The sequence below is a fragment of the Schistocerca nitens genome, chromosome 10, assembly GCF_023898315.1.
Source record: "Schistocerca nitens isolate TAMUIC-IGC-003100 chromosome 10, iqSchNite1.1, whole genome shotgun sequence".
Lineage (NCBI taxonomy): Eukaryota > Metazoa > Arthropoda > Insecta > Orthoptera > Acrididae > Schistocerca > Schistocerca nitens.
This window is the reverse complement of record NC_064623.1, coordinates 94,125,957-94,198,045: the sequence shown is the minus strand read 5'-3', so window position 1 is coordinate 94,198,045 and position 72,089 is coordinate 94,125,957. Positions and strand designations below refer to the sequence as shown.

General features: G+C 46.1%; 2 protein-coding genes across 2 annotated transcripts; both read left to right on the top strand.

Moving 5' to 3' along the window:
* Positions 1 to 59,526: 59,526 nt before the first annotated feature.
* LOC126209907 (ankyrin repeat and SOCS box protein 8-like) lies at positions 59,527 to 60,120 on the top strand. Its single transcript, XM_049939028.1, has one exon. The coding sequence runs from the start codon at positions 59,527 to 59,529 to the stop codon at positions 60,118 to 60,120; it is 594 nt and encodes a 197-aa protein (XP_049794985.1).
* Positions 60,121 to 60,150: 30 nt separating this feature from the next.
* Positions 60,151 to 64,977, top strand: LOC126209906 (serine/threonine-protein phosphatase 6 regulatory ankyrin repeat subunit B-like). Its single transcript, XM_049939027.1, has one exon. It carries the CDS (start codon positions 60,151 to 60,153, stop codon positions 64,975 to 64,977), a length of 4,827 nt encoding a protein of 1,608 aa, XP_049794984.1.
* Positions 64,978 to 72,089: the final 7,112 nt, after the last annotated feature.

Genomic DNA, 72,089 nt, shown 5'->3' with positions numbered 1-72,089 from the left:
CGAACCCGCGACATTTTCAAGACGAATCCATTCTCTTAACGCTGAGTCAAACACCGCTGCCTAGACACTTTGTCACAGGGGCAATTGATAATGTGCACATCGTGATAGATCCGTATCAAAATTCCCTTTATTTCCTAAACGCTTGGCCATCTGAAGTTCCCACTTGGGGCACTTTTATGTCTCACTACGCCCTAGATGTAACACGAATTTGAACGAATTCGGTGATGAGTAGGCGTCCCGTCCTTTTAAGATGTAAATCTGATACTATTTTTACGCAATTAAGCGCTAATTAAAAAGAGCAGGCTGAAATAAAATAAAAAGGTCATGTGGGTTCGGGCGCACTTGGATGAGTGCTTTTGAATGTATATCTGTGTGTGAGGAATAGTGTACGTTTACAAGAAAAAAGAAGCCAGTGGTAGCACAGAAGTTGTCTTGTTAAGCACATTGGACTAAAAATTCATCACACCAAAGCATCTCAAAACTACCTCAGCCCTAACTCACACCCTCCACGTGTTGCAGGCTAAATGCCTCTTTGGGCTGTTGATGCATTCGACGACACCTCGCATAATGTGAAAAAGAGACAAAATCACGAGTCATCAGAGGACACAAAACACCTCCAGTCAGCTACTGTCCAGTTCACGTGTTGTTTGGCCCACTGGAGACATGCAGCTTTATGTACGACTGTGAGCAATGGCCTCTTAGGAAGGACCCATCTCCCGATATATGCCGCATGAGGTTTCATATGTACTGCATGAGGTATCCCTCTGGTTGAGATGGACCTGTATTCCTGTTAGATTTGATACTGAATGTGATTGGCAAGGGATAACACTAATCTCCAATTCCTGTCAATTAGGATTTTTTTACGACCACTGTTCTTAGACTGTATTATATGGCTGCAAATGTTGCATCATTCCTTGTAGGCACGTTGGATACTCAACAGCGATACACCAACAAATTTGGCCCAGTGTGGTTACTGGCAAGTCCTGGCATGAGTGCTCCTTTATGCTAGTTTGCCATGTCTTTAAAATGGTTCAAATGGCTCTAAGCACTATGGGACTTAACATCTGAGGTCATCAGTCCCCTAGAACTTAGAACTACTTAAACCTAACTAACCTAAGGACATCACACACATCCATGCCCGAGGCAGGATTCGAACCTGCGACCGCAACAGCAGCGCAGTTCCGGACTGAAGCGCCTAGAACCGCTCGACCACAGCGTCCGGCTCTCACGTCCTCACTTCCACCTATCTTAATCTGCTGATTCCGTAACTGCCGACTCGCATTTTAGTGCCTTGACTTACGTTAGTAGCTTAGAATCAAATAACCACCTAGTGCCAGTTGTACACCATTTACTGCACTCAAAAGCAGCCAGTGTGGCCTTTTAGATGGTCACTAACACTTCTTGCCCCATGGGCTTCTGACCACAGCCGTTCAGTCAGCAGAGCACGGGAGATGAGGGGGGACAGGGGGGCAGTCAGACAAAGCAGAGGATATTGTCGAGAATAGTCCTGCTTGATGATTGTGGGTGAATGGTTCATTAATCGGATTAGCGACTCTTCATACAAGACTTTCTCAAGCTCGGCGCCCTTAGCGATCGCCAAAGTTAGTATTTCTTTAAGTCACCCATAATCATGTATCCACCTTGTGGAGATATGAAATTGAGATCTTTCGGAGTGATACTTACTGGTAGAAATTATACGGAGCTTAGCAGCCATGATGGTGTGTTTCGAAAAGTTTCGTTGTCAACAAGTGGCCACGAAAGCCTTAACAATTTTGTATTACGCCTCTACGGGGAGGAGATTTGCAGATTGTACCGACGCCTTGACCAACGACGGAAGAAGAAAGCGCGACTGATGTCCTCTCTCGCCTTTCTGTCACGGTGCCGAGATGAATGTGCTACACCGAAGTTCTTGAGATGCAAGCGCCTATTCACCACCGCCCAAACACATCGTATCTACGACAGAATGGAACGAGCTTTTCTTCGTGAGCGAATACATACAACACGGAGAGACTTGGCAAGAACGGATCAGGAACTTCTGGACATTTTCTATCAACTAAGTAGCAGAATGCATCGAGACGACTGGGACAAGATCGACAGCATCACTCACAGGAGCATGCAGAACGAACTCGAGCGCTGTACCGAGCGGCAAAAGAAAAAGTTTGAAAGATGCCGGAAGCAGACCGACAAGGCGATTCCCGACATGTCACACACAGTGGTCAACCTCACTGAACGACAATTGACCGAAGAGGAAGTGTCAGTTCTTCAAAAAGGAGGGAATTTCACTATCATACCGAGAACTATACCTATGGAGGACATCATTGCCAACACCGAAGCAGCCATTCGGACCCTTCCTTGTGAAAGGGCAGAGGAAATACGCACTGAAACAGCCAGGATACTGCGCCGAGCAAAACCACCAGCTTGCAACCTGAAGAAAGAAGAGGTACAAGCCATTAAGAATCTCAACGCCGACAAGAGTATATTGGTACTGCCTGCCGATAAGGGGAATGCGACCGTCGTAATGAAGACCGAAGATTATGAGCAAAAGATCCGAGACCTATTAGATCCGACGACGTACCGAAAACTAAGCGCAGATCCGACGCAGCGTATCACTCGGAATACGAATCAATTAATCAAGGCGTCCTCTCTGCCGGCGGACATACAGAGAAACCTGCGCAACACAGAAGCCCTACCACCTCGGCTGTATGGATTACCCAAGATCCATAAGAACAACGTTCCACTGAGACCGATCGTTAGCGCTCCTGGCTCACCAACGTATAAACTGGCGAAACACTTGGCCTCTCTGCTCCAGCCACACGTGGGAAAGACCGACACATACATTAAGGACTCAGGACATTTCATTGAGAAGCTGAAGAAACTGAAACTTGCGCCAAACGACATCCTGGTCAGTTTTGATGTTGTTTCGTTATTTACGAAAGTGCCACTCAGCGACGCCCTGGAGCACATCAGTTCCATGTTCCCGCAAGACATCAAAAAGCTCTTCCATGCATGCCTCACCACGAGCTATTTCACGTGGAATGGCGATTTCTACGAACAGCTGGAAGGCGTCGCCATGGGTAGTCCTCTCAGTCCAGTGGTGGCCAACGTCTTCATGGAACAATTCGAAGCACAGGCACTGGACTCGGCGACTTGCAAACCTAAGGTGTGGTACAGGTACGTCGATGATACTTTCGTGGTGTGGAGCCATGGTGAAGAACAGCTCGGTGAATTCCTGAGACACTTGAACAGCCTCCATGCCAACATAACATTTACCATGGAAGTAGAAAAGGATAAGAAACTGCCATTTCTAGATGTGCTGGTCACAAGGGACGGCGAAAACCTGGGACACAGCGTGTATCGAAAACCGACACACACGGACCGATACCTGCACAAACTGTCAAACCACCACTCGAGCCAGAAAAGAGGCATGATTAGTACGCTCGTAACGAGAGCAGGACGAATATGTGAGCCTCAACACCTCGAACGAGAAATGCAACACCTGGAAACTGTTCTGAGGAGCAATGGGTACTCCACAAATTACATTAGAAGTGTAACAGAGCCAAACACTCGGCGAAGTAAGGAACCAGAAAAAGAAATGTCGGGTACGGCCTTTCTGTCATACATTCCCAGAGTGACGGACAGAATCGGCCGTATATTGCGCAAACACGGCGTAAAGACGATTTTCAAACCGACAAGGAAGATCAAAGAGTGTCTTAGATCGGCGAAGGAGAAAAGAGACCCACTTGCAATGTCGGGAATATACCGTATACCTTGCACATGCGGAAAAGTTTATGTCGGAATGACTGGACGATCCATTAACACCAGGATCAAAGAGCATAAGCGACATTGCAGGTTGGGGCAGGTGGAGAAATCGGCCGTGGCAGAGCACGCACTGAATGAGACCGACCACGTAATAGAATTCGCCGACACGGAAGTTCTGGCTGTAGAGAAGCACTATCACAAGCGCTTGTTCAGAGAAGCTGTAGAAATCCAAAAACACGCGAACAGTTTCAACAAGAAAGAGGAAAGCCTTAAGGTAAACGGATCCTGGCTTCCGGTACTGCAGCGAACGACCGTCGCAGGTAGCAAGAGGAGAACCGCACCGGAAATGACCGCGGAGAAGCCCTCGGACGTTGGCGCGCCAGGTACATATAGTCTGCGGCCGCGAGCTCGCCTCCAGTTCACCACCGGCAATGGAGGGTGAAGCTTTGACAATGCCAGCCACTCGTGCTGGCGAAACGTCAGAAAAATCATTAGATGAACGTCGGCCGAAGAACCCGAAACAGAAGCCAATAGGCAGTTTGTCAACAAGTGGCCACGAAAGCCTTAACAATTTTGTAGTTTCGTTGTAGTTCTCATCTCATAGTAGGCAGATCTTTTTTCTGTAGAACAGCGGCAACATCAACGTTTCAGCTAGAGCAGTGGTTAATAAATTCTTTAACAAGGAACCCTTTCAGTGCGTGGTCACAAGTTTAGTCTTCACTAAGCCTCATTTGAAAATGCTGTGTTACAAAGTGATGTGTTAACAATTATGAGAGGAAAAATATTACCCGCTAAGGACTCATAATGTGCATCAGGAGGGCGACAGAAAATGATTGTCCGGGAGGTGCATTCTATGGGATATAGACTGAAGAGCCAAAAAAACCTGGCACACCTGCAAGATATCGTGTAGGGCCGCGGCGAACGCGCAGAAGTGCCGACATGGCATGGACTCGACTAACGTCTAAAGCAGTGGTGGAGCGAACTGACACCATGAATCCTGCAGGGCTGTCCATAAATCCGTAACAGTACGAGGGGGTGGAGATCTCTTCCGAACTCCACGTTGCAAGGCATCCCAGATTGCTCAATAATGTTCATGTCTGGTGAGTTTGGTGGCCAGCTGAAGCGCTTAAGCTCAGTGTGTGTTCTTGGAGCCACACTCTAGAGATTCTGGACGTGTGGGGTGTCGCATTGTCCTACTGGAATTACCCAAGTCCGTCGGAATGTACAATGGACGTGAATGGATGCATGTAATCGGAGAGGATGCATATGTACATGTCACCAGAGTCGTATCTAGACGTATCAGGGGTCCCATATCACTCCAAACGCACACGCCCCACACCATTACAGAGCCTCCACCAGGTTGAACAGTATCCTGCTGACATGCAGGGGCCGGCCGCTGTGGTCGAGCGGTTCTAGCCGCTTCAGTCCGGAACCGCGCTGCTGCTACGGTCGCAGGTTCGAATCCTGCCTCGGGCATGCATGTGTGTGATGTCCTTACGTTTAAGTAGTTCTAAGTCTATGGGACTGATGACCTCAGATGGTAAGTCCCAGAGTGCTTAGAGCCATTAGAACAATTTTTTTGACATACAGGGTCCATTGATTCATGAGGCTCCGAAAGCCCATATCGATAATGTTTCGTTGAATGGTTCGCACGCTGACACTTGCTGATGGCCCAGCATTGAAATCTGCAGCAATTTGCGGAAGGGTTTCACTTCGGGCACGTTGGACGATTCTCTTCAATCGTCGTTGGTCCCGTTCTTCCAGGATCTTTACAAGCCGCAGCGACTCGAAGATTTGATGTTTTACCGGATTCCTGATACTGGCGGTACACTCGTGAAATGGTCGTAAAGGAAAATCCCTCACTTCATTGCTGTGTCCCATCGCGCATGCGCCGACTATAACACCACGTTCAAACTCGCTTGAATCTTGATAACCTGCCATTGTAGCAGCAGTAACCGATCTAACTGCACCAGACACTTGTGTTATACAGGGTGCTCCATTGATCGTGACCGGGCCAAATATCTCACGAAATAAGTATCAAACGAAAAAACTACAAAGAACGAAACTTGTCTAGCTTGAAGGGGGAAACCAGATGGCGCTATGGTTGGCCCGCTAGATGGCGCTGCCATAGGTCAAACGGATATCAACTGCGTTTTTATAAATAGGAACCCCCATGGCTAAACACTTCCTGTTTCCTTAAATAACGTAACTATCCGGCGAACGGTCCGGACACTTGGGTGATGTCGTCCAGGATACCGAGCAGCATACATAGCACACGCCCATTGGGCATTTTGATCACAATAGCCATACATCAACACGATATCGACCTTTTCCGCAATTGGCAAACGGTCAATTTTAACACGGGTAATGTATCACGAAGCAAATACCGTCCGCACTGGCGGAATGTTACGTGATATCACGTACTCGCTATCTGTCTCAAAACGAAAAAAGTGGTCCAACAACAACATTCATATTTCTTTACGTACCCCACGAATGTGCAATAAAAAATGGGGGTTCCTATTTAAAAAAAAACGCAGTTGATATCCGTTTGACCTATGGCAGCGCCATCTAGCGGGCCAACCATAGCGCCATCTGGTTTCCCCCTTCAAGCTAGACGAGTTTCGTTCTTCGTAGTTTTTTTGTTTGACGCTTATTGCATGAGATATTTGGCCCGGCACTATTAATGGACCACCCTGTATAGGCGATGCCGACCACAGTATTCAGCCTATTTACATAGGTCTGTATTTGAATACGCATGCGTATACTAATTTCTTTGGCGGTTCAGTGTACTTATTACACAGTGATCACCAAGGTTCGCACCATCAAGACTGAAGTTGAACTCCTTGGCGAAGTGTGGAGGACATTCAGCCAGGTATCCACTCTTACAGGATTCGTATAGTACCCTATTGTTGTACCAGGATGATACGAATTCATGGAATGTGATGACATGCAACCGAAAGCGAAACAGTACGTCGTGGAGCTTATCGTGAAACTGGCAATCGTTTAAGTTAGTTTTTTATGGGCACTGAAAAAACAAACATCCAGAGGCCGAATTTGTCCTGTGGTTCCAGATGGTATGATCTGTGATGTTACATACTTTTCACGAGGGATAGTTTGCTCTAAAGCAGTATGATTTCACACACAGACCAGAAATAAAACTAAAAAAGTTATTTTGACCCACTGTTGGCCAAAAGCTGTGCTCATACCATAGTTATGCTAATTTTCCCGCTCTTGCTTGCTGTGACGTAAGTATTTCATTGCAAGATTGGAAGATCACGCAGCACACAGTCAATTTACTACCCAGATCTACAGTCGGCATAGTTGTACATGAATGCGTTAAGGCATTGATGTTAGCTGATCTTCATAAGTCTCTTGGTACCTCTAATTCCCAGGGTTCCTTTCATATGCATTTCCCCTTCAAATCCCGATTGTTCTGAGTTGAAAACAAATTCCTTCTAAAACGCTGGGATAAGTTTATCTCATCTACAAATTTTTGGGCCGAATCTGCAGTTTTCTGTGCATCGTCGTGTTGACTCTTTGTTTGAAATTTCGTTATCTTGCATCTTCCAAGTCTGTAGTACTGATCGAAGTTATGCAACCATCCAATACTTCCCTTGAAATCATTTTTATCTAGGTCGCGCTCACAATTCAGCCGGTTACTATCGTGCACATCCAGGAAATTGTATCGAGCATCCTTGAAACGTGCAGACACACGTTTTTGTAAGAAGTGCGCCTCTTCCTCCCTTGAATATGCGTAGTTTTTGTAATGCACTGCACGATCATATTGCTGCAGACTTATTCGAAATATGTTCATTATTGTTTCTTTAGTACGCTGTGTATGATCTTCCATGTACAAAATTATGTTTAGTATCCGCTCCTTGAACAACTACTGTCGTTTACTACTTTTCGCTGGGGACGGGAAGATGATAAACTACGTCGCTCGACACCTGTTTCAGTATCCCTTTCACTTGTTAAACACGTATCGTCTTAACTACTCATATACAAGGTGCGTCAATAAAGTAATGAGACTGATGTGAAAAAAAATTGCTTACCGTTTTAGTCAAGTTCAGTGTTGTCTCCTTCAAAGTAGTTTCCTTCGGATTGCACACACTTTTTCCAGCGCTTCTGCCATTGATGGCAACATTTCTGGAACTCATCTTCTGTAATGTCCTCAAAGACCCTCGTCACACCTTTTTTGGAAATCTTGTGCTGTATGAAAATAGTGTCCCTTGACCGCCGTTTTCACTCTTGGAAATAGGAAAAAGTCGCACGGAGCGACATCTGGTGAATAAGGTGGCTGTGGTAGTACTGAAATTTGTTTTGAGGTTAAAAGTTGCTGTATTGACAGAGCAGTATGGGATGGCGCATTATCGTGATGCAGAATCCAATTATAATCAATGTTGGCACGGACACGAGGAACTCTTGTACGAAGTCTTTCTAAAATTTCTTTGTAGTGATATAGGTTAACTGTTTGTCTAGGAGGCACCCACTCTTTATGAACAATTCCCTTGGAATCAAAGAAGCACACAAACATGCATTTCACTTTAGACTTTGACATGTGAGTTTCTTTTGGTCTGGGTGATCCCTTTGAGCACCATTTCGAACTTTGGCGTTTTGTCTCTGGATAGTACTGAAAAAACCAACTTTCATCACCAGTGATAACACGGCTCAACAATTCTGGATTGATTTCCGTTTGCTCTAACAGATCGGATGCCACATTTTTCCGTGCTTCTCGCTGTTGTGGTGTGAGATTTTTGGTTTCCGTTTTTGCAAAAATCTTCCTCATACCAAGATCTTCAGTTATTATTGGACGAACTGTTTCTCGATTGATGTTCAGTTATTCTGCAATCATTTTCACCGATAATCTTAGATCATATTGTACGAGTTCACGCACCCTGGTCAAATTGACATCCGTCCGTGAGGCTGATGGTCGTCCACTGCGGTCTTCATCTTCAACATTCGTTCTGCCTTAACTAAACATTTTGTGCCAACGAAAAACTTGAGCTCTTGCGTACCCTCCTCTCCAAAAGCCTTCTGAAGCTTACCGTAAGTTGTCATCGCGTTTTCACCCAATGTAATGCAAAATCAAATGGCATTCCCTTGCACAATAGTATGCAGTTCCATTTCAGTGACGAGAGACACAAACATGTGTCCCCCCTGCGGGTCCGGGGATTAGAATAGGCCCGAGGTATTCCTGCCTGTCGTAAGAGGCGACTAAAAGGAGTCCATCCCCCTCACGGGGGTAGTTAGCGCCTGCGTCCGGAGACGGACGGTTTCACGACCTATAATCGTGGTCTTTTTGGTTTTTCCTTCTCGTTTCTTCCTTCCTTTTGTTGGTTCCTTTCTTTGCTCTTCTCCACTTCACTGTCTTCCTTACCTTTTCCCTTGACTTCTCCTTGCCTTCTCCTTGCCTTCTTCTCCTTGCCTTCTCCTTGCTTTCTCATTGCCTTCTTCTCCTTGCCTTCTCTGGTCTCCGCCTCGGCGTTTGAGACAGTCTGTCCTCTTTCTCCCTCTCTCTTCTTTTTCCTCTTCTTCCTTCCTCCCTGTGCGTGTCTGAAGGCCGACCCACGCGTTCGCACGCGTAGCCGGTGTCGGGGTAACGCGTAAGTCCCCGCCCTGGGTAGACATGTAAGGCACGCGCGTACCCCCTGGTAAAGGCCAGGCCCGGGGAGGGGTGATTGCCTGAGCTGATACCTTCTGACCATGCCGATTGGTCCCTCCGTCTGTTTCTCGGGAGGTGTGACCTGAGGTGTAAACATTCACCTAAGGCGGGAGTGCCCTCTGAGAGGGTCCCCACAAGGCAGGAGCGCGCCATCGGAGACGCTGGCAATCATGGGGGATTCCTCCGCAATGGATTCTACTCCATCGCTTTCGACTTCGACCCACAAACGGAAACGTGACCAGCCAACTGTGACAAAAATACTACCGCCTGCCCCACAGTTCCTCGTAGTTTCTCGATCTGAGGACGGAAAGGATTTTTCCTCTGTCAACCCTTTCGTTATCCAGAAGGGCGTAGATGCCATAGCCGGATCTGTCAAATCTTGTACCAGGTTGCGTAACGGTACCTTATTACTAGAAACTGAGAGCGCCTTTCAGGCACAAAAACTGCTTCGGGCCACACTCCTGTACACATTCACTGTCCGGGTGGAGGCTCACCGAACTTTGAATTCGTCTCGTGGTGTGGTCTACACTAGATCCCTCGACGGTTTGGCTGACGAGGAGATTCAATCTTTCCTCGCTGAGCAGGGCGTGACGGCTGTCCATCGGGTCATGAAAAAGGTCAACAATGACCTTGTACCGACCCGGACACTTTTCTTAACCTTCGATAGTGTTAAGCTGCCATCGCGCATCAAGGCGGGCTACGAGGTTATTTCTGTTCGCCCCTATGTCCCGACACCTACGCGCTGCTACCAGTGTCAGCGTTTCAATCACACTCGACAGTCTTGTTCCAATGCGGCTAAATGTGTCACTTGTGGCAGGGATGCCCATGAGGGTGACTGTCCACCTCCGTCTCCTCGTTGTGTGAACTGTCAGGGTGACCATGCCGCATCCTCCCGCGACTGTCCTGTCTATAAGGAAGAACGCTGTATCCAGGAAATTCGAGTCAAAGAGAAAGTGTCCACCTCGGCTGCTCGCAAGCTATTGGCTAGTAGGAAGCCCACGCTGCTCCCAGCGGGGAAATACAGCACTGTGCTCGCCTCTCCTCGGACTACCCGGGAGGTAGCAACCCAGACATGCGATCTGACCTTCAGCACCACGGTCGTCCGTTCGGCCAGTGCTAAGATCGCGAGGTCGACGTCTCCTCTTCGTCCCATCACCCCACAGACACCAGCCCCTTCATCAGCTTCTGCTAAGACGAAGACCCAGAAGTCAGATGCACGGGCCTTCAAGAAGGAACCGTCCCGTGCAGACTTCCTACGTACCTCGACCTCCCAGCCTTCGTCCGGTACTTCCACCAAACGACCATCCAAGAAGGCTAATAGGAAGCACAGTTCTCCTTCTCCGCCACGGCGCATTTCTTCTCCTGCGCCACCCAGCGGTTGCCGCCCCAGGCCGTCATCCCTTTCGCCTGGCCGCACCACTGGTAGCCGAACATCTGGCCGTTCACCGGCGGAGGAAGCTCCCCCTCCCGGCCATCTTCCCAAGATGGCCGATGAACCTATAGAACCAATGGACGATGACTGTCCGCCTACTGATAGCGGCGGCAGTGCTCGCTCGAAGCCAGGCCCTCAGCGGCCTTCGAGGTGACCCCTTCTCTCATCTTCCTTTTCTTCCGATGGCACTTATTAACTGGAATATTCGCAGCGTTCGCTCCAACCGAGAGGACTTGAAGTTGCTGCTCCGCTCGCATCGTCCGCTCGTCGTAGCCCTCCAGGAAACGAAGCTACGCCCATGCGATCAAATTGCCTTGGCACACTACACCTCTGTGCGGTTTGACCTACACCCTGTGGTAGGTATCCCAGCTCATGGAGGGGTTATGTTGCTGGTCCGGGATGATATTTACTACGATCCCATCACGTTGCACACCGGCCTGCAGGCAGTTGCCATCCGCATTACTCTCCCCACTTTTACGTTTTCCTTTTGTACCGTTTACGCTCCATCGTCATCTGCCGTTACCAGGGCAGACATGACGCAACTTGTTGCTCAGCTACCTGCACCATTTTTGTTAACTGGAGACTTCAATGCCCACCATCCTCTTTGGGGCTCTCCAGCATCCTGCCCGAGGGGCTCCTTGTTAGCAGACCTTTTCAACCAGCTCAATCTTGTCTGCCTCAATACTGGCGCCCCTACTTTTCTTTCGGACACATCTCATACCTATTCCCATTTAGACCTCTCTATATGTACTCCCCAACTTGCACGCCGGTTTGAGTGGTATGCCCTTGCTGATACGTATTCGAGCGACCACTTCCCGTGTATTATCCATCTCCTGCAGCATACTCCCTCTCCGTGCTCCTCTCGTTGGACCATCTCCAAGGCAGACTGGGGGCTCTTCTCTTCCAGGGCGACCTTTCAGGATCAAACCTTCACAAGCTGCGATCGTCAGGTCGCACACCTCACGGAAGTCATTCTCGCTGCTGCTGAATATTCCATCCCTCACCCTACCTCTTCTCCACGTCGCGTACCGGTCCCCTGGTGGACCGCAGCATGTAGGGACGCTATACGTGCTCGTCGACGTGCTTTACGCACCTTTCAACGCCACCCTACCGTGGCGAATTGTATTAATTATAAACGATTACGTGCTCAGTGTCGTCGTATTATTAAAGAAAGCAAGAAAGCCAGCTGGGCTGCTTTCACCAGCACCTTCAACAGTTCTACTCCTTCTTCTGTTGTCTGGGGTAGCCTGCGCCGGCTATCTGGCACTAAGGTCCACTCCCCAATTTCTGGCTTGAAGGTCGCGAATGAAGTCCTTGTGGCCCCTGAGGCTGTCTCCAATGCCTTCGGTCGCTTTTTCGCCGAGGTTTCGAGCTCCGCTCATTACCACCCTGCCTTCCTCCCCCGCAAACAGGCCGAGGAGGCTAGGCCACGTGACTTCCGCTCCTCGAATTGTGAAAGTTATAATGCCCCATTCACCATGCGGGAACTCGAAACCGCACTTGGCCGGTCACGGTCCTCCGCTCCAGGGCCTGATTCTATTCATATTCAGATGCTGAAGAACCTTTCTCCTGCGGGTAAAGGTTTTCTTCTTCGTACATACAATCGCATCTGGATTGAGGGACATGTTCCCGCATGCTGGCGCGAGTCTATTGTTGTCCCGATTCCTAAGCCGGGGAAGGACAAGCACTTGCCTTCCAGTTATCGACCTATCTCGCTTACCAGCTGTGTCTGTAAAGTGATGGAGCGAATGGTTAACTCTCGATTGGTTTGGCTGCTCGAGTCTCGACGCCTACTTACCAATGTACAATGTGGATTTCGAAGGCGCCGCTCTGCTGTCGACCATCTGGTTACCTTGTCGACCTTCATCATGAATAACTTCTTGCGGAAGCGCCCGACCGCGGCTGTGTTCTTTGATTTGGAGAAGGCTTACGACACCTGTTGGAGGGCGGGCATTCTCCGCACCATGCATACGTGGGGCTTTCGCGGTCGCCTCCCTCTTTTTATTCGTTCCTTTTTAATGGATCGACAGTTTCGGGTACGTGTGGGTTCTGTCATGTCCGACACCTTTCGCCAGGAGAATGGGGTGCCACAGGGCTCAGTTTTGAGCGTCGCTCTCTTCGCCATCGCGATCAATCCAATAATGGATTGCCTCCCAGCTGATGTATCAGGCTCCCTTTTCGTGGACGATTTTACCATCTATTGCAGCGCGCAGTGTCCACGTGTCTTGGAGCGCTGTCTTCAGCGTTCTCTTGACCGTCTTTACTCCTGGAGTGTCGCCAATGGCTTCCGTTTTTCTGCCGAGAAGACGGTCTGTATTAACTTCTGGCGCTACAAAGAGTTTCTCCCACCGTCCTTACGACTCGGTCCCGTTGCTCTCCCACTCGTGGAGACAATCAAATTTTTAGGCCTTACCTTTGACAGGAAACTTAGCTGGTCTCCACATGTGTCATATTTGGCCGCCCGTTGTACCCGTTCTTTAAATGTCCTCCGTGTTCTCAGTGGTATGTCGTGGGGAGCGGATCGAACCGTCCTACTTCGTCTATATCGGTCGATCGTCCGCTCCAAGCTGGATTATGGGAGCTTCGTATACTCCTCTGCACGGCCGTCCATCTTACGCCGCCTCAACTCCATACAACATCGGGGTTTACGACTTGCGATCGGAGCATTTTATACCAGTCCCGTAGAGAGTCTTCATGCTGACGCTGGCTAATTGCCACTCACCTACCGGCGCGATATACTGCTTTGTCGGTATGCCTGTCGGCTACTGTCAATGCCCGACCATCCTTCTTATCGTTCCTTTTTTGACGACTCTCTTGACCTTCAATACGGGTTGTATGTCTCTGCCTTGCTACCCCCTGGAGTTCGCTTTCGTCGCCTCCTTCAACACCTTCATTTTTCACTCCCTGCAACCTTTCGAGTGGGCGAGAGCCACACGCCACCTTGGCTCCAGGCTCAGGTCCGCGTTCACCTCGACCTCAGCTCGCTCCCAAAAGAGGTCACCCCCGGTTCGGTCTACCACTCCCGTTTTTTGGAACTTCGTTCGAAGTTCAACAACATGACTTTCATTTATACAGATGGCTCTAAGACCAATGACGGGGTCGGGTGTTCCTTTATTGTCGGGGCACAAAGTTTCCAATACCGGCTCCATGGCCATTGTTCGGTCTTCACAGCTGAGCTCTTTGCCCTCTACCAGGCTGCTCTGTACATCTGCCGCCACCGACATTCTGCTTATGTCATCTGCTCAGATTCCCTGAGCGCCATCCAGAGCCTCAGTGATCCGTACCCGGTTCACCCTTTCGTGCACCGGATCCAACGCTCTCTTCAGCAGCTGGTGGACGTCGGTACGCCGGTTAGCTTTATGTGGGTTCCTGGCCATGTCGGTATCCCTGGGAACGAAGCTGCAGATGCCGCGGCCAAGGCTGCGGTCCTCCAGCCTCGGACAGCTTCTTGTTGTGTCCCTTCGTCCGATTTTAGCAGGGTCATTTGTCGGCGCGTTGTGTCGCTGTGGCATGCCGATTGGGCTGCACTTACCGACAACAAGCTTCGGGCCTTAAAACCTCTTCCCGTGGCTTGGACGTCCTCCTCACGTCCTTCTCGGCGGGAGGAGGTCGTTTTAGCAAGGTTAAGAATTGGACACTGCCGGTTCAGCCATCGCCATCTGCTGACGGCTGCGCCGGCGCCGTTCTGCCCATGTGGGCACTTGCTGACAGTTCGTCACATTTTAATGTCCTGTCCCAATCTTAAACACTGCGCCTCGATCTTAACCTGCCTACTACTTTAGATGCCATTTTAGCGGATGACCCACGAGCAGCTGCTCGTGTTCTTTGTTTTATCAATTTGACAAACCTCGCTAAGGACATTTGATGATGTTTTTTAATCCTATGCCTGTCAGTCTGTCTTTTATTGTGTTTTCCCTTTTAGTTGTTGTTGTCAACTTGTGCCTCGCGGTGCATTCTTAGAGTAGTCAGGGCGCTAATGACCATTGAAGTTGTGCGCCCGAAAACCACAAAAAAAAAAAAAAAAAAAAAACAAACATGTGTTAACTTATTACAGCAAAACTCACGACTGAGCAGTTGCATCGATGTGCGGCTTGGACTAGAAGCAGCTTATAGACCAAGTTCAAAGATATTGTGCCTACGCAAGCCTGCAGAGTTTCCACATCTTGCAAAGAAAATGTCTCATTACTTGATTGTCGCACCTCATACGTAGTCCATATGCCGAATGTGACATACATTCCACAGATTCATCTTGTAGAAACACTATTTCATATGCCACTTCATTCCCACTCTTCAAAATTCCTTGGGTTCCCTTCTAACGAAATGTTAACTTCGGCATTTGTTGTCTGTTTTCTTTCTTTTTGTTTTTTTTTTGTTTGGTTTAGGAAGCGAAAACAACTAAGGTCATACGCGCCCTTGTCAGAACCGTAGAACACGAAGACGATAAAGGAGTTACAAGCGACTGCAGCCCAATCTACAGAAAGAAAGATAGCTAAAAACAGGGACTTTCTCTCGGAGAAAGGGCCATAAAATACGCCTTAAAAACAACTGACGTCCTGCACTAAATATTAAATGTCCTTCACCATATTGCCACGACGTATAAAATGCAAAACGCAGTCAATAGCTCGCGCATACTCAACATAGCATACCTACGCAACATCGCATATCTGGTGTCCCGCCCACTGTTGCCAATAGCAGCCAATATTACGGCTGCACGGCAGACAATATGTGGGAGTCGAATGCTGTAAAACCAATCGAGGTAGCACAGTGGTTGCACACTGGACTCACATTCGGGAGGACGACTGTTCAAACCCACGTCTGGCCATCCAGATTTGGGTTTTCCATGATTTCCTTAAATCGCTCCTGGCCAAATGTCGGGTGGTTCCTTTGAAAGCACATGGCCGATTTCCTTCCCCATCCTTGACACAGTTAGAGCTTTTGCTCCATCTCTAATGATCTCGATGTCGACGTAGCGTTAAACCTAATCTTCTTTGCGTCATTCGTTTCGAATGCCGTGTCCCATGGGACTTTTTGTGACATCGTACTCGAGGGCTTCCTTGTAAGATGTAGTGGCTGAAAACTGGATTTAACTTCCACAACTGCTGATATGTTTATTTTCTCGCTTCTAATGTGATACTGTACCAGTACTGTTTTCCTGTTGAAATACAGAGCGTATCAAAAATAGTGCTCCGATATGAAAATTTATTGATGGTAATGTATCGGAAAACACTCGCAAAACATGAATGTTACAAAAGCATGGACGACATCTAGGTCAGGGGTAGTCAGCGTTTTTCATCTACCGCAAACTTTTCTCTCTCTGTTAATTGTAAAATTTTCTAACCATCCACTAGCTCCACAGTAATGGTGATTTTGAAGTAGGGAAGTAACTTAAATAAAAAAATTATAAGGCAACATTACAGGAAATTAAAGTACGTAATAATAGGTACTTACCAGATACTTTATTTCAAAATTTTACGAAAAACAAATTTAAATGTTTTCAAAGCCTCTCCTGCCTACCGCCCACCAAGAAAGCTGGAATGCCCACTAGTAGGCGATAGGGGACCAGGTGAATACCACCGATCTAGACGATAGTAAATTCGTCATGAACTTTATGTAACATACCTATGTTGTTAGAAGCGCCTGCATCTCTTATTCTCTTCTGCAGTTCATCTACATCACAAGGTAAATGAGAGATGAAAAAACTTTCCTTCACATATCTCCACATACGGAAAACTCACATGGGGTCATAACTGGAGATCTTGGATGCCCAAGAATGCAGGATTGTGTCTCGTGTTCCTGCACGTCCTAGCCAATGCCGAGGCAGCGTGTCAGAAAGGAGTCGTCATGCGATGTTGTGCCAGAGTGGTGTCCTCTTGGAATGTAAAGTAATCAGATTCCCCCTCAAGTTGCGTGTAAAACTAAGTCCGCAGCCTTCGAATTTAGCTCAATCCAGTCACTGTGTTTTCCTCAAAATGGAGCCATAAGCTTTTTCATAAGAAATAGTACAAAAAAGCATTCACTTCAGGCCAGTATCTTCCATGCTCTACTATTGAATAAGAGTTCTAAGGTCCCCGTATGGACACCTTCTTTCACTTTACTTTAGCAGCAACATGATATGTAGATTCCTTCATCACTGAGAACTAAATGTAGTAAAAAATGTATAGTGTTCTTTGTTTACCAGCAGAGAATTGCGGAAGTCAATAGGTTTCCTTTTATCAACAACCGAAAGAGCTTGCGACAATTCTAGTCTGCAAGCCTTATAGAGCGAACGTCACCTGAACACTCAGCAGGCAGTAAGTCATATTAGAAACTGCACGTCTGCTGTTTGTGCGGCGTGTACACTACTACTTACAAATGTTTGCCAAATTCTTTCCACGGTTTCATCAGAAGTGCAGGGTCGACCTGACTTTTACCTTTGCATAAACATTCTGTCTCGTCAAACTGAAGATACCATCAACGAAACTTTTTCAGCAAGGGCATATCAAACATAAAATGGCGATGAAATTCACGCTGGACTGTAATCACTGACTTACTCCGGCTAGACTGTAGCTGAAGTACACAAATATGGTTCAAATGGCTCTGAGCACTATGGGACTTAACATCTGAGGTCATCTGTCCCCTAGAACTTAGAACTACTTAAACCTAACTAACCTAAGGACATCACACACAACTATGCCCTAGGCAAGATTCGAACCTGCGACCGTAGCAGCAGCGCGTTTCCGGACTGAAGCGCCTAGAACCGCTCGGCCACCGCGGCCGGCTGAAGTACACAAAACGCATTCTGTTGAGCGGACTCTATCTCGCTTCAGACTGGCTGAGCAGGCATTCTAGGCCACACCCATTCAGTCACCACACACTTCGTGCCCGGCGAAGCCCCTATTTCGTAATTATTATGATTTAAAATCTGGTCACTGTTTTTGATACACTACACAGTTAACATTATGGGAGGCATTATACATTGAAGAGCCAAAGAAAGTGGTACACCTGCCACATAGTGTAGGAACCCCGCGAGCACGCAGAAGTGCCACAAAACGCCGTGGCATGGATTCGACTAATATCTGAAGTAGTGCTGGAGGGAACTGACACCATGAATCCTGTAGGGCTGTCCATAAATCCGGAAGAGTATGAGGGTGTGGAGATCCCCTCTGAACAGCACGTTGCAAGGCATCCCAAATATGCTCAATAATGTTCATGTCTGGGGAGTTTGGGGGCCAGCGGAAATGTTTAAACTGAGAAGAGTGTTCCTGTAGCAATTCTGGACGTGTGAGGTGTCGCATTGTCCTGATGGAATTGCCCAAGTCCGTCTGAATGCACAATGTACATGAATGGGTGCAGTTGATCAGACAGGATGCTTACGTATGCGTGACCTGTCAGTGTCGCATCCAGAATTATTAGGGCTACGTCATCTCTCCAACTGCACACATCACACACCATTACATAGCCTCCACCAGATTGAACAGTCCCCTGCTGACATGCAGGGTCCGTGGATTCATGAGGTTGTCTCCATACCCGTACACATCCAACCACTCGATACAATTTGAAATGAGACTCGTCCAGCCAGGCAACATGTTTCCAGTCATCAACAGACCAATGTCGGTGTTGACGGGCCCTAGCGCGGCGTAAAGCTTTGCGTTGTGCTGTCATCAAGGGTACACCAGTGGGCCTTGAGCTCTGAAAGCCAATATCAGCGAAGTTTCGCATGCTGACACTTGATTGCCCAACGTTGAAATCTTCAGCAATTTGCAGGAGGGTTGGACTTCTGTCACGTTGAACGATTCTCTTCTTTCGTCGCTGGTCCCGTTCCTGCAGGATCTTCTTCCAGTCGCCACGACGTCGGAGATTTGATGTTTTACCGGTTTCCTGATGTTCACGGCACACACGCGAAATGGTCGTACGGGAGAACCCCCACTTGTTCATTACCTCAGAGATTCTTTGTCCCATCGCTCGTGCGCCGACTATAACATCACGTTCAAACTCACTTAAATCTTGATAAGCTGCCATTGTAGTGGATGTAACCGATCAAATGCACCAGACACTTGTTATGGCGGCGTTGCGGACCGCAGCCCCGTAATCAGCCTGTTTACATATCGCTATATTTGAATACATATGTCTGTATCAGTTTCTTTGGTGCTTCAGTGCTTTTTTTTCTGAAAGTAGTTGGGTTTTATTCAGAATTCTAATACAGCGTGTCATTTCCCACTCTTTTGGCTACAAATACAATTCAACATATCTCCATTCAATGCGATGACCTTACGCCACCTTACCGGGAGGGCCTGTATGGCCAAGGAGCGAATATCTTGCTGCATTAATAACGTCTCAATCAATCGTGTACTGCTCCCTGTGGAGAGCACACTTCATTGGGCCAAACAGATGGAATTTGGAAGATGCGAGATCTGGACTGTACAGTGGTTGAAGAAGAACACTCCAATGAAGTTTTGTGAGCTCCTCTCTGGTTGGCAGACTTCTGAGAGGTCTTTCATTGCCTTAGAGAAATTCGTTTGCCTTTTCGCTGGCATTTTTGTGGCAACGAACATGCTGAAGCCGTCCTGAGGGTAGCACTGTGCACTTCAGAGCTGATCGTTGCACCACGAGGGAGGATATCAAACAGAATAACCCCTTCAGTTTCCAAAAAGACTGTCGGTTAACTTTGATGACCGATGGTGTCGCTTTTTGTGGTGTGCGTACTGTAAGACCATCGGTACGCACACCATCAGATTATTTGACTTGTCGCTCTAACGAAGTAGTCGAGTGTCAGCAATATGTCTCGTGGTCCTATCGTGGCGTGTTTATCTTCTGCCGTTAGGTCAGACGATAGAAATTCCACTTGCACGCTTAGAGTAGCAGATTGAGCGTGACAAACTTTAAACAGAACTTGATTAATTTTCACACATATTTATTAAAATAAAAAAAACTTAGCTATTACGTAACTTGATTCTGGATGCTGTTTACAATTGACAATCTTGGTAAGTTAATCTTATACTCACATATCTCTGATACTTGACAAAGTGTCTATACATTTCTCTTTATGGCTATGTACAGGAATATGATAATCTTATTAGGCGCAGACTGAAACTTGACTGCAGGCTAATGCGTGACGTTGTTGCGATGACAGACGCCTCGTTCGACTCACCGTGCTTTTGTTCATTGCCAGGTCGCCGTAGACATTCTGCAAGCGCCTCTGAATATCTGCGACGCAGTGGTTTTCCGCCAAAAGAAATTCAACGACAACTCTGGTTGGAATGCACCCCCATAATTTTGAAGGCTACGTATAGTGCCATCGGAACATCGTGAAACTATAGGGGCTGAAAACAGAATATTCCACAATGTCCCACAACCAACTCCGCATTTTTCAGTCAATATTGGCCGAGAAAAAGATGCCCGCCCTTTGTATTTCTTGTGCCTTGTACTGTGTTGTGTAGACAACAGTTCAGTTGAAACCTTTAAAGAAATCCACTAGTGTACAGCTGCACTATTGATGACAAACAGCTGCAGACAGCGTCTGCCGTAAAATATCTAGGCGTAACTATCCAGAGCGACCTTAAATGGAATGACCATGCCGGGCGCGGTGGCCGAGCGGTTCTAGGCGCTTCAGTCCGGAACCGCGTGACTGCTACGGTCGCAGGTTTGAATCCTGCCTCGGGCATGGACGTGTGTGATATCCTTAGGGTAGTTAGGTTTAAGTGATTCCAAGTTCTAGGGGACTGATGACCTCAGATGTTAAGTCCCATAGTGCTCAGAGCCATTTGAACCACTTGGGATGAGCATATAAAACAAATAGTGGGAAAGCAGACAAGACTCAGATTCATCGGAAGAATCTTAAGGAAATGTAACTTATCCACGAAAGAAGTGGCTTATAAGTCGCCTGTTCGCCCGATTCTGGAGTATTCATCTATCTGGGATCCCTATCAGGTACGACTGATGGAGGAGATAGAGATCCTTTAGCTGGCGAGAGAGCTTTACGGAGATGCTAAACAAACATCCACTGGAAGATGTTACATGTGCATCACGGAGAGATTTACTATTGAAATTTCGGGACAGCACTTTTCAGGAGGAGTCATATTACTTCTCTCCACATACATCTCGCGTATTGACCACTGGGAGAAAATTCGAGAAATTAGAGCCAATACAGAGGCTTACCGACAATCATTCTTCCCACGCACTATTCGCGAGTGGAACAGGGTTGGAGGGATCTGATAGTGGCAGCGAAAGTACCCTCCGCCACACCACTAGATGGCTTGGGGAGCATGTTGTAGATGTAGAGAATGTACTGAAAAGCGAGTTTACAAGATCCAAGACACACATAAATGCCTCTGTGAGATGTGTGGTTATCTGCTACATACAGTATGCGAGGACGCGCTGAAAAATGCCTCCAAATTTTTTATGTGAGGACTCTAGAAGCATTTTAAGTATAACATACGTCATTAACATTCTATGTCTTTTTTTCTTCATGTTTACATATTTACTTCTCAACATAATCATCCTGGCGACGAACACATTTGCCTCAACGAGAGACTAGTCTATTGATAGCGTCACTGTAGAATGTTTGACTTCGTTGCTTGCACCGTTTCATCACTGTCAGAAGCGAAGTCCTCTAAGGCGGTCTTTTAACTTTTGGAGACAGATGAAAATAGGACACGGCGAAACCGGGTCTGCGTGGAGGATGAGCGATGACGGTGAACCCAGATGTTAGAGCGCCCGTTTGTGGTTCGGCATTGTCGTGCTGAAGCAGGCGGTGGTCGATGTGTCGACGAACTCTTCTAATTCGAAACTCGATTACAGAACACTGTTTCTCTCGCCGACATAAGTCCGCTCACGCTAAGGCATTACTTTTCAGCACGCTCTCTTTTCTGTTGTCTTCTGCTGAATAAATACTTGGATTGTTTTATGTACACTGCCCCGGACTGAAAATAAGCAAAATACGCCAACATTGTTATGTCATCGCAGTGAGTTAGCCCTCTAAGAAAGTAGAAAGAGAAAGCTTTGATCATCCAGTACACCATTTAGACCAACTGCTTGATGTTAAGAATTATCATCCCATCCTTCATTGTTTATCACATCATTAAATACTGCTCTCAGGTCTGTACTGTAAAGAATGACTTGTACAGCGCGTGTATGAAAATTCTACCTTATTTCACAAGGACTTGGTAGTTTAAATCCCCTTTCCCTCAGAAATTCATTTCTTTTACTGGAACGGCTAAAAATGCATGAAATCCTATTAGATTTGCCACAAAAATATTCACAGGCGTAATTTTTTTACGAGCACAGAGAAGGACTAGGTTCAACTGATATGAATAGCAGTGGATAAATAAAGCATGATATGCTTGTTTCACAATAGAATGGACACCGTAGTTGGTCCGTGGCGTTGCACTGTACCGTCGTATGTATGCGATTCTAATTAGTTCTTACCAGTATTCCAAGTGCTTAGCACCTGCAACAAAACAGAGGCTATGCCTTGTGTACTCAGGTCTTTGGATGCGTCATAAAACCTCACGAATCTTTCTTGCATTTCTCCTGATTCGTTAATTGCGAAACGTACAATTATATTCATTTGACTTCTAGTTGAGACATCTGTTGTTTCGTCGCTTGTGCTGATACAAAAGGACTATTTTTACCTTCACTCGAAATTTGTTCTTTAACAAACATCCGTGATACAAGCTATTAATTCATTCTGTATGTCACAGGAAGTGCTGTTAAGTACTCCATCGGATGCCAAATAATCTTTTATGCATGGTTCTTCTTCTGCCACGAAACCAAAGTTCTAAATAATTTTCGAAATGAAATTTTGAAGACTCTCCTCGACTACTCCTTACTTAACGCCATTCAAAGCCGTCATTGCCCATTCCAAATAGCACACAGTAAAAACAGAAATGTTTGTTCCTCACAAAACTGCCACTTAACCACGGTTTTCAGTTGTACCATTGTGTTTGGGAACGTCGTACAAATTTTCGATAAGATTTTTTTTTAATAGACGGACTTGGCGTCGGCTTTCCTTCCTTCACCAGAGTTTATCATACAAAGAAAGGCGAGAGAAGAATGCAGGTTCTTAATTTAAAAAAATTCAGTGGATATTGTGATGAAATAAACGCCTTGATGACAGTTTGTTAGTCAGCAGTACTGTGCATCGCGAGATAATGATTTAAATATTAGACAACTCACAGTTTTCCTCTCGACAACGCAATGACAAGAAAAATAGACGAAACCTTAACCAGACAGGGCACCCGAAATATACTTAACTAATCAGTTAATTACTACCACTGCTTACTACATTTTAACTACAAAATTCATGTTGCAGGTTTCACTGTAAGTACGTCTAGTATTAATGATGTGGAAACCTATGGCATGCTGCAGAAGTACCAACGTTTGAAATAAGTTATGGCTATTAAATTTTAATCTCAGAAACAATGAAAATACATAGGAAATTGCCTATCATATTGCAACAACATTCAATGATGCATTCACATTTATTTTCTGTGACTTATGAATGTCTTCTTCTTTGTGTTTTAAACAAACACTTAAATTAAGGGTTAATGGTTTCTCATTCTGCCCGGCCTGCTGCTAGCGTCCTAGACGATGCAAAGTAGCACTTTCTGTCACAGAACTGCTGAATTACTTTCATTTCACGTAGGGGTGTAAACACCTGCTGGCGACAGTAGAAGCAAAGTGCCAGTTTTCAAATCATATCCACGCTTTAGAAACCCCAGTCCGCCACGCTACAAAAACGGCCTTACTGCGCATTCTCGTAACAATCTCGGAATTCCGAGCTGCTATTGATTATAAAGCTGGGAGAGTGATGCAGTATACTGGCGGTTGCATATACGAAGTTCAGACGTAAACTATTTGAAAACATTTACGAGGGTATGTGATCATATAGGATTGAATTCAGTTTGGACGAATTAATTTGGAATTTTTTGAGTAGGTTCAGCCTTAGAGACTTAACGGACGCTTCGCCACTGACCAACACGTAGCTTTGTTAAAAAGCAGAGAAAGTATTAAATATGAAATGCCATAGAACAATTATACGCAGAGTCCTCAGGCGTTGCATCAATACTTATTGGTCGTGCGGAAGCGTTCTCGCTTCCCGCGCCCGGGTTCAATTCCCGGCGGGGTCAGTGATTTTCTCTGCCTCGTGATGACTGGGTGTTGTGTGATGTCCTTAGGTTACTTCGGTTTAAGTAGTTCTAAGTTCTAGGGGACTGATGACCATAGATGTTAAGTCCCATAGTGCTCAGAGCCATTTGAACCATTTTTTCAATACTTATTAGAAAAACAAGAAGCAGCCACACAACAGCGGACACATAAGATATCGAAAACAGCTCATACATATATGAAGCCTCATGCCCAACTGAGCGTAGATAGCAGCAGTGTTGCGGAAAACTTCCATCACCAGATGGCGCCCGCAACTAATAGAGTGCAAAAATTACTATCGAAAAATATAACCAGCAGGAGATCATACAATGAACATCGATTATATACTATTCGGTCTGAGTACCGCAGAGGATCCGAGCAAACATAATATTTTAAAAAATTTACATAATGCACAGAATAAAATAAATACAAAATATACAGATTTCATGTGGAATGTTAGCTACTACAAATACTAAACATAGAGCAGGTGTCAATAATGTAATTTGTATGTATCTATGTCACATTCTACACTCGAATTGTAATCTGCAGTTCTACATAAAGACAAATTGTAGTTAAACATTGTTACTAAAAAGGTCGAAAAGTTTTGTCTGATTTATTTCAAATTTTTACGTGATATTCTAATAAACGTTTAGATCGACATAGGCTATGGAAAATTTTTGACTGATTTACTTCAGATTTTTACACGATTATCTAATAAACGTTCCGATGGACGTAGGCTACAATATTAAATATTTACAACTTCAAAATTTTATTACAGCGGCAGTTGTTGAAATACTTTAACAACATTTCTTCTATTGTAATCAGTGTTTATAAAAGTTTTTTTTTTTGACAGTGCTTAATAGACCTCTATATGGGCGCGTTTAGTTGCAGGAAGCTACTCGATTTCTTCCCATGTTCGCTGTAGCATAGTCATCAATGGTGACAATGACATTACGAATCCTTTGCTTCAAGTCAGCAATGTCCCGTACCTGTGTTTAATACACGATATCTTTTATGTAGCCCATAAAAAAAGGCCAAGGGAGTATTATCTGGCGAACGCGGGGGCCAAGGAATTGGCCCATCCCTCCCAATCCATCTGCCTGGAAATGTTTCATTGAGGAACCGACGAACATGCAGTCCCCAATGCGGTGGTGCACCATATTGCTGGAAAATGATGGATGGCTGTAAGTCAATCAATTGTGGTGCTATATGTTCGGTCAGAAGTTAGAGGTAAACACCTACAGTAATTGTTTACTCGATGAAGAAAAATGGACCAGTTATTCGGTTGCACATGATTCCTCACCACACATTCACTTTTGGACTGTCCCAGTGAAACTCTCTAGTAACATGCGAAACAAACTCGCTTGAAGAATGCTTCATCCTCCGAAACGCGTTCCAGCATGTTGAGTGCAAACTCGGTCCGTTTTGGCTTGTCATTTGGCTCAAGCGTCTGTAACAGTTGCATTTTGTAAGCGTACAACCGTAAGTTCTTGTGGAGGACCTCATGCACAGTTGAACGTGGTAGTTGCAACTGCCTGGCAGCAGTGCGGATGGACTTCGTAGGTGAACGAGTGAAGACGTTTAAAACGCGATCGATGTTCTCGGTCGCCCGCTCCTCCCTTTATCCAACACTGTCGCTGTCTCCATAATTTTTTTTTTTGAAATGCACGGATTGAAGGGCGTGATGGTGGATCTTCTCCATACTTCGTTCTGAAGTTTCGTTGAGTCTGAACATTTTGTCTCAATAAACCAACACACACATTGTACTTTCTCCTGAGGAGTTGCCATTTTATAGAGGTTCAGTTCCTTCAATCAACAGGTTATCTGAAACACAAAATTTTAATATATATAAAAACTAGAGTAAACAGTGATAACAATAAAAGAAATTTTGTTAAAATATTTCAACAACTGTTGTTGTAATAAAATTTTGAAGTTGTAAACGGACTTTATGGACACCCTGTATGTTGTATGTATGTGTCTATAAAGTATGTATAAGTGGGGATCTCGAAAAGTTCGTGAGTAAATTGCTTCAATTTGTTACATGATACTCTAATAAATATATATATATATATATATATATATATATATATATATATAGACAGACAAATGCTACTTTTTCAAATACATATGGTACATAAATAATCATATACTGCCTAAAGAAGAAATGTTAGCAAAATTCTCCAAAAGTTCTTGACAAATTGACATCAGATTTTTAAATGATGCTCTAATAAACATTCGGATCCCCCCAGCGGGTTCGGGGGTTAGAATAGGCCCGCGGTATTCCTGCCTGTCGTAAGAGGCGACTAAAAGGAGTCTCAAACGTTTCGGCCTTAATGTGATGGTCCCCCTTCGGGTTTGACCTCCATTTTTCAAAATTCTACAGAAGTACGAGCCTTTTGGTGAAGGACACCTTACGTGGTGTACCACTGGTCCTCAGTGCACTAAGACCTTGGCACTCAGCATTGTAACGGCGTTGTCACCATACCCACTATTCCTCAAATTGAACCTAAACGCCTGATGGGTTGTACAAGTTACGCCCATAGTGCGTCCCCATCTGCACCTATGATCATGATGGACTTTCCATGGCACCCGAAATCCAGCACGGTAGCCAGCCCGTTGTGGTGGGGTCGTCATGTACCCTCTAGGTTGTAGCCCCCTGACAACACAGGGATCGTACTGCCGATACCTGAGCTGCACCCTCCCCATGTCGGCCAAGTAGTAGATGCCAGTCTCCTTGGGGCATCAGGACTCCCGGCATTGGTCATCCTGCCAGGTGGCCCTTGCTGAGGCTGGGTGGCGCCCGTGGGGAGAGCCCCTGGTCGGAGTGGGTGGTATCGGGGCGGACGTTTCGCAGACGAAACGTCAACACAGATCAGGTCGCTCTGCGGCCTAGTCTTTCAAAAGGAAAGGTACTGTCTCTGGTTCTGGTTATCCTGCCCTTTCCCCCTTGGCCACTCCCTGGGAGGAGGGACAGGCCCGCTGGCTTGGGGCGAAGTACTTCCCCCGCTATTTGGTCTGTTCCCGAACCGATGGGGGGACGTTCGCCACCTCCAAGCCCATGTTCTTTGTTCAGCACATCGAGGACATCTTCGGGGAAATCGAGGCTCTCAGTAAGATGCATTCGGGGTCCGTTCTTATAAAGACAACCTCCGCCACAAAGTCGGCGGTGCTCCAGGCGTGCGACCGACCAGGGGACATCCCAGTGTTCATTGTCCCGCATCTGGCACTGAATAGGACGCAGGGGGTTATTTTTCATCGGGACCTCCTGCTGCAATCTGATGAGGAGCTCAGGGCCAACCTGGAGCGCCGAGGCGTGCATTTCGTCCGGCGAGTCCAGTGCGGCCCCAAAGACCATCACATCGACACCGGGGCCTTTATCCTCGCCTTTGAGGGGGACATTCTCCCGGAGAAGGCAAAGGTGATGTGCTACCGGTGCGACGTGCGACCTTACATCCCGCCTCCTATGCGCTGTTTTCGGTGTTGGCGCTTTGGGCACATGTCGTCACGGTGTGAGGCTGAGCCCCTTTGTGGCAATTGTGGACGTCCTCTTCGTGAGGAACATACATGCACCCCACCACCTTGGTGCGTTAATTGTCCTGGCATCCACTCGCCTAGATCCTTAGACTGCCCCGCGTATCAGAAGAAGAAGATTCAAGAACTCAAAACTTTGGATCGTCTCTTATTCTGAGGCCAGGAAGAAGTATGACCGCATCCATCCTGTGATGCTGACCAATTCGTTTGCCTCAGTCGTGTCCACTCCTTCCACGGTATCCTCGCCCCTATCCTGTCCCCCTATCCTGTCCCCCCTCCACCTCCTCCCCCCATCCGGGGTCTACGCCTCCCAAATCCCTCCCTTCCAAATCCTCCTCCCCCTCGGTCCCCACCCCCTCTGCCCCAGGGGTCACCCTTCCTCCTCCTCCCCCCCCGCCGCCTGAGAAGCGATCCTCTTCTCAGGCGTCCATCGGGGAAACGTTCCGGACCCCAGCTTCCGAGGTCCGGCGTTCCAAAACGGACCCCGCGCGTGAGGACATTCTTCGGGTCCAGCCCACCATCCCTGTGCCTCCTCGGACTTCCAAGAAGGCCTCCAAGAAGAAGTCTCTATCCCCCTCTCCAACCCGGCTCATTTCATCTGATGCTCCATCTGTGAGTCGCTGCTCCCGGCCGTCCTCAGTTTCACCGGGACGCTCTGCTGCCAGGCGCTCAGCTGGCCTCTCGTCGGCAAATGATGCTGCCCCTCTTACACAACCCGGGACAGCGGCCGCACCTGGCGACGACTCGATGGAACAGGATCCGCCTCCCGCCGGTTGTAGCGTTGTTCCCTCGAAACCTGGCCCTCCGCGGCCGTCGAGGTGACCAGCTCTTCACCCATCTCGTTCCCCCTCTTTTTTGACTAGCGATGGCCTTGTTACATTGGAACATAAGAGGTATTCGATCTAATCGGGAGGAATTACAACTGATCCTCCGCCTGCACTGTCTGCTCATCCTTGGTCTCCAGGAAACCAAGTTGCGCCCAACTGACCGTATTGCCTTTACCCACTATACCTCGGAGCGGTATGACCTCACCCCTGTGGACGGTATCCCAGCTCATGGTGGGGTCATGTTGCTCATTCGGGACGATGTCTATTACCATCCCATCCCATTGACCACCCCACTCTCAGCAATAGCTGTCCGTATTACTCTTCCTGCCTTTACTTTTTCAGTTTGTACCATCTACACTCCATTGTCATCCGCAGTTAGTCGGGCTGACATGATGCACCTGATTCTTCAGCTTCCTCCGCCATTTTTATTGTTTGGCGACTTCAATGCCCATCATCCCCTTTGGGGCTCTCCTGCATCCTGTCAAAGAGGCTCAATCTTGGCGGATGTCTTCAACCATCTCAATCTTGTCTGTCTCAATACTGGCGCCCCGACTTTCCTCTCGGACTCTACTCATACCTACTCCCACTTGGACCTCTCGATCTGTTCTACCACTCTTGCCCGTCGGTTCGAGTGGTATGTCCTTTCTGACACCTATTCGAGCGACCACTTCCCCTGTGTCGTTCGTCTCCTGCACCACACCCCATCCCTACGTCCTTAGAGCTGGAACATACCGAAAGCTGACTGGGGACTTTACTCCTCCCTGGCGACCTTTCCGGACCACGATTTTCTCAGTTGTGACAGTCAGGTCGAATACCTCATGGCTGTTATCATCAATGCTGCCGAACGTTCCATTCCTCGTACTACCTCTTCTTCACGTCGCGTTTCCGTCCCCTGGTAGAATGAGGCTTGTAGAGACGCTATCCGTGCTCGACGACTTGCTTTACGCACCTTTCGCCGCTATCCTACGTTGGCGAATTGTATTGGACACAAACGACTCCGAGCGCAATGCCGTAGAGTCATCAAAGACAGCAAAAAAGCTTGTTGGGCCTCTTTCACCAGCTCCTTTAACGGTTTTACGCCCTCTTCTGTCGTTTGGGGTGTCGTGCGTCGGCTGTCGGGCATTAAGGTCCACTCCTCGGACCGAGCGAGGTGGCGCAGTGGTTAGCACACTGGACTCGCATTCGGAAGGACGACGGTTCAATCCCGTCTCCGGCCATCCTGATTTAGGTTTTCCGTGATTTCCCTAAATCGCTTCAGGCAAATGCCGGGATGGTTCCTTTGAAAGGGCACGGCCGATTTCCTTCCCCATCCCTCCCTCACCCGAGCTTGCGCTCCGTCTCTAATGACCTCGTTGTCGACGGGACGTTAAACACTAATATCCTCCTCCTCCACTCCTCGGTACCTGGCCTGACCTCAGGTAATGAGGTCCTTGTTGATCCTGTGGCTGTCTCCAACGCCTTCGGCCGCTTTTTCGCGGAGGTTTCAAGCTCCGCCCATTACCACCCTGACTTCCTTCCCAGGAAAGAGGCAGAAGAGGCTCGGCGACCTTCCTTCCACTCGCTGAATCTGGAAACTTATAATGCCCCCTTTACTATGCGGGAACTCGAAGTTGCACTTGCACTGTCCCGGTCCTCTGCTCCGGGGCCAGATGCCATTCACGTTCAGATTGTGGCACACCTTTCTCTGGCGGGCAAAAGCTACCTTCTTCGTACCTACAATCGCGTCTGGACCGAAGGTCAGGTCCCCATGCGTTGGCGTGACGCCGTCGTTGTTCCTATACCCAAACCCGGGAAGGATAGACACCTTCCTTCTAGTTACCGCCCCATTTCTCTTACAAGCTGTGCCTGTAAGGTGATGGAGCGCATGGTTCATGCTCGGTTAGTTTGGATTCTTGAATCTCGACGGCTACTTACCAATGTCCAATGCGGCTTTCGTCGCCGCCGCTCCGCTGTTGACCACCTTGTGACCTTCTCGACATTCATCATGAACAACTTTTTGCGAAGGCGCCAAACGGTAGCCGTGTTCTTCGATTTGGAGAAGGCTTATGATACCTGTTGGAGAGGAGGTATCCTCTGTACTATGCACAGGTGGGGCCTACGCGGTCGCCTGCCCCTTTTTATTGATTCCTTTTTAACGGATCGAAAGTTTAGGGTACGTGTGGGTTCCGTATTGTCAGACGTCTTCCTCCAGGAGAACGGAGTGCCTCAGGGCTCAGTCTTGAGCATAGCCCTTTTTGCCATCGCAATCAATCCAATTATGGATTGCATTCCACCTAATGTCTCAGGCTCTCTCTTTGTCGATGACTTCGTGATCTACTGCAGTGCCCAGAGAGCATGCCTCCTGGAGCGCTGCCTTCAGCTTTGTCTAGACAGCCTATACTCTTGGAGCGTGGCAAATGGCTTCCGGTTCTCTGAAGAGAAGACCGTTTGTATCAACTTTTGGCGATATAAAGCGTTCCTTCCGCCATCCTTACATCTCGGTCCTGTTGTTCTCCCATTCGTGGAAACAACTAAGTTTCTAGGGCTCACGTTGGACAGGAAACTGTGTTGGTCTCCGCATGTCTCTTATTTGGTGGCCCGTTGTACACGTTCCCTTAATGTCCTCAGAGTTCTTAGTGGTTCATCTTGGGGAGCGGATCACACTGTCCTGCTTCGCTTGTATTGGTCCATAGTCCGATCGAAGCTGGATTATGGGAGCTTCGTCTACTCGTCCGCTCGGCCATCCCTCTTACGCCGTCTCAACTCCATCCACCATCGGGGGTTACGTCTTGCGACCGGAGCCTTCTACACTAGTCCTTTCGAGAGTCTCTATGCTGAAGCTGCCGAGTTACCATTGACCTACCGGCGCGACGTACTGCTGTGTCAGTATGCCTGCCGGCTGTTGTCAATGCCTGACCACCCCTCCTACCAGTCCTTCTTCGCCGATTCTCTCGACTGTCAGTACGGGTTGTATGTGTCTGCCCTGCTGCCCCCCGGAGTCCGCTTCCGTCGCCTGCTTCGACAATTGGATTTTGCCCTCCCTACCACCTTCAGAGATGGTGAGAGCCCGACACCACCTTGGCTCCAGGCTCCGGTTCATATTTATCTCGACCTCAGCTCACTCCTGAAGGAGGGTACTCCGGCTGCAGTGTATTGCTCACGGTTTGTCGAACTTCGTGCTCGACTTGCCGGTCACACCTTTATTTACACCGATGGCTCCAAAACTGACGATGGTGTCGGCTGTGCCTTAGTCGTCGGGGCCGCCACCTTTAAATACCGGCTCCTCGACCAATGTTCCACCTTTACGGCCGAGCTTTTTGCTCTCCATCAGGCCGTTCAGTATGCCCGCCGCCACCGCCATTCATCGTATGTACTCTGCTCTGACTCACTCAGTGCTCTTCAGAGCCTTGGAGCTCCCTATCCGGTCCATCCCTTGGTTCAACGGATCCAGCAGTCCCTCCATTCTTTCGCTGATAATGGTTCTCCTGTCAGCTTTCTGTAAGAGTGCCTGGGAATGAGGCTGCGGATGCTGCAGCCAAGGCTGCAGTCCTCCTGCCTCGGCCAGCCTCCCATTGTGTCCCGACGTCTGACGTTCGTGGGGATGTATGTAAGAGGCTTGTGTCGTTGTGGTGGGATGCTTGGTCATCCCTCCAAGGAAACAAGCTCCGGGCAGTAAAACTGCTCCCAACTGCTTGGACTACCTCCTCCCGACCATCTTGGTGAGAGGAGGTCCTTCTGACCAGGTTGCGGATTGGGCATTGCCGGTTTAGCCACCGCTACCTGCCCTCCGGTGACCCAGCCCCGCAGTGCCCTTGTGGTCAGGCATTAACAGTGCGCCATGTTTTATTGTCGTGTCCCCGCTTTAGTCAATTTCGTGTTGTCCTGTCCCTGCCATCTACTTTACCGGATATTTTCGCTGATGATGCTCGAGCAGCTGCTCGTGTTCTGCATTTTATAACTTTGACTGGCTTGTCCAGAGACATCTAACTTTTTATTTTATCTGCATCTTTGTCAGGACTTTCTGGTGCCCCCCCCCTCCCCTTGAGTTTTACTAGATACCATGTGCTCTAGCAACTGTGACTGGGCGCTAATGACGTCAGTAGTTGAGCGCCCTTAAACCCCAACAAAAAAAAAAACATTCTGATGGACATACACTGCCCATTTTTAAATATATATAGAAACTATATCTATATGACTATGTAAAAGTAAGTTGTTGTTTAATGTTGTTACTGGAAACATCAAGTAGTTCTTTACTTAAATTTTTTTACACAGTACCTAATAAACGTTTGGACGGACAGAGGCTACACTTGTTTTTTAAATACAAGGTGTTCTACATAAAAGCGGTATGCCTCAGGTACTGGTTAATCACCTCTAGTCGAATTGCTTGTGAAGTGGCCTGGATGCCCATGGACACCACTTACAGAATCTCTTATTTATAAAGAGATAACTACATGTTTTCTAACATTACTATTATCTATTCTTTTTCAGTTAGTTCGTTGTGACTTGAATCTCAGATCTGATTTACTTCAGATTCTTGTATGATACTCTAATAAATGTTCTAACAGACATAGGCTACATATTTTTAATATATATGGTATACTATCTATACTACTATATAAAGACAAGTCTTTGTGTAACGTTTTTGCCAGAAGTCTCAAAGTTCTTAATTTACCTAATTTTTTTTTTTGCACAGAGTTCTAATAAACATTCATATACACAGGGTGATTCATGGAGATATGCAAATATTTTAATATGTTAGTCTACAAATAAAACTATAGAAAAATGTTCAGTTATACATAGGTCCACAAATGTTTAGTTATGGAGTTACGGCTGATAAAAGATTTTGCCTGAAATTTAGCGACTTCACTATTATGAAGCCATTGCAAAAACTGTAAGAGGTTAAAGTAAAGCATGATTTCAATTTATTTTGTTGTTATTGATCTGGTGAATCTAATAAAACTCGTCCCAGATGTTTATATGCAGTAGTTTTTCAGAACATTAATTTATTTACTACTTGTCCCAATTTGTTTTTTAAATTCCAGACAGTTACACAAAGTTTTCAGCAGAAGTTGTAGAGAATTTAATTTTGGAAAAATGATGGTAATAACGTTAACTGAAACTGTATGAATGTGTCAAATAATCTTCTTTTATTAACACCGTAGCACACATGAATTCATGTTAAACCAGAAAAAACAAAGCTCAGTGTTAAGGAAGTTGTACAGTGTACATAAAACTTCACAATACATTCCCATTAAATGTTCAAAAAAGTCTTCACTGAGTTCAGTGCATGTAGCTGCTCTTGTATGAAAAGATTTTTTGTTTGTTTCACAGGGTTGTTCTTAATTTCGTCTATTGCGTTCATAATGCAGATACACGTCTGGTGCATGTTTTATTAGATGCACCACACCAATAATAAAAGAAATGGAAATCGTGCTTTACTTTAACCTCTTACGGTTTTGCGATGGCTTCATATTACCGAAGCTGCTAAATTTTAGGCAAAATCTTTTATTAGCTGTAACCCCGTAGCTAAAGATATGCAGACCTATGTCTGTATGACTTTTCTTCTGTAGTTTCTAGAATAACATTTTAATATATATATATATATATATATATATATATATATATATATATATATATATATATAAGAAACAGGATTGCAAATTTATATATTTGCAAGCTGGTGGTGGTTCCATAATGGTGTGGGCTGTGTTTACATGTATTAGAGTATCATGTCAACATTTGAAATAATTCAGATTTTTACATAATACTCTAATACATGTTCAGATGGAGATAGATTACACATTTCTTTAATATATATGGTATATAAATGTATATATATATAGCACACAGAGGAAATGTTCTTAGCAAAAAGTTCAGAAAGTTCTTGACTGATTTACTTCAAATTCTGACAAATGTTTGGACAGACATAGGCTACATGTTTTGAATATATATGTGGTTCATAAATATATATGTAATACATAAAAGGAAATGTTAGTGAATGTAGAAAAGTTTTTTCTCATTTTTATATGTTAATCTAATTTTGGACTGACTTAGTCTATATGTTTTTAAATACATATCATAAATAAATATTTCTGTAATGGCTCAAGAGGAAACGTTAGAGAAATTCAGATTTCTATACGAGGCTCTAAGAAACATTCGCACAACCATTGGGTGTACATTTTTGAAATATAGTGACACACATATAAAATGAGGTGACAAGAGTCACAGGATAGCGATATGCGCATAAACAGACGGTGGTAGAATTGCAAACACAAAAGCATAAAGGGTAGTGCACTGGTGGAGCTATCGTTTGTACTCAGGTGATTCACGTCAAACGGTTTACGACGTGATGATGGTTGCGCAACGGCAATTAGTAGACTTCGAATGCAGAACGGTTGTTGGAGCTAGACTCATAGGAAATTCTATTTCGGAAATCGTTACGGAATACAATACTCAGATGTCCACAGTGTTAAGAGTGGGTAGAGAATAGGAAATTTCAGGCATTACCTCTCACCAGACAATGCAGTGGCCGACAACCTTCACTTAACGACCGAGAGCAGTACTAATAAGTAACACTGCCTGAAATAACCGCAGAAATCAAAGTGCGATGTGCGTCGAATTTATCCGTTAGGACAGTGTAGTACAGCGAAATTTGGTGTTAATGGGCTATGGCAGCAGACGACTAACAAAAGTGCCTTTGCTAACAGCACAGCATTTTCTGCAGTGCCTCTCCTGGGCTCGTGACCATATTGGTTGGACCCTAGGATGACTGGAAAACGTGGCCTGGCCAGATGAGTCCAGATTTCCGTTAGTAAGAGCTATTAGAAGGGTTCGAGTGTGGCGTAGACCCCAGGAAGCGATGGAACCAAGTTTTCAACAATGCACTGTGCAAGCTGGTGGTGGTTCCATAATGGTGTGGGCTGTGTTTACATTTAATAGACTGGGTCCTCTGCTCAAATTCAACCTGTCATTGATAGGAAATGGCTATGTTCGGCAATTTGTAAACAATTTGCAGCGATTCATGGACTTACATGTTCCCAAACAATGATGGAATTTTTGTGGAGGGCAATGCAACATGTTGCTGGATCACAACTGTTAGAGATTGGTTTGAAGAACATTCTGGACAGTTTGAGCGAATTATTTGGACACCCTGATCACCTGACCTGAATCCCATTGACCATTTATGGGACACAAGCGAGAGGTCAGCTTGTGCACCAAATTATGCACAAAAAACAGTTTCGCAGTTATGGATGGCAATAGAGGCAGCAGGGCTCAGTGTTTCTGCAATGGGTTCCGACGAGTTGTTGAGTCTATGGCATGTCGAGTTGCTGCACTATGCCGGCAAAAGGAGGTCCGAGACTATATTAGGAGCAAACCCATAACTTTTGTGACTTCAATGTATGTATTCAATGTATAAAGGGGAAACGTTGTTAGCAAAAATTTCGAGAAGTTTTAGACTTTTTTCTTCAGACTGTTATACAACACCCTGCTAACATTTGGACGGACACAAAATAAATATTATTTGACAACAATGTACAGATTTTCTTTTAAAACCATCTGCGAGAAAGAAAATGCTGTGCTGTGAAAATGTACGATTTTGTTTTCTTTCTCGCAATAATTTTGTACTTAGGACATTTAAACAATACAATAAATTATTTCTTCACATATATTCCTCTTCCTTATGTACAAACAATTTTAAACAAAATTTGTGTACACAAAACTGTGGTACTTTGTTTTCTTCGTCGCAGTCAGTTGTAAGACGAAAGGGGAATGTTGTTTTTATGGCTTATCGACTTACGATTAGAATACTACTATGGAGTTTCAATCATCTGAAACTTTAGGGTACTATCCTTCACCGATAAAAAGTAAAAGAAATACTTTCTTGAAGCTACTATCCTCACAGACAATTGAAACTACTGTATTAAAGAGATATGAATGTGTATCTCTAAGACATATGACCTGTAACTGAAAAAGTATCGTGATGGTCTCTCCATTGGGAAGAAATTCCAGACTAGTCCCCCATTAGAATTTCTGAGAGGGAATTATCAAGGAGGAGGTGATCTTGAGAAAAAGACTGAATAACCAACAAAAGGATAATTTTCTACAAGTCGGAGCGTGGAATGTGAAGTGTGAACGTGGGAGGAAAACTAGAAAATCTGAAAAGGGAAACGCTGATACTCAGTCTAGATATAGCGAGGGCCAGTGAAATGAAATGGGAAGGAGACGAGGATTTCTAGTCAGATGAGTATAGAGAGAGCAGAAAATGGTAAAATTGGCGGAGGATTCGTTATGAATTGGAAAATAGAGCAGAGAGTGAGTGAACAGTTCAGTGGTAGGGTGGTTCTTAACAGTATCGATAGAAAATCAACATCGACAACGATGGTTCAGGTATACTTGCTGACGTCGCAAGCAGAGGATGAAGAGATTGAGAAATTGTCAGAATACTGAATGGGGAATTCACTATGAAAATCGAATACTAATGGGGGATTCGACTGCGGTTGTAAGGGACGAAGTAAAAGAAAATGTTATGGGAGAATATGGGCTCGGTAATAGGAATGGGATAGGAGAAAGACTAATTGAGTTCTGCAATAAATTTCAGATAGTAAAAGCGAATACTCTGTGCAAGAAACACAAGAGGAGGAAGTACCCTTGAAATGGCTGTGAGATATGGGTAGATTTCTGTTAGATTTTGTTTTGGTCAGGCAGAGATTCAGAAATCACTTACTGGATTGTAAGGCGTACCCAGGGGCAGATACAGATTCTGATCACAATTTAGTAATAATGAAGAGTAGGCTGAAGTTAGAGAGACTAGACAGGAAGAACCAGTGCACAGGGAAGTGGAATACGGAAGTATTAAAGAATGATGAGATATGCCTGAAATTCTCAGAGGCTATAGATACTGTGATAATACTTCATTAGGCAATTCAGTTGATAAGCGATGGGCAGATCTAAAACGTACAGTGGCAGAAGTTGGAAAGAAAATCATTGGTTAAAAGAAGGTAACTGCAAAGAAACCGTAGTTAACAGAAGGAATGCTTCAGTTGATTGATGAAAGAAGAAAGTACAAAAATTTTCAGAGAGATTCAGGAATAGAAAAATACAGTTCACTTAGGAATGAAATAAATAGGAAGTGCAGGGAAGATAAGGCGAAATGGCATCACGAGAAATGTGAAGAAATCGGAAAGAAAATTATTGCCGGAAAGACTGACTCAGCATACAGAAAAACCTTCTGTGAAATTAAAAACAAGAGTGATAATATTGAGAGTGTAATAGGAATTCCACTTTTAAATGCAGAGGAGAGAGCGGACAGGTGGAAAGAGTATATTGAAGGCTTCTCTGTGAGGGGCAGGACTTGCCTGATGACGTGGTGGAACAAGAAACAGGAGTCGGTAGGAAAGAGGTAGGGGCTCCAGTAGTAGAATCAGAATTTAACGGGACTTTGAAGGACGTAAGATCAAATAAGGCAGAATGGATAGATAACATTCCATCAGAATATTTAAAATCATTGGGGGAAATGGCAACCAAAAGACTATTCACGTTGTTGTGTAGAATGTATGAGACTGGGCCAGAGCTGACAAGTGCGAGATTTACTACACAATCAACGCCAGCAGTTCATGCATCCAAGTTGCTGACGAGAATAATATACAGAAGAATGGAAAAAAATAGAGGATGTGTTAGATGATGATCAGTTTGGCTTTAGGACAGGTAACGGCACGAGAGGCAGTTCCGAACCTTGCAGTTGATAATAGTAGGAAGGCTAAAGAAAAATCGAGGCATGTTCATAGAATTTACCGACCTGGAAAAAGCGTTCGACAATGTCAAATTGTGTAAGATGTTCGAAGTTCTGAGAAAAATTGAGTTAAGCTATAGGGCAATATGTACAAGAACCAAGACGGAACAGTAAGAGTGCAAGATCAAGAACGAAGTTCTCGGATTGAAACCGGTATGAGACGGATGTAGTCTTTTGCCTAACTGTTCAATCTATACATCGAAGAAGCACTGACGAAAATAAAAGAAAGGTTAAAGAGTGGGGTTAAAATAAAGGTGAAACGATATCGGTGCTAAGATATGATGTTGAATCTGATATCATGAGTGAAAGTGAAGATGAATTTCGGGATTTAGTGAATAGAATGAACAATCTAATGAGTACAGAACATGGATTAAGAGTAAACCGAAGAAAAAGGAAAGTAATGAGAAATAACAGAAAAGAGAATAGCGAGAAATTTGACATAAGGAATGGTGATCTCGAAGTAGATGAAGTTAAGGAATTCTCTGCCTAGGCAGCAAAATAACTCAAGACGTACAGAACAAGGAGGGCATAAAAAGGAGACTAGCAGTGGCAAAAAAGGTGTTCCTCGCGAAGAAGAGTCTACTAGTATCAAACATAGGCCTTAATTTAAGGAAGAAATTTATGAGAATGTACTTTTGGAGCATAGCAATATATGGTAGTGAACGTGGGCTGTGGGAAAACTGGGACAGAAGAGAATCAAAGCATTTGAGATGTGGTACTACAGACGAATGTTGAAAATTAGGTGGACTGATAAGGTAAGGAATGAGGACGTTCTACGCAGAATCGGAGAGGAAAGGAATATATGGAAAACACTGATAAGGAGATGGGACAGGATGATTGGACATCTGTTAACACATCAGGGAATAACTTTCATGGTACTAGGGGGAGCTGTAGAGGGCAAAATCTTTAGAGGAAGACAGAGATTGGAATACGTCAAGCAAATAATTGAAGACTAAGGTTGCAAGTGCTACTCCGAGATGAAGGGGTTGGCACAGGAGAGGAACTCATGGCGGGTTGTATCAAACCAGTCAGAAGACTGATGACTAAAAAAAAGACTCACTGACCCAACAGCTGGAGATCTCTCCTGAACCCCTTACATTAACACATTAACGATTCCTATCCATTTAGTCTTTCATTTTAAGTGACTTCATTTTCCAGTCTAGGTTCCATTTGCAATAATAATAAAAAAGGCTTAAGGTGAGAGAGAGAGAGAGAGAGAGAGAGAAAGAGGAGATGGAGAAAGATAGGGGAGGGGTATGGACAGTGCTAGAGAGGAGGAGGAGGAGGAGGAGGAGGAGGAGGAGGAGGAGATGGACAGAGAGAGGCAGGAAGAGAAGCGATAGAGAGGCAGGGGAAGGAGGAGGAGACTGGGACATATATATACAATTCCCACAGATATTCAGCAGCTGCGAAGCATTTTTGGTTGCGCTAGTCTTTTATGAACATAATTCATTTATTTATTTATTTTTTAGTTCAAGATAGGTCAATAAGCCTAAAACTAACTTGAAATAAACAAAAATCAGTAGAACAAGAAGATGTACTACTTGTTCAACCGTAAATATGTCACGTTATTTCTTTATTTCATATCTTGGATGTTGTTTAATTCACATCTTTTGGTACTTGCTCTATGTTTAGTAACTGTAGCAGCTAACATTCCACATGAAATCACTGTATTTTGTAATATTATTGACTATTACTCTGTGCAGTAAGTAATTTCCTTGAAATACATACATCAAAAAAAGTTTTGCATTACCTCGGTTCCGAGAGTTCCGGAACCTGTACAGAAAATTGGAATAGAGATCAACATAAACATCGTTTTCGCCCTTCATATTTCTCATGAAAACCACACATTGCATGTTGTACCACCATTCAGCGAGACCTTCAGAGGTGGTGGTCCAGACTGCTCTACACACTGGTACCTCTAATACCCAGTAGTACGTCCTCTTGCGTTGATGTATGCCTGTATTCGTCGTGGCATACTACCCACTAGCTTATCAAGGCATTGTTGGTGCAGATCATCCCACTCCTCAACGGCGATTCGGCGTATATCACTGAGTGGTTGGTGGGTCACGTAGTCCATAAACAGCCCTTTTCAATCTATCCTAGGCATGATCGATAGGGTTAATGGCTGGAGAACATGTTGGCCATTCCAGTCGAGCGATGTCGTTATCCTGAAGGAAGTCATGCACAAGATCTGCACGATTGGGGGGGGGAGGGGGGCTAATTGTTGTCTATGAAGACGAATGCCTCGGCAATATGTTGCTGATATGGTTGCACTATCGGTCGGAGGATGGCATTCACGTATCATACAGCAGTTACGGCGCATTCCGTGACCACCAGCGGCGTACGTCGGTCCCACATAATTCCACCCCAAAACATCGCTGCACTCACTGGACAGTATGTCTAAGGTGTTCAGCCCAACTGGGTTGCCTCCAAACACGTCTCCGACGGTTGTCTGATTGAAGGCGTATGCGACACTCATCGGTGAAGAGAACGGTCCATTCAACATGTTTTAGGCCCATCTGTACCGCTCTGCATGGTGTCCTGGTGGCGAAGATGGACCTCGCCATGGACGTCGGTATTGAAGTTGTACATCATGCAGCCTATTGCCTACAGTTTTAGTCGTAACACTACACCTGTGGCTGCACGAAAAGCATTATTCAACATGGTGGCGTTGCTGTCAGGGTTCCTCCGAGCCATGATCTGTAGGTAGCGGTCATCCACTGCAGTAGTAGCACTTGGGTGGCCTGAGCGAGTCGTGTCATCGACAGTTCCTGTCTTTCTGTATCTCTTCCACGTCCGAACAACATCGCTTTGGTTCAGTCCGAGACGTCTGGACACTTCCCTTGTTGACAGCCATTCCTGGCACAAAGTAACAATGCGGACACGATCGAACCGCGGTATTGCCCGTCTAGGCAGGTTGAACTAAAACCAACACGAGTCGTGTACCTCCTTCCTGGTGTCGGACCCTCTCCGTCTAATAGACGCTGCTCATGCATGGTTGTCTACATCTTTGGGTGGGTTTAGTGACATCTCTGAACAGTCAAAGGGACTGTCTGTGATATTTGGGTGGGTTTAGTGACATCTCTGAACAGTCAAAGGGACTGTGTCTGTGATAAAATATCCACAATCAACCTCTATCTTCCCGAGTTCTGGGAACTAGTTACATTTTGCGATGGTCATTTATGTACTGTATTAGTTGCCAGCGTCATCTGATGATGGCAGTTGTTTTGCTTACCAGTACTGGTCTCTGTGTACGTTCAGTTGGGCGCAAGGCTTCATATGTGTATGTTGTCAGTGCCTTATGTGTACACTGTTATGTGGTTTGTTCTTGTATTTCTTGTAAGTACTGATGCGCAGCGGCTGACCATTATGTGTGTAAACACAAATTTTACATGATACCCCATATGATCGAACTTTTGACAATAAGCATAGATGTGGTACTGAGTCAAATGCTTTTAGGAAATCAAGAAATAAGTCATCTACCTGACTCTTGCTCCAAAGCTTTCAGTATGTCATGTGAAAAATGTGAAAGTTGGCTTTCACGTGAATGATGTTTTCGGAATAGGTCATTCTGTACGAGACACCTCATTGTGTTTGAGATCAAAGTATGCTCTAAGAGTCTACAACAAATCGATGTCAAGGATATTGGACGATAGTTTTGTGGATCACTTCTATTGCCCTTCTTGTAAACAGGTGTGACCTGTCCTTTTTCCAAGAACTGGGCATGGTTTTTTGTTCGAGAGAGCTATGATTGATTGTAGTTAGAAGGGGGGGGGGGCTAACTCAGCTGCAAATTAAATTTGATAGGGACTCCATTGTTTCCTACAGCTTTATTCAATTTTAACGATTTCAGGTGTTTCTCAACACCTGTGACACTAATACTTATTTCATTCATCATTTCAGTAGTACGAGGATTAAATTGGGGCAATTCTCCCGGGTTTTTCTTTGCAAAGGAGTATTTGAAAACAGAGTTAAGCATTTCAATTGCTGCTTTGACACCCTCAGTTTCAGTTCCTGTCTCTTTCGCTAAGGACTCGACGCTGACATTTTTGCCACTAACAACCTATACATACGATCAGAATTTCTTCGAGGTTTGTGAAAGATCATTTGACAATATTCTGCTGCGATAGTCACTGAAGGTTCGCGCATTGATCTCTTGACAGCCAAACGGGTTTCATTCAGCATCTCTATCTATAGTCCTACGTTTTGTTTTACTCCTATTATGCACTAGTCTCTGTTTCTTTAGAAGTTTCTTTACAGCGAGTGTTCTACTGTCTGCGTATCTATCCAGTGCATGCTCAACTATTCTTTTAAACTTGAGCCATAGTTCCTCCACATGCTCCTTCTCCGTGCTGAAAGTTTCAGGTTCCTCATTGAGATTCGACGATACTAAATTTTTATCTAATTTACTGACCATATATTTTTATGCTTGTTTCAGTTCCTCGTACTTTGGTGACTGTTGTGGCCACAACCATGTCATCATCATTGATACCAGTTTCGCTGTGGATATCTTCAAAGAGGTCTGGTCTATTTGCCATTAGACCCAATATATATCCCTCATGGATGGGGCTCCGAACTATATGCTAGAGGCAGTTTTCAGAGAAGGCAAAACTGTAATTTTTCCAATTGATTGTTGGATGATTAAAGTGTCTACTGATGATTACAGTATGTCCGGAGAACTCACATACAAGCGAACTAAGGGTTTTCTTAAGTTTTCAGTTTCATTATGAGTCTGGTGGGCGTTAGAAGGATTTAGTTACCGTTTTATGCCCTCCCCTGAGACTTTGTCTTGGCCATTCAATTTCACATGCTTCAATTTCTATCTTGGTGAATTTGAGTTGTCTACTGTGGCAAATACAGCACCTCCATTTCCCATTAGCTCATCGTTCCAATACAAACATAAATTTTCCCAAAACTTTCACTGCAGTCAATTTCAGATTTCAACCAGCTTTCTGTATCTAGTATTATCACTGCTTGCCATGAGCACTTCAAACTCTGGCACTTCGTTGCGAATGCTTTGGCAGTTAGGGGGCATTCCTTTGGACCTTACATTTATACTTCTTGGTCTCCAATAGGTGTTATCTGGACCAGATGGAGAGTCTACTAATGAAAGACCTATGTGTGCATCCCAAACATAGTCAGCTACCCGGATAGCAGCCTCTGATGTGCAGTACACACCTAACCCCTTAAGGGGGACTCCACAGTTCTCAACCCTATGGGGCAAGTCCAGGAAGTCGCAACATAGCTTGTCACAGAACGTTCGAAGTGTCTGGTTCAGTCCTTCCTCTCAACTCAGAACCAAGCAACCACGATTAATACTGGGGGCAATTCTGCAGACTGTGAGCTTCGTTGAAAGTCTAGGCTGATCCTCTGAACCTTCTCTGCCAATAGAATGATCAAGTATGACCCGAGCCCAGACATAAGGCATTATTTGTTCCAACGTGCGCCACAATCTGGAGTTGGTTGCTTGCTTGCCTGTTCCCTCAATGGCTGCTGGAATAGTCTCTTCAACATGGTGAATGAGGCCCCTGTCATTCACGCTGAGTGCACATGGTGTCCTTTCCTGTCTCTTGCTGCTATTTCCCTAAAGACACTATCATCCACCATAAATTTGATCTGCTGACGATCAATAGTCCCCTAACCTTTTGCTTTTGCCTGCTCTTCACACCAGACAGAACAGGTTTCCCCAAAACAGGCGAAGTGAGTTCCACTGGCTCAGTTTTAGTGAAACACTGTTATGTCCGCACTATAACACAACAAATATTCCGTGATAACCAAATTTATTTGACCTACAGTCACTCAAAACAAAACTTTAGTTCGTCTACACAACACTTCGCTGGCTGTAGCGCCAAGGAGAAATTAGTCACTAGTAGAGAATACAAGCCCAAACCACTGCCAACCAGTCGATACCGAAGCGTCCCCCCCAGGGGGTCAACAACTCTTTTGTGGACACGTGCGTAGCGAGCACGGGACCCCGAGCTGATGTGGCCCTCCTTCCTTTCCGGGCTGCATACCTTCCCTTTCCGCATCCTTCCCCGTCCCCAATCTTCGCCCCCCCCCCCTCACCTCTGGCTCTTCCCTTCCCTTTCTCCCCCTCTGGGAGTATAGTTTGTGCCTACGTCCGGAGACGGACGCTCGAAACTGTTCCAAATTCCTTGCTTTCTACGCTTGCAAGTCCTTGTCCTTCCTCTGTCCTTCGCTTTTCCTTCCCTCTTCTCTTTGCCCTTTTCTCCGCTGCGGCGTTTGAGACCCCCTCTTCTTTCCTTTCCCTTTCTCTTTTTTCCTCCCTGTGCGTGTCTGAAGGCCGACCCACGCACTTCCATGCGTAGCCGGTGACGGGGTAACGCGTAATTCCCCGCCCCGGGTAGACAGGTAGGACACGTACGTACCCCCTGGTAACGGCCAGGCCCAGGGAGGGGTGATTACCCGAGCTGATACCTTCCGAAAGTGCCGATTGGTCCCTCCGTCCGTTTCTCGGGAGTTGTGACCTGAGGTGTGAACAATCACCTAAGGCGGATGTGCCCTCAGTGAGGGCCCCCACAAGGGAGGAGCGCGCCATCGGAGACGCCGGTAATCATGGGGGATTCTTCCGCAATGGTTTCCTCACCTTCCACTATGTCTGCTCACAAACGTAAGTTCACTGAGTCTCAGCCACAGACAGTTCTTCCATCGTTGCCACAGTTCCTTGTTGTTTCTCGGTCTGATGAAGGTCACAACTTCTCCACGGTCAACCCTTTCGTTATTCAGAAAGGTGTCGACGCAATTGCAGGTCCTGTAAAGTCTTGTTCCAGATTACGGAATGGCACCCTGTTGCTAGAAACACACAGTGCCCTCCAGGCACAAAAATTGCTGCGTACTTCTCTGCTCCACACCTTCCCTGTCCGGGTGGAACTGCACCGTATCTTAAATTCCTCGCGTGGAGTCGTTTATACACGCTCCCTCGATGGATTGTCTGACGAAGAAATTCAGCACTACCTGTCTGACCAGGGCGTAACGGCTGTTCATAGAGTTACGAAAAGGGTTGACACGAAGATCATTCCAACCCGCACTGTCTTCTTGACATTTGACAAAGTTCAACTCCCATCGAAAATCAAAGCAGGCTATGAGATAATTTCCGTTCGCCCTTACGTCCCAAACCCTACGCGTTGCTATCGAAGTCAGCGGTTCAATCACACCAGCCAGTCCTGTTCCAATCGGGCCAAATGTGTTACGTGTGGCAAGGATGCCCATGAGGGTGTTTGTCCACCTCCATCCCCTCGCTGCATCAACTGTATGGGTGACCACGCTGCTTCCTCTAGAGATTGCCCAGTTTTTAAGGACAAAGCTCATCCAGGAAATAAGAGTGAAGGAAAAGGTGTCGACCTTTGCTGCTCGAAAATTATTCGCCAGTCGACAGCCCACCGTGCCTCAGACAGGCAAATACAGCACTGTCCTTGCTTCTCCTCGGCCAACAAAGGAGGCGGCCACGCAGACTTGCGACCTCACCTTTAGTGCCACGGTCGTCCGATCGGCCAGCGCAAAGATCGCCCGTTCAACTTCACCACTTTCGCCTGCCCACTCTATGGCTCACCCTTCGTCGGGTTCTGCTAAATCTCGAGCCCAAAAGTCAGACACCAAGTCTTCGAAGAAAGAGCATACTTGTGAAGAGTTTTTACGTACGGCAACTTCACCACCATCGGTTCCTCCTTCATCTAAACCTCATACTTCCAAGAAGGCTACAAAGAAACCCAGTTCCTCTCCTTCTCCGCCAAGGCGTGACCCATCCACAGCGCCACCTGGCGGAAATCGCCCTCGGCCGTCTTCTGTGTCGCCGAGGCGCACTGCTGGTGGCCGGTCAACTGGCCGATCGCTGGTGGCAGGAGCTGCTCCTGACCAACCTATGGATCAGGATCTTCTGCCTTCGGCTGAATGCCATTCCATGCTGTCGGTCGCAAGCTCTGAGCAGTCGTTGAGTTGACAGCACCCTTGGTCACAATCCTCCATTTTCTGTTCACCCTATGTCCATTATCCACTGGAATATCCGCGGCATACGAGCCAATCGGGATGAATTGTCGATCCTCTTACGATCCTACTCGCCGGTCATCTTCTGTCTTCAGGAAACAAAGCTCCGTCCCCATGACCGCTTTGTTCTCCCTCATTTTCAGTCCGTCCGATATGACCTCCACTCTGTGAAAGGCACTCCAGCCCATGGAGGACTCATGATTCTTTTCCATGATACTCTCCATTATCATCCAATCCCCTTAGACAGTTCCTTCCAAGCTGTCGCCGTCCGTCTTTCCCTTTCCGGATACACGTTCTCTCTTTGTACTGTATACATTCCATCGTCCACACCAATGACACGAGCTGATCTCCTTCATCTTCTTGGTCAGCTTCCACCCCCCTATTTGCTGGTTGGGGACTTCAATGCCCACCACCCGCTTTGGGGATCTCCACATCCTTGTCCACGTGGCTCCCTATTGCTAGACGTCTTCCACCAAGCGGATCTAGTTTGCCTCAACACTGGGGTCCCCACGTTTTTGTCTGCCTCCACGACAAATTTATCTCATTTGGACCTTGCGATCGGTACTGTTCCGCTAGCTCGGCGCTTCGAATGGTTCGCCCTTGATGATACACACTCGAGTGACCACTTTCCATGTGTCCTTAGGCTGCAGCCTCAACTGCCATATATGCACCCGCGACGCTGGAAGTTTGCCCAAGCCGATTGGACACTTTTTTCGTCTCTAGCGACATTCGATGACCGTCGCTTTCCCAGCGTCGACGATGAGGTCACACATATTACCGACGTTATTGTTACAGCTGCGGAACGTTCAATACCACGCACCTCCGAATTGCCCCGGCGCCCCCTAGTTCCTTGGTGGAACGAGGCATGCCGTGACGCAATACGTGAGCGGCGACGTGCTCTTCGCATTTTCCGTCACCATCCTACTTTGGCAAACTGTATCCGCTATAAGCAGCTCCGTGCGCAATGCCGTCGCGTCATCCGCGATAGCAAGAAGGCAAGCTGGCAATTCTTCATTAGCTCCTTTAACACCTTCACTCCCTCCTCGGAAGTTTGGAGTCGGCTTCGACGGTTCTCAGGCGCGCCTAGTTTCTCCCCGGTCTCTGGGCTCACTGTCGCGCATGATACCTTAGTGGACCCCGTCGCAATTTCTAACTCATTGGGTCAGCACTTTGCTGAGATTTCGAGCTCTTCAAATTACCCGCCAGCGTTTCTCCCGAAGAAACGTGCAGCGGAAGTGCGACATCTTGCTTTCTCCTCTCAAAATCACGAAAGCTACAATACTGTTTTCTCCATGCAGGAACTCCAACATGCCCTCTCTTCTTCTCGCTCCTCCGCCCCAGGATCGGATGGTATCCATGTCCAAATGTTGCTGCATTTATCAACCCATAGTCTGCGTTTCCTCCTTCGCCTTTATAATCGAATTTGGACCGACAGTAGTTTTCCCAGACGATGGCGGGAAGCTATCGTCGTTCCCATTCCGAAACCTGGAAAGGACAAAAATCTCCCCTCTAGCTATCGCCCCATTTCTCTCACGAGTAGTGTCTGTAAGATTTTGGAGCGTATGGTGAATTACCGTTTAGCTTGGTGGCTGGAATCACGCAGTCTTTTAACACCTGCCCAATGCGGATTCCGAAAGCATCGTTCTGCAGTTGACCATCTTGTTGCTCTCTCCACTTATATCATGAACAATTTTCTCCGGAAACGCCAAACGGTAGCAATATTTTTTGATCTGGAGAGAGCATACGATACTTGTTGGAGGACAGGCATCCTCCGCACACTGTTCTCTTGGGGCTTTCGAGGCCGGCTGCCCCTTTTTCTTCGCGAATTTATGGCAGAGCGAACATTTAGGGTGTGGGTGAACACTACTCTCTCCCGTACTTTCTCTCAAGAAAACGGGGTACCCCAGGGCTCCGTGCTGAGTGTTGTACTGTTTGCCATCGCTATAAATCCAATTCTGGATTGTCTCCTTCCTGATGTCTCGGGCTCCCTCTTTGTGGACGATTTTGCGATCTACTACAGCTCTCAACGGACCAGCCTTCTTGAACGACGTCTTCAAGGATGTCTCGATCGCCTCCACTCTTGGAGCCTCGAAACCGGCTTCCGTTTTTCTCCCAGTAAGACCGTTTGTGTTAATTTTTGGCGACGTAAGGAGTTTCTTCCGCCCTCCTTACATCTAGGTCCTGTCAACCTTCCGTTTTCAGACGTCACTAAATTCTTGGGTCTTATGTTTGACAGAAAACTGTGCTGGTCCTCCCACGTTTCCTATCTTTCGGCTCGCTGTCTGCGAACGCTCAACACCCTCCGTGTCCTGAATGGTACCTCCTGGAGAGCGGAGCGAGTGGTCCTTCTCCGCCTCTATCGCGCCTTAGTGCGCTCGAAATTGGACTATGGAAGCATAGTCTACTCTTCTGCTCGGCCGTCTATTCTTCGGCGTCTCGACTCTATCCACCACCGTGGATTACGTTTAGCGTCTGGAGCTTTTTACACGAGCCCTGTGGAAAGCCTTTATGCTGAGACTGCTGAACCTCCGCTGTCCAATCGGCGAGCAGTCCTTCTGAGCCGTTATGCTAGCCATCTGTCTTCCATGCCTGCTAATCCAGCCCATGACCCTTTTTTCGACACCTACTTTGATGTAGGGTATGCAGGCCGCTCCTCCTCCCTACTACCCCCGGCCCCCCTGCGGGTCCGGGGTAAGAATAGGCCCGAGGTATTCCTGCCTGTCGTACGAGGCGACTAAAAGGAGTTTCAACCGTTCCGGTCTTTCATGTGATGGTCCCCCTTGGGGTTTGACCTCCATTTTTCAAAATTCTACAGAAGTACGAGCCTTTTGGGGAAGGACACCTTACGTGGTGTACCACTGGTCCCAAGTGCACTAAGACCTTGGCACTCAGCATTGCACCGGCGTTGTAACCATACCCACTATTCCTCAAATTGGGCCTAAACGCCTGATGGGTTGTCCAAGTTACGCCCGTAGTGCATCTCCATCTGCACCAGCGATCATGGACTTTCCATGGCACCAGAAATCCAGCACGGTAGCCAGCCCGTTGTGGTGGGGTCGTCATGTACCCTCTAGGTTGTAGCCCCCTGACAACACAGGGATCGTACTGCCGATACCTTAGCTGCACCCTCCCCACGTCGGCCAAGGAGTAGATGCCTGTCTCCTTGGGGCATCAGGACTCCCGGCATTGGTCATCCTGCCAGGTGGCCCTTGCTGCGGCTGGGTGGCGCCCGTGGGGAGAGCCCCTGGTCGGAGTGGGTGGTATCGGGGCGGACGTTTCGCAGATGAAACGTCAACACGTATCAGGTCGCTCTGCAGCCGAGTCTTTCAAAAGAAAAGGTGCCGTTTCTAGTTCTAGTTCTGGTTCTCCTGCCCTTTCCCCCTTGGCCACTCCATGGGAGGAGGGACAGGCACGCCGGCTTGGGGCGAAGTACTTCCCCCGCTATTTAGTCTGTTCTCGAACCGATGGGGGGACATTCGCCACCTCCAAGCCCATGTTCTTTGTTCAGCACATTGAGGACATCTTCGGGGAAATCGAGGCTCTCAGCAAGATGCGTTCGGGGTCCGTTCTTATCAAGACCACCTCCGCTACACAGTCGGCGGAGCTCCAGGCGTGCGACCGCCTAGGGGACATCCCAGTATCCATTGTCCCACATCTCGCACTAAATAGAACGCAGGGGGTTATTTTTCATCGTGACCTCCTGCTACAATCCGATGAGGAGCTCAGGGCCAACCTGGAGCGCCGAGGCGTGCATTTCGTCCGGCGAGTCCAGCGCGGCCCCAAAGACCATCGCATCGACACTGGGGCCTTTATCCTCGCCTTCGAGGGGGACGTTCTCCCGGAGAAGGTAAAGGTGATGTGCTACCGGTGCGACGTGCGACCTTACGTCCCGCCTCCTATGCGCTGTTTTAGGTGTTTGCGCTTTGGGCACATGTCGTCACGGTGTGAGGCTGAGCCCCTTTGTGGCGATTGTGGACGTCCTCTTCGTGAGGAACATACATGCACCCCACCACCTCAGTGCATTAATTGTCCTGGCGTCCACTCGCCTAGATCCTCAGACTGCCCCGCATATCAGAAGGAGAAGAAGATACAAGAAATCAAAACTTTGGATCGGCTCTCTTATTCTGAGGCCAGGAAGAAGTACGACCGCCTCCATCCCGTGTCAATTACCACTTTGTTTGCCTCAGTTGTGTCCACTCCTTCCGCGGTATCCTCACCCTTATCCTGTCCCCCCTCCGCCTCCTCCGCCCATCACGGGGCTCTGCCTCCGCCTCCCAAATCCCTCCCTTCCAAATCCTCCTCCCCCGTGGCCCCCACTCCCTCTGCCACAGGGGCCACCCTTCCTCCTCCTCCTGCCCCCACGCCACCTGAGAAGCGATCCTCTTCTCAGGCGTCCATCGGGGAAACGTTCCGGACCCCAGCTTCAGAGGTCCGGCGTTCCAAAACGGACCCCGCGCGTGAGGACCTTCTTCGGGTCCAGGCCACCATCCCTGTGCCTCCTCGGCCTTCCAAGAAGGCCTCCAAGAAGATATCTCTATCCCCCTCTCCACCCCGGCGCGTTTCGTCTGACGCTCCATCCGTGAGTCGCCGCTCCCGGCCGTCCTCAGTTTCGCCGGGACGCTCTGCTGCCAGGCGCTCAGCTGGCCTTTCGTCAGCAAACGATGCTGCCCCTCCTACACAACCAGGGACAGCGGCCGCAGCTGGCGACGAGTCGATGGAACCGGATCCGCCTCCCGTCGGTTGTAGCGTTGTTCCCTCGCAACCTGGCCCTCCGCGGCCGTCGAGGTGACCAGCTCTTCCCCAGTCTCGTTCCCCCAACTTTTTGACTAGCGATGGCGTTGTTTCATTGGAACTTAAGAGGTATTCGATCTAATCGGGAGGAATTACAACTGCTCCTCCGCCTGCACTGTCCGCTCGTCCTTGGTCTCCAGGAAACCAAGTTGCGCCTGACTGACCGTATTGCCTTTACCCACTATACCTCGGAGCGATATGACCTCACCCCTGTGGACGGTGCCCCGGCACATGGTGGGGTCATGTTGCTCATTCGGGACGATGTCTATTACCATCCCATCCCATTGACCACCCCACTCCAAGCAATAGCTGTCCGCATTACTCTTTCTGCTTTTACTTTTTCAGTTTGTACCATCTACACTCCACCGTCATCTGCTGTTAGTCGGGCTGACATGATGCACCTGATCGTTCAGCTTCCCCCGCCGTTTTTATTGTTTGGCGACTTCAATGCCCATCATCCTCTATGGGGCTCTCCTGCATCCTGTCAAAGAGGCTCACTCTTGGCGGATGTCTTAAACCATCTCAATCTTGTCTGCCTCAATACTGGCGCCCCGCCTTTCCTCTCGGACTCTACTCATACTTACTCCCACTTGGACCTCTCGATCTGTTCTACCACTCTTGCCCGTCGGTTCGAGTGGTATGTCCTTTCTGACACCTATTCGAGTGACCACTTCCCCTGTGTCGTTCGTCTCCTGCACCACACCCCATCCCTACGTCCTTAGAGCTGGAACATACCGAAAGCTGACTGGGGACTTTACTCCTCCCTGGCGACCTTTCCGGACCACGATTTTCTCAGTTGTGACAGTCAGGTCGAATACCTCATGGCTGTTATCATCAATGCTGCCGAACGTTCCATTCCTCGTACTACCTCTTCTTCACGTCGCGTTTCTGTCCCCTGGTGGAACGAGGCTTGTAGGGACGCTGTCCGCGCTCGACGACTTGCTTTACGCATCTTTCGCCGCCATCCTACGTTGGCGAATTGTATTGAATACAAACGACTCCGAGCGCAATGCCGTAGACTCATCAAAGACAGCAAAAAAGCTTGTTGGGCCTCTTTCACCAGCTCCTTTAACAGTTTTACGCCCTCTTCCGTCGTTTGGGGTAGCCTGCGCCGGCTGTCGGGCGTTAAGGCCCACTCCTCGGTACCTGGCCTGACCTCAGGTAATGAGGTCCTTGTTGATCCTGTGGCTGTCTCCAACGCCTTTGGCCGCTTTTTCGCGGAGGTTTCAAGCTCCGCCCATTACCATCCTGCCTTCCTTCCCAGGAAAGAGGCAGAAGAGGCTCGGCGACCTTCCTTCCACTCGCTGAATCTGGAAACTTATAATGCCCCTTTTACTATGCGGGAACTCGAACGTGCGCTTGCACTGTCCCAGTCCTCTGCTCCGGGGCCAGATGCCATTCACGTTCAGATGCTGGCACACCTTTCTCCGGCGGGCAAAAGCTTCCTTCTTCGTACCTACAATCGCGTCTGGACCGAAGGTAAAGTCCCCATGCGTTGGCGTGACGCCATTGTTGTTCCTATACCCAAACCCGGGAAGGATAGACACCTTCCTTCTAGTTACCGCCCCATTTCTCTAACAAGCTGCGTTTGTAAGGTGATGGAGCGCATGGTTAATGCTCGATTAGTCTGGATTCTTGAATCTCGCCGGCTACTTACTAATGTCCAATGCGGCTTTCGTCGCCGCCGCTCCGCTGTTGACCACCTTGTGACCTTGTCGACATTCATCATGAACAACTTTTTGCGAAGGCGCCAAACGGTAGCCGTGTTCTTCGATTTGGAGAAGGCTTATGATACCTGTTGGAAAGGAGGTATTTTCCACACTATGCACAGGTGGGGCCTACGCGGTCGCCTGCCCCTTTTTATTGATTCCTTTTTAACGGATCGAAAGTTTGGGGTACGTGTGGGTTCCGCATTGTCCGACGTCTTCCTCCAGGAGAACGGAGTGCCTCAGGGCTCCGTCTTGAGCGTAGCCCTTTTTGCCATCGCAATCAATCCAATTATGGATTGCATTCCACCTAATGTCTCAGGCTCTCTCTTTGTCGATGACTTCGCGATCTACTGCAGTGCCCAGAGAACATGCCTCCTGGAGCGCTGCCTCCAGCGTTGTCTAGACAGCCTCTACTCATGGAGCGTGGCAAATGGCTTCCGGTTCTCTGAAGAGAAGACCGTTTGTATCAACTTTTGGCGATATAAAGCGTTCCTTCCGCCATCTTTACATCTCGGTCCCGTTGTTCTCCCATTCGTGGAAACAACTAAGTTTCTAGGGCTCACGTTGGACAGGAAACTGTGTTGTTCTCCACATGTCTCTTATTTGGCGTCCCGTTGTACACGTTCACTTAATGTCCTCAGAGTTCTTAGCGGTTCATCTTGGGGAGCGGATCGCACTGTCCTGCTTCTCTTGTATCGGTCCATAGTCCGATCGAAGCTGGATTATGGGAGTTTCGTCTACTCGTCCGCTCGGCCATCCCTCTTACGCCGGCTCAACTCCATCCACCATCGGGGGATACGTCTTGCGACTGGAGCCTTCTACACTAGTCCTGTCGAGAGTCTTTATGCTGAAGCTGCCGAGTTATCATTGACCTACCGGCGCGACGTACTGCTGTGTCAGTATGCCTGCCGGCTGTTGTCAATGCCTGACCACCCCTCCTACCAGTCCTTCTTCGCCGATTCTCTCGACCGTCAGTACGGGTTGTATGTGTCTGCCCTGCTGCCCCCCGGAGTCCGCTTCCGTCGCCTGCTTCGACAATTGGATTTTGCCCTCCCTACCACCTTCAGAGAGGGTGAGAGCCCGACACCACCTTGGCTCCAGGCTCCGGTTCGTATTTATCTCGACCTCAGCTCACTCCCGAAGGAGGGTACTCCGGCTGCAGTGTATTGCTCACAGTTTGTCGAACTTCGTGCTCGACTTGCCGGTCACACCTTTATTTACACCAATGGCTCCAAAACTGACGATGGTGTCGGCTGTGCCTTTGTCGTCGGGGCCGCCACCTTTAAATACCGGCTCCTCGACCAATGTTCCAGCTTTACGGCCGAGCTTTTTGCTCTCCATCAGGCCGTTCAGTATGCCCACCGCCACCGCCATTCATCGTATGTACTCTGCTCTGACTCACTCAGTGCTCTTCAGAGCCTTGGAGCTCCCTATCCGGTCCATCCATTGATTCAACGGATCCAGCAGTCCCTCCATTCTTTCGCTGATAATGGTTCTCCTGTCAGCTTTCTGTAGGAGTGCCTGGGAATGAGGCTGCGGATGCTGCAGCCAAGGCTGCAGTCCTCCTGCCTCGGCCAGCCTCCCATTGTGTCCCGTCATCGGACGTTCGTGGGGATGTATGTAAGAGGCTTGTGTCGTTGTGGTGGGATGCTTGGTCATCCCTCCAAGGAAACAAGCTCCAGGCAGTAAAACTGCTCCCAACTGCTTGGACTACCTCCTCCCGACCATCTCGGCGCGAGGAGGTCCTTCTGACCAGGTTGCGGATTGGGCATTGCCGGTTTAGCCACCGCTACCTGCTCTCCGGTGACCCAGCCCCGCAGTGCCCTTGTGGTCAGGCATTCACAGTGCGCCATGTTTTATTGTCGTGTCCCCGTTTTAGTCAATTTCGTGTTGTCCTGTCCCTGCCATCTACTTTACCGGATGTTTTAGCTGATGACGCTCGAGCAGCTACTCGTATTCTGCGTTTTATAACTTTAACTGGCTTGTCCAACGACATTTAACCTTTTTCCTTATTTTATCTGCATGTTTGTCAGGTCCTTCTGGTGTCCCCCCATCCCCTTGAGTTTTATCAGTTTCCATGTGCTCTCACAACAGTGACTGGGCGCTAATGACCTCAGCAGTTGAGCGCCCTTAAACAAAAAAAAAAAAAAAAAAAAAAAAAAACCTACTACCCCCGGAAGTCCGCTTCCGTCAACTGCTCCATTCTCTTTCCTTCCGCTTTCCTAAAATCTTCTTGACAACTTGGGGTACAGCACCGCCTTGGCTCCGTCCCCGGATCTGTCTGCTCCGTGATCTTTGTCAATTTCCCAAGGATGGTACACCTTCACTTGTTCATCGTCGGGCATTTGCTGCTCTATGTGCACAAATGACGGACGCCACCTTTATTTACACCGACGGCTCGAAAACATCGTTGGGTGTAGGGAGTGCCTATATTGTTGGCGACGCCCCAAATCACTTTCGGCTTCCCGACCAGTGTTCGGTTTATACTGCGGAGCTTTTCGCTGTTCTCCAGGCTGTCCACTACATCCGCCGCCATCAGCGGATACAGTACGTAATCTGCTCAGATTCTCTCAGCTCTCTCCTCAGTCTCCAAGCTCTCTACCCTGTGCACCCTCTGGTCCACCGGATTCAGGACTGTCTGCGCTTGCTCCACCTGGGGGGCGTCTCGGTGGCGTTCCTCTGGCTCCCGGGACACGCTGGTATCTGTGGGAATGAGGCGGCTGATATAGCAGCCAAGGCTGCAGTTTCTCTTCCTCGGCCAGCTATTCAGTCGCTTCCCTTCACCGATCTACGGAGCGGTTTATGTCGCAAAGTTGCTCATTTATGGCATGCGCATTGGTCAACACTTCCCCGTAATAAATTGCGGGAAATGAAAGCCCTTCCTTGCGCTTGGACCTCTTCCTCCCGAACGCGTCGTCGGGAGGAGGTAATTTTAGCTAGACTCCGGATAGGGCACTGTCTTTTTAGCCATCGACATCTTTTAAGCGGCGATCCTCCCCCACTCTGTCCCCACTGCTCTCAGCTGTGGACGGTAAGACACCTTTTAATTGAATGCCCCTATTTTAATCCGTTACGCTCCCGTCTACAGCTATCGCCTGATCTATCGTCGATTTTAGCAGATGACACGCGCTCAGCCGACCGCGTTCTCCAGTTTATTAGTGACAGTGAAATGACGTCAGTCATTTGAAGTTTTATCGGGGACCATCAACCCCTCTCTGTAGTGGACTTTTAAGCCTTGTTTCTGCTTTTAGTGTCTCCAATTTTTTGAGTTTCGTTCCCATTTTTGCTGTTTTCCATTTTCAGTTTTTATTATTTCCTCAGTCACGGACCGGGCGCTAATGACCATAGCAGTTTAGCGCCCTAAAACCAAAAACAAAAAAAAAAAAATAATAAGATACCGAAGCGTCGCAAGTTTACAGCCAGGGAGGCCACAGTACGGTTCGGTCGTCGTGAATCCAGCAGCCGGGTAGTAACACAGTCAACGGCGAAGATTGAACTGGTTAAACGGGCTCAGGGAGCTCGCTTAAATCCGCAGGTCCGGCCAATCAAGTGTTGGTAGATGGCGCCCTTATAGCTCACTCTGGTGGCAAGGGCAGCGACGCCAGGGTAATCCGTATCGATAGTGGTGTGTACGCTGCCGCTAACACAGCGACGACGCCTTCACTGGCGCCAGTTGACATCGTCTGTGGCGCCAGCGGTACTCGCTGTGTTGTAGCACGCCACGCCGAGTTGACGGCTGCTGTGCGGCAGCCGATACAACAGACTGCATTCGAAGTTGTTAGTTAGTGGGATCGGTATAACACCCTGAGTCCTCCCTGGTACCCGTTAACACAACAGTATGTATAGATCTACCACTGAAACGCCACTAAGAGTCAAGTGGGTATTGACAGATCTCGTACTTTCTGGAGAGGAGACAGGATCCACAGGCTGGATTTCGGCTAGTGCTGTGTATTACAGGAAGTCCGGCCGCGGTGGCCGAGCGGCTCTAGGCGCTACAGTCTGGACCCATGCGACTGCTATGGTCGCAGGTTCGAATCCTGCCTTGGGCATGGATGTGCGTGATATCCTTAGATTAGTCAGGTTTAAGTAGTTCTAAGTTCTAGGGGACTGATGACCTCAGATGTTAAGTTCCATAGTGCTCAGAGCCATTTGTACAATTTTATTACAGGAAGGTGAACAAACAACATTAAACTAAGCCTGCTGATTATCTTTCAAATCTGTTGATCTAAAAAGATTACTAATTTCCTATAGGAATTGAAGGAAATACACAAAGCGAATTTGTATAAAGGCAACAGAAAAACCTGTGGTAAAAATTACTGTTTTACTAATACATTTGAAGTTAATTATATTTATTAACAAACTCGAAAATAGAGTAATTTACGATAAATGTAGATAACATATCTCCTCTTCAAGGAAAAACTAGATGTAACATAATACGTTAGATTATCTGCTACAATAACTAAATCATAAACGTCGATTTCCTACAAATTAGATTATGCACAGGACAATGTAACTTCCAAAAATTCTCAAAAATGCCCGTTTATATGCATTAATATACAATGAAATCTGGGGTGATCGATTCTTTGGTAGTAACTATGATTCACAAACGCTGATTTGCTACGAAAGATGTTATCCGAACCAGCCCTAACGGTAACTTAAGAAAATACGGTTTTGCAAACGTCTGAAAATTTTCAGTTTCTCACGTAACTATACAAGGAAATTAGAGACCTAGTGTTTCGCACGAGATTAGGCCTACTGTTTCCAAACATTTTAAAAGATCACAAATAAGTTTACGGCTACAATTGACGATAATAGTAGGACTTTATTGCGGCACTTGCGAAAGTTCGAAATTTCACAACGTATCTCAGTACAAACTGTTTTTAATACAATCGGTGAAAGATTATGCACAATCGACGTGAACAGTAAAATACGCTAATGTAGAATTACAAATTGGCGCACGAGTCTTGCGTTCATGGTTTCCCACAAAAGAAAATCCTGAAGGCAGATTTAACATATAACTGAAGGTGCGAATTGCACGGCCAAAACTTAGCTATTTCTGTGCCAAATTCTAGAGTGGCGTATCGAAGGAGGACACTGCAGCGTTAGTTTCTCAGTCAAAAGCTAGAAAATATCATCACCAACAAAGCACGTCTTCTGCCTGTTGCAGCTAACAATGGGTCTCGGACATTGTGGCCGCTCTGGTATATTGATGTAACCCATTACTGGCCATTGTCCCTTTTTTGGGACGCGTATATTTTACTTACATCTACGTAAGCAATGGAGCTTTTAGCATTTATTGTTGAACCTGTAGGTTCAACTAACTGCTATAATGCCTGTAAATGTAAAATAAATAACTTTTTTCTAAGTACTTCACATCAGGAAAATTATAAACTTGCCGATTTTTTGTTCTCGCACTTGAAAGCACTGTCTGCTGGTAGTTCCTGGACGAAAATGAGCTGTGATTTAGTTGTCTGGGCGCGTTTGTTATGAACATATGGATGTCCATGTTAGATTAAGTATACTTCAGATTTTCTCAAGTAACTGCGATATCGATATATTTTATGCGTTCCAATAATGGGACAATGGCGTGTTACACTATCATTTATTGTTGATGTGCCCTATTCTTGTATGCACGTATTATACAGAGAAGAATTGCTTTTTGCGTTGGTTATATTTGATTTTTTCCTGTTCTATTCGAATTTTAAGATTCCAACAGGATTAAAACATGCCGTGTGGACTTAAACTTGAAGAAATTCTAGCAGAACTAGCGAATCATGAAGAGAGTGACAAAGACGATGACGTAGAATTGGCGATTATTCCACCCGATGCAGATGTAATAACAGATTAAGACATTGACAAAAATGTATTGAACAATGAGTCTGCTCTACAAGATGAAGCCGGTACTTCAGAGAGAACCTCTCACTTTTGGATGTCCGACAGACAATAGTGATGTTTTACCTATCAGTACCAAAACGCAGAGGACCACAAGGAAGCAAATTGATGGGAGGACAGGTGAGCACAGATGTACGAATAGATCCAGGAAATCATTTCACTGTGTCAAGTAAAACACAGAAGAGAGTAAAACACAGGAGATGTGCTTACTGCAAGAACAAAGCAACAAAAATTTGTGATAGGTGCAATGTTGGTGTACACAAGTGTTTTGCTTTTTCATACTGAATAGACATTCAATAATATTAACATTCTTTATTTATTGTTTGTGTTTCTTACAATATTATGCATGGAGAATAAGGTTGTTAATTTGGATAGCACATTTGGCCAATATCCCAAAAATGGGACGATCTGTAGTTTTTGTTCTAATAAACGGAAAATTTTCGAAACCACTTTTTATTCAATCACTCAATGTAACGTATTTATGCATAAAAGTTTGCAAAAAATGACCTGATAGTTTTGGCAAGTAATGGGTTAATTTGTCCGTGAAGCTGCAGCTTGCATTCGGGACCGCTGAAACCTCTCAAGTAAGATAAGTGACCAAAAGGGAGTCGTTCACATGTTCTATAGTTTCCGTTATACACCCAGCAGTTCAGTCACCAGGAAGAGAACCGTTCCAAAATCGGTCGAAACGTCAGTTTTAGTGTCTCACTGTGAAACGGCATAACATTGAAAATGATTTTTTTCAAAACAAGTAAAACGTGTTTCTTAGAAAATAAAATGTTGATCAAATTAGTGATGTTCATAGCGCCATGCATCCAAAATGCATATAAAATAACTTACATGTCTGACGAAGTTAACTTTCTGTTAGATGGGCATTGGTAAAGCTTTTGTGGCAAAAAATACATAAAAATTATAAATTTAATCACTACCATTGTTCACTCTAAAACATCATTACTGTTTACAGGTTGCGAAGCTGCTTATGCTTAAAATACTGGATGGAGAGAACGTCAACAAGTGTTGGATCAAATATGGAAATGCATCGAGAATCCAGTCGAACTGGTCAACAGGACCAGAGCAGACACTCAGACTGTTGCACACCATTGTACTTAGCAACCAACAGCGATAGCGCAGAATTTGTCAAGTTGCTGGCCTATGAAGTCAAAAACCTTTGGTTGACAGATGGGTATTCTCTCACAGTACTGCACTATACTGGCAATGATGAAAGTTTGAAGCGCCTCCTACGTGCAGCTGCTCGCAGTATCCCGGTGAGAGGCATCTTTAACACACTTCTCATTGAGACAGCAAAAAGAGGTAACGCCTTGCGTGTGAGGCAGCTGTTGCAAGCGAAAACAGATGTGACAGCGAGGGTCGCTAACAGTGTCAGTGCCGTGCTATGCACCGTACTGAGCAGCAACCCAGAGTGTTCGAGGCATCTCCCGAAAGTTGGTGTAGATATACAGGAGAAGGAGGGTTCTGGTTTCACTCCCCTAAGTAGGGCACCAGAAGAAGACAGTTCAGCATATGTCAGGCTACTAGTGGAAGCAGGAGCTGACGTTCACAGGAGGAACAAAGATAATGACACACCTCTACATTTTGCCAGCCTCTGCAGTGACACAGAATGAGTGAAACGACTTTTAGAAGTTGGTGCAAGAATGGTAAGAGAGGATAATCGTGGTAACACGCCACTGCACTATGCAGCATCTGTGGGCAATGCTGAAAGTGTGAGGCTGATGCTGGACACCGGGGCATACCCCGAGAAAGTGAATGAAGATGGCCGGACCCCACTACATTTCGCCAGCATGTCTGGTGACACCGAGTGTGTGAAGCTACTTTTAGAAGCCGGTGCAAGATTGGTAAGACAGGATAATCGTGGTAACACGCCACTGCACTATGCAGCATCTGTGGGCAATGCTGAAAGTGTGAGGCTGATGCTGGACACCGGGGCGTACCCCGAGAAAGTGAATGAAGATGGCCGGACTCCACTACATTTCGCCAGCATGTCTGGTGACACCGAGTGTGTGAAGCTACTTTTAGAAGCCGGTGCAAGATTGGTAAGACAGGATAATCGTGGTAACACGCCACTGCACTATGCAGCATCTGTGGGCAATGCTGAAAGTGTGAGGCTGATGCTGGACACCGGGGCGTACCCCGAGAAAGTGAATGAAGATGGCCGGACTCCACTACATTTCGCCAGCATGTCTGGTGACACCGAGTGTGTGAAGCTACTTTTAGAAGCCGGTGCAAGATTGGTAAGACAGGATAATCGTGGTAACACGCCACTGCACTATGCAGCATCTGTGGGCAATGCTGAAAGTGTGAGGCTGATGCTGGACACCGGGGCGTACCCCGAGAAAGTGAATGAAGATGGCCGGACTCCACTACATTTCGCCAGCATGTCTGGTGACACCGAGTGTGTGAAGCTACTTTTAGAAGACGGTGCAAGAATGGTAAGACAGGATAATCGTGGTAACACGCCACTGCACTATGCAGCATCTGTGGGCAGTGCTGAAAGTGTGAGGCTGATGCTGGACACCGGGGCGTACCCCGAGAAAGTGAATGAAGATGGCCGGACCCCACTACATTTCGCCAGCATGTCTGGTGACACCGAGTGTGTGAAGCTACTTTTAGAAGCCGGTGCAAGATTGGTAAGACAGGATAATCGTGGTAACACGCCACTGCACTATGCAGCATCTGTGGGCAATGCTGAAAGTGTGAGGCTGATGCTGGACACCGGGGCGTACCCCGAGAAAGTGAATGAAGATGGCCGGACTCCACTACATTTCGCCAGCATGTCTGGTGACACCGAGTGTGTGAAGCTACTTTTAGAAGCCGGTGCAAGATTGGTAAGACAGGATAATCGTGGTAACACGCCACTGCACTATGCAGCATCTGTGGGCAATGCTGAAAGTGTGAGGCTGATGCTGGACACCGGGGCGTACCCCGAGAAAGTGAATGAAGATGGCCGGACTCCACTACATTTCGCCAGCATGTCTGGTGACACCGAGTGTGTGAAGCTACTTTTAGAAGCCGGTGCAAGATTGGTAAGACAGGATAATCGTGGTAACACGCCACTGCACTATGCAGCATCTGTGGGCAATGCTGAAAGTGTGAGGCTGATGCTGGACACCGGGGCGTACCCCGAGAAAGTGAATGAAGATGGCCGGACTCCACTACATTTCGCCAGCATGTCTGGTGACACCGAGTGTGTGAAGCTACTTTTAGAAGCCGGTGCAAGATTGGTAAGACAGGATAATCGTGGTAACACGCCACTGCACTATGCAGCATCTGTGGGCAATGCTGAAAGTGTGAGGCTGATGCTGGACACCGGGGCGTACCCCGAGAAAGTGAATGAAGATGGCCGGACTCCACTACATTTCGCCAGCATGTCTGGTGACACCGAGTGTGTGAAGCTACTTTTAGAAGCCGGTGCAAGATTGGTAAGACAGGATAATCGTGGTAACACGCCACTGCACTATGCAGCATCTGTGGGCAATGCTGAAAGTGTGAGGCTGATGCTGGACACCGGGGCGTACCCGGAGAAAGTGAATGAAGATGGCCGGACTCCACTACATTTCGCCAGCATGTCTGGTGACACCGAGTGTGTGAAGCTACTTTTAGAAGCCGGTGCAAGATTGGTAAGACAGGATAATCGTGGTAACACGCCACTGCACTATGCAGCATCTGTGGGCAATGCTGAAAGTGTGAGGCTGATGCTGGACACCGGGGCGTACCCCGAGAAAGTGAATGAAGATGGCCGGACTCCACTACATTTCGCCAGCATGTCTGGTGACACCGAGTGTGTGAAGCTACTTTTAGAAGCCGGTGCAAGATTGGTAAGACAGGATAATCGTGGTAACACGCCACTGCACTATGCAGCATCTGTGGGCAATGCTGAAAGTGTGAGGCTGATGCTGGACACCGGGGCGTACCCCGAGAAAGTGAATGAAGATGGCCGGACTCCACTACATTTCGCCAGCATGTCTGGTGACACCGAGTGTGTGAAGCTACTTTTAGAAGACGGTGCAAGAATGGTAAGACAGGATAATCGTGGTAACACGCCACTGCACTATGCAGCATCTGTGGGCAGTGCTGAAAGTGTGAGGCTGATGCTGGACACCGGGGCATACCCCGAGAAAGTGAATGAAGATGGCCGGACCCCACTACATTTCGCCAGCATGTCTGGTGACACCGAGTGTGTGAAGCTACTTTTAGAAGCCGGTGCAAGATTGGTAAGACAGGATAATCGTGGTAACACGCCACTGCACTATGCAGCATCTGTGGGCAATGCTGAAAGTGTGAGGCTGATGCCGGACACCGGGGCGTACCCCGAGAAAGTGAATGAAGATGGCCGGACTCCACTACATTTCGCCAGCATGTCTGGTGACACCGAGTGTGTGAAGCTACTTTTAGAAGACGGTGCAAGAATGGTAAGACAGGATAATCGTGGTAACACGCCACTGCACTATGCAGCATCTGTGGGCAGTGCTGAAAGTGTGAGGCTGATGCTGGACACCGGGGCATACCCCGAGAAAGTGAATGAAGTTGGCCAGACCCCACTACATTTCGCCAGCATGTCTGGTGACACCGAGTGTGTGAAGCTACTTTTAGAAGACGGTGCAAGATTGGTAAGACAGGATAATCGTGGTAACACGCCACTGCACTATGCAGCATCTGTGGGCAATGCTGAAAGTGTGAGGCTGATGGTGGACACCGGGGCGTACCCCGAGAAAGTGAATGAAGATGGCCGGACTCCACTACATTTCGCCAGCATGTCTGGTGACACCGAGTGTGTGAAGCTACTTTTAGAAGCCGGTGCAAGATTGGTAAGACAGGATAATCGTGGTAACACGCCACTGCACTATGCAGCATCTGTGGGCAATGCTGAAAGTGTGAGGCTGATGCTGGACACCGGGGCGTACCCCGAGAAAGTGAATGAAGATGGCCGGACTCCACTACATTTCGCCAGCATGTCTGGTGACACCGAGTGTGTGAAGCTACTTTTAGAAGCCGGTGCAAGATTGGTAAGACAGGATAATCGTGGTAACACGCCACTGCACTATGCAGCATCTGTGGGCAATGCTGAAAGTGTGAGGCTGATGCTGGACACCGGGGCGTACCCCGAGAAAGTGAATGAAGATGGCCGGACTCCACTACATTTCGCCAGCATGTCTGGTGACACCGAGTGTGTGAAGCTACTTTTAGAAGCCGGTGCAAGATTGGTAAGACAGGATAATCGTGGTAACACGCCACTGCACTATGCAGCATCTGTGGGCAATGCTGAAAGTGTGAGGCTGATGCTGGACACCGGGGCGTACCCCGAGAAAGTGAATGAAGATGGCCGGACTCCACTACATTTCGCCAGCATGTCTGGTGACACCGAGTGTGTGAAGCTACTTTTAGAAGACTGTGCAAGAATGGTAAGACAGGATAATCGTGGTAACACGCCACTGCACTATGCAGCATCTGTGGGCAGTGCTGAAAGTGTGAGGCTGATGCTGGACACCGGGGCATACCCCGAGAAAGTGAATGAAGTTGGCCAGACCCCACTACATTTCGCCAGCATGTCTGGTGACACCGAGTGTGTGAAGCTACTTTTAGAAGCCGGTGCAAGATTGGTAAGACAGGATAATCGTGGTAACACGCCACTGCACTATGCAGCATCTGTGGGCAATGCTGAAAGTGTGAGGCTGATGCTGGACACCGGGGCGTACCCCGAGAAAGTGAATGAAGATGGCCGGACTCCACTACATTTCGCCAGCATGTCTGGTGACACCGAGTGTGTGAAGCTACTTTTAGAAGACGGTGCAAGATTGGTAAGACAGGATAATCGTGGTAACACGCCACTGCACTATGCAGCATCTGTGGGCAATGCTGAAAGTGTGAGGCTGATGCTGGACACTGGGGCATACTCAGAGAAAGTGAATGAAGATGGCCGGACTCCACTACATTTCGCCAGCATGTCTGGTGACACCGAGTGTGTGAAGCTACTTTTAGAAGCCGGTGCAAGAATGGTAAGAGAGGATAATCGTGGTAACACGCCACTGCGCTATGCAGCATCTGTGGGCAATGCTGAAAGTGTGAGGCTGATGCTGGACACCAGGGCATACTCAGAGAAAGTGAATGAAGATGGCCGGACTCCACTACATTTCACCAGCATGTCTGGTGACACCGAGTGTGTGAAGCTACTTCTAGAAGCCGGTGCAAGAATGGTAAGAGAGGATAATCGTGGTAACACGCCACTGCACTATGCAGCATCTGTGGGCAATGCTGAAAGCGTGAAGCTGCTGCTCAAGGTTGGGGCATACCCCGAGCAAGTTAATAAAGACGGGCAGACTCCACTTCATGTTGTTGGCATGTCCATAGACATTCAGTGTGTGAGACGAGTTTTGAAAGCTTGTTCCATAGTCGCAACACGTAACAATCATTACAATATACCAATGTACTGTGCAGCAGTAAAGGGAATGACCAAGAGGTATTAAGCTACTGTGGAGGCTGTTTGAAGAAGCTATAGCTGATTCACAGTTGAAAATTACTTACTTTTGAACACCCTTGTTCAGTGCTGTGTTATGTGGCAATAAAAGGACCAGAGCTACAAGCGACGCATAAGTTTTGTAATACATTCTTTCATTGTTCCAGCTGACATGTAGCATGGAAATCGTTTTACCGCCAGTGAGGGAAGGTGATGCTGCGGACAAGAGAAGCAGCATGCTGTGAAGGCACACTTTGTTCTAACATAACTGGACCTAACGTAATACATTTTCTTTTTTTTCTTTCCTCTTGTGTATTTTTAGTGTAATGGGAGTGAGTTACGAATGAATGTTGTAAAATATTACACGATTCTGGTATTATTTTTTCTTCTCTATCATTTAACTGCATGGGCATATATTGTTTAAAGATGCAATTATTAGATAATGAAGTAGCACACTATGAATGGAGTGATGGAACATCACACTCTAGGAGTTAACAACCACTTGATAGCAGTGAAAGAACCAGAGACAATTGAGGCACTGGCAACTAAAAGAGCTCAAGGCACAGACACAACATTTTGAGGAAAATAGTTTGTGAAAATCAGATTTGTAGGCAAACAACTGGCCCCCACAGAACTGACTTGGTTAAACATCAAGTCACAACATCCTTTATTTCCTAAGAAAAAGTGTTGCACTTTATCTTGAAAAATTTTCATTAATTAATTTTGATTAATATTTGGGATTACTATTATTGATGTTAATTCACAAAAGTTTCATAAGGCTCGTGACAGTAGTCTTTTTTTTTTGTTTTTTTTGAGAAGTGTCAAGTTTCTAATTTATAATAATGTGCAAGTAGATAACAGATGGTAAATGCACACACAAAATTATGATATATTTCATCACTGCATGGTTCTCGTTATCACCACTTTTGGTGATCACCACTTTTGGTGATCACCACTTTTGGTGATCACCACTTTTGGTGATCACCACTTTTGGTGATCACCACTTTTGGTGATCACCACTTTTGGTGATCACCACTTTTGGTGATCACCACTTTTGGTGATCACCACTTTTGGTGATCACCACTTTTGGTGATCACCACTTTTGGTGATCACCACTTTTGGTGATCACCACTTTTGGTGATCACCACTTTTGGTGATCACCACTTTTGGTGATCACCACTTTTGGTGATCACCACTTTTGGTGATCACCACTTTTGGTGATCACCACTTTTGTGGCTTGCAGTTGCCAATCTACCTCTGATTACAAAGTAAGTAAGTTAGTTAGTGATGTGTTCCATTGATGAGTCTCACGGTAACTATTATGATGTGGAATGTGCCAAGTGCATAAGAAATGCACATGTGAATGAAGGTTTTTTTAAGGTTAAATGGCACAAAATACAAATATTATACGTATATACTTATTTATTCCTATTCAAAAATTCATCTATGGTATAGGAGGAGTTGTCAAGATGATATGATTTCAGTTTATTGTTAAAACTGTTACTGCTGTCTGACATTTTATTTCATCCGGTAATTTTTCAAAGTGTTTTGCAGCAGGATGTTTTGCCCCTTTCTGTGCCAAAGATAGGTTAAGTAGAGGATAAGCGAAAGTCTTTCTTTCTTGTGGTATTATAATCATGAATGTCACTGTTGTTTTTAAAGTGGTCTATGTTCTTCACAACAAATTTCATTCCTGAGTAAATGTAATGTGAGGCTATTGTAAAAATTCTTAATCTTTTAAGGAGATGCCCACGAGATGTGTAATTATGAGCCCCACACATTATTCTAACCACTTTCTTTTGAGCAGCGAATACTTTTTACCTAAGAGTTGAGATGCTTCAAAATATTATTCCGTATGATATCAGAGAGTGAACGTATGCAAAGTATGTTAGTTTCCTAATTTCTATATCCTCAAAATTAGCAATTACTCCGATTGCAAAAGCTGCTGAACATAGTCGCTTTAGTAATCCAATTTTCCGATTAAGATTCTCATCTATATGTACACCCAAAAACGTAGTATGCTCTACCCTGGCTACTGACTTCTGTTGATGTGTTATATTTATTGAAGGAACTGTACTCCTTAAAGTAGAAAATTGGATGAACTGTGTTTTTTAAAAGTTCAGAGCAAGCCTATTTCCAGAAAACCAATCAGTGTCTTTTCCAAAGAAATTCTTTGTATCATTTTCTATTGGGGGTTTCTTTCACTGGATTAATAATGATGCTTGTATGCTCAGCTAACAGCGTCAGTTTAGCTTCTTGTTTCAGATAAGAATGGAGGTCATTAAAGTATATCAAAAACAGAAGGGGACCCATGATTGTATTCTGTGGAACACCTAATATAATTTCACCCCAGTTAGATGAAGTGGAAAGCTTCCTGAAATCACTCAAACCATATAAAGAAACTTTTTGCTTTCTGTTCTGTAGATGTGACGTAAGCCACTCATTTGGTGATCCATATATACCATAGAATTGTAATTTCTGTAACATAATGTCATGGTTCACACAATCAAATGGTTTGTATAAGTCGCAGAAAATACCTATTGGTGACATTTTACTATTTAAAAACACTGTTACGTCGGCAGTGAAATTGTATATTGCTGTCTTTAGTGGAACAACATTTTTGAAATCCAAACTGTGATTTGCTAAGTATCCCATTACTGCTGAGATGGCTAACCACTTGAGTACATTACTTTCTCTACAATTTTTGAAATACTGTGATCAAGGATACTGGCTGGTAATTATTGACACCTGTGGTGTCCTCTTTTTTGTAGAGGCTTTACAATGGCATATTTTAACCTGTCTGAGAAAATACCTTGAGTTAGTGATGAATTACAGATGTGACTATTTTAATGTCTTGTTAGAGATGTCATCTACTACAACAGAACATCTATTTTTCAAAGATTTAATGATTTTTCCTTATTTCACAAGACATCGTTAGATGAAAATTAGTCTATGAATTCTCAAAACTGACTCTTCCATGTACTGCATGGCTTTTTTCTTTTGAACAATTCTCACCAGTTTTTTCACCTACACTTAAGAAATGGTTGTTAAATACATTAGCTACTTGTGTACTGTTGGTTAAGATGGTCTCACTCTCTTTAATAATGATTATGAGATGATATGAGGATATGATGATATGAGGATATGATGATATGAGGATATGATGATATGAGGATATGATGATATGAGGATATGATGATATGAGGATATGATGATATGAGGATATGATGATATGAGGATATGATGATATGAGGATATGATGATATGAGGATATGATGATATGAGGATATGATGATATGAGGATATGATGATATGAGGATATGATGATATGAGGATATGATGATATGAGGATATGATGATATGAGGATATGATGATATGAGGATATGATGATATGAGGATATGATGATATGAGGATATGATGATATGAGGATATGATGATATGAGGATATGATGATATGAGGATATGATGATATGAGGATATGATGATATGAGGATATGATGAGATGAGGATATGATGAGATGAGGATATGATGAGATGAGGATATGATGAGATGAGGATATGATGAGATGAGGATATGATGAGATGAGGATATGATGAGATGAGGATATGATGAGATGAGGATATGATGAGATGAGGATATGATGAGATGAGGATATGATGAGATGAGGATATGATGAGATGAGGATATGATGAGATGAGGATATGATGAGATGAGGATATGATGAGATGAGGATATGATGAGATGAGGATATGATGAGATGAGGATATGATGAGATGAGGATATGATGAGATGAGGATATGATGAGATGAGGATATGATGAGATGAGGATATGATGAGATGAGGATATGATGAGATGAGGATATGATGAGATGAGGATATGATGAGATGAGGATATGATGAGATGAGGATATGATGAGATGAGGATATGATGAGATGAGGATATGATGAGATGAGGATATGATGAGATGAGGATATGATGAGATGAGGATATGATGAGATGAGGATATGATGAGATGAGGATATGATGAGATGAGGATATGATGAGATGAGGATATGATGAGATGAGGATATGATGAGATGAGGATATGATGAGATGAGGATATGATGAGATGAGGATATGATGAGATGAGGATATGATGAGATGAGGATATGATGAGATGAGGATATGATGAGATGAGGATATGATGAGATGAGGATATGATGAGATGAGGATATGATGAGATGAGGATATGATGAGATGAGGATATGATGAGATATGGTGTGGTATGTGGTATATATGAATCACAAGTATACACAACATTTATTACCAGATACCCAGAATTAAAATTTTTAACAGAAAATTAACTAGCTGATCAGATCCATGTAATAATAAAAAATAACAGGATACCCCAGTCAGAATTAGAAAACATCAAACAACAAGTACAACAAATACCAGAACAAAATAATGTGCAATCAGAAGAAGAAAATACAGTAATGGACTCAAACATCCCAGAGCAAACAAACAAAGAACACGCATCAATTAAACAATCAGAGGAAAATGACATCTTAAGACAGCCACCAGAACAAGCACAAATACAACACGAAGTGACACCCATGTTAGATATAGAAGAAAAATTTCAGCTGACACATATAGAATACAAAGACTCAAATACGGACATTAGACCATTATTGCATAGACCACCAAATAACCCACAAGTCGAAACAACAACAACAACTATCAACACAATCATACACAACAAAATAAATGAAAATACAACCATGGTGGAGTTACAACTACTGGTTTATGTAGGAGCACTCACTACACTAAATATACACACTAGGCAGAGATCAGAACCAACCAACACACAGAAGAAACCCACAAAACCAGCATGGCAACACAGGCTACAGATCAGAATAGGAAAACAGAAAAGACATCGGACAGCTAACACAATTTATAAGAAATGAAATATCAGACAAAAAACGAAAAAGGTTAGGTAAAATCTCACAAGAAGAAGCAATAGAGCAATTAGATGAAAAGAAGCAGAAATTACAAGCATTGGCCAAACGACTTAGAAGATACAAAAAAAGTGAAAATAGAAGGAAACAAAACCAAACATTCCACACAAACCAAAAGAAATTTTACCAGACAATAGATAACACACACATTAAAATAGACAATCCACCAAACATAACAGACATGGAACACTTCTGGGGCAACATATGGTCAAACCTGGTACAACATAACAGGCATGCACGGTGGATACAAGCAGAAACAGACACATACAAGATGATACCACAAATGCCTGAAGTGATAATTTTGCAACATGAAGTCACCCGAGCAATTAATTCTACGCACAATCGGAAAGCCCCTGGAAATGATAAAATAGCAAATTTCTGGCTAAAGAAGTTCACCTCAACACATTCACATCTAACTAAATTATTTAACAGCTACATTGCAGACCCATACACATTCCCTGATACACTTACACATGGAATAACTTATCTGAAACCTAAAGATCAAGCAGACACAGCAAACCCAGCTAAATATCGCCCCATAAGATGCGTTCCAACAATATACAAAATATTAACTTCAGTCATTACACAGAAATTAATGACACATACAATACAGAACAAAATTATAAATGAAGAACAAAAAGGCTGCTGCAAAGGAGCACAAGGATGTAAAGAGTAACTGATAATAGATACAGAGGTGACATATCAAGCTAAAACTAAAGAAAGGTCACTACACTACGCATACATTGATTACCAAAAAGCTTTTGATAGTGTACCCCACTCATGGTTACTACAGATATTGGAAATATACAAAGTAGATCCTAAATTGATACAGTTCCTAAACATAGTTATGAAAAACTGGAAAACCACACTTAATATACAAATTCAAATAATATCACATCACAGCCAATACAGATTAAGTGTGGAATATACCAAGGAGACTCATTAAGTCCTTTCTGGTTCTGCCTTGCTCTGAACCCACTATCCAACATGCTAAATAATACAAATTATGGAATATAATATTACTGGAACATACCCACACAAAATCACACATTTGCTATACATGGATGATCTCAAACTACTGGCAGCAACCAATCAACAACTCATCCAATTACTAAAGATAACAGAAGTATTCAGCAATGATATAAATATGGCTTTTGGAACAGACAAATGTAAGAAAAATACATAGTCAAGGGAAAACACACTAAACAAGAAGATTACTTATTGAATAACCACAGTGACTCCATAGAAACGATGGAAAAAAACAGATGCCTATAAATATCTAGGATACAGACAAAAAATAGGAATAGATAATACAAATATTAAAGAACTAAAAGAAAAATATAGACAAAGACTAACAAAAATACTGAAAACAGAATTGACAGCAAGAAACAAGACAAAAGCTATAAATACTTATACTGTACCAATATTGACCTACTCATTTGGAGTAGGAAATGGAGTAACACAGACCTAGAAGCCCTCAATACACTTACACGTTAACAATGCCACAAATATAGAATACATCACATACATTCAGCAACAGAAAGATTCACATTAAGCAGAAAGGAAGGAGGAAGGGGATTCATCGACATAAAAAACCTACATTATGGACAGGTAGACAATTTAAGAAAATTCTTTCTAGAACGAGCAGAAACTAGCAAAATACACAAAGCAATCTCTCGTATAAATACACTCCTGGAAATTGAAATAAGAACACCGTGAATTCATTGTCCCAGGAAGGGGAAACTTTATTGACACTTTCCTGGGGTCAGATACATCACATGATCACACTGACAGAACCACAGGCACATAGACACAGGCAACAGAGCATGCACAATGTCGGCACTAGTACAGTGGATATCCACCTTTCGCAGCAATGCAGGCTGCTATTCTCCCATGGAGACGATCGTAGAGATGCTGGATGTAGTCCTGTGGAACGGCTTGCCATGCCATTTCCACCTGGCGCCTCAGTTGGACCAGCGTTCGTGCTGGACGTGCAGACCGCGTGAGACGACGCTTCATCCAGTCCCAAACATGCTCAATGGGGGACAGATCCGGAGATCTTGCTGGCCAGGGTAGTTGACTTACACCTTCTAGAGCACGTTGGGTGGCACGGGATACATGCGG

Excerpts from the sequence above, each read along its gene's own strand:
- LOC126209907 (XM_049939028.1), top strand. The coding sequence starts at position 59,527 with ATGGAAATGCATCGAGAATCCAGTCGAACTGGTCAACAGGACCAGAGC.
- LOC126209906 (XM_049939027.1), top strand. The coding sequence starts at position 60,151 with ATGGTAAGAGAGGATAATCGTGGTAACACGCCACTGCACTATGCAGCA.